Source organism: Globicephala melas, chromosome 1, assembly GCF_963455315.2.
Source record: "Globicephala melas chromosome 1, mGloMel1.2, whole genome shotgun sequence".
NCBI lineage: Eukaryota > Metazoa > Chordata > Mammalia > Artiodactyla > Delphinidae > Globicephala > Globicephala melas.
In genome coordinates this window covers 91658992-91731080 of record NC_083314.1, presented here as the reverse complement: position 1 = coordinate 91731080, position 72089 = coordinate 91658992, and the positions used below count along the sequence as shown (strand labels likewise).

At 41.5% G+C, this 72089-nt stretch overlaps 1 protein-coding gene across 2 annotated transcripts; it reads left to right on the top strand.

Annotated features, from left to right (window-relative positions):
* The first annotated feature begins 26784 nt into the window (after positions 1-26784).
* AHCYL1 (adenosylhomocysteinase like 1) lies at positions 26785-67674 on the top strand. Of its 2 annotated transcripts, XM_030868961.3 has the most exons (17): positions 26785-27187; positions 52947-53058; positions 55571-55714; positions 56890-56990; positions 57427-57529; positions 58698-58792; positions 59372-59478; positions 60409-60525; positions 60781-60844; positions 61650-61738; positions 62103-62173; positions 62550-62644; positions 62730-62828; positions 63223-63291; positions 63749-63827; positions 64967-65087; positions 65609-67674. In XM_030868961.3, the coding sequence occupies exons 1-17, from the start codon at positions 27068-27070 to the stop codon at positions 65613-65615; spliced, it is 1593 nt and encodes a 530-aa protein (XP_030724821.1). In that variant the 5' UTR covers positions 26785-27067; the 3' UTR covers positions 65616-67674. The 2 variants fall into 2 exon arrangements, with proteins under 2 accessions (XP_030724821.1, XP_030724822.1); XM_030868962.2 differs by lacking the exon at positions 65609-67674 and having other exon boundaries at positions 64967-65091.
* Positions 67675-72089: the final 4415 nt, after the last annotated feature.

Here is a 72089-nt window from a genome sequence, read left to right as displayed (position 1 = left end):
ACAGGGCTTCCCTGATGGCGCAGTGGTTGAGAGTCTGCCTGCCGATGCAGGGGACACGGGTTCGTGCCCTGGTCTGGGAAGATCCCACATGCCATGGAGCGGCTAGGCCCGTGAGCCATGGCCGCTGAGACTGCGCGTCCGGAGCCTGTGCTCCGCAACAGGAGAGGCCACAACAGTGAGAGGCCCGCGTACCGCAAAAAAAAAAAAAAAAAAAGTCCCCACATTGTCAGTTGTAATGGTCCAACGTGTTATTATAAGAAAGTTTGCTTAGAAATTCCTTTACTCTTTGGCACTTGGGCCATTTCCAATTTTCCGCTTTTCTACACAGTACAAAAACAGATTACTTTTTTTTTTGTTTGCTTAATTTGTGGTTTATTTACTTCCTTGTAGCTAAATTTCCTCAAGTGGAATAGTCTGGAAGATATGAATATTTTTATAGCTTTTGATACATATCATTTGATTGTTTGTTTAAGGAATTACACAAACTCATATTGTCACCAGCAACAAATCAGTACCTATTTCCCCACAGTTCTGTTAACAAGCAGTTTATCATTTTTATTTGCTTTAATAGTTTAATAGGGGCTTCCCTGGTGGCTCAGTGGTTAAGAATCTGCCTGCCAATGCAGGGGACACGTGTCCGAGCCCTGGTCTGGGAAGATTCCACATGCCGCAGAGCAACTAAGCCCGTGCGCCACAACTACTGAGACTGTGCTCTAGAGCCCACAAGCCACAACTACTGAGCCTGCGTGCCACAACTACTGAAGTCCGCGCACCTAGAGCCCCTGCTCTGCAAGAAGAGAAGCCACCGCAGTGAGAAGCCCATGCTCACCGCAACTAGAGAAAGTCCACGTGCAGTAACAAAGATCCAACGCAGCCAAAAATAAAATTAATTAATTAATTAATTTTTTAAAAAAGAAAAGAAAAAGAAAGAAAAAAAGTAGTTTAATAGTTCTAGAATGATACCTTTAAGCTGTTTAGATATATATATTTTTTTACCACTTTCAAGGCTGTATATTTTTCTATGTGATATTTGTTCTTCCTTTTTATTTGGGAATAAACTCTTCCTCTTCTTTGGCTACTTACAGAGTGGAATCTAGACATGAACTATATATTTGTATCAGTTCTTTCCTTTTTTGGAATAAGCTGCTAGTAACTATATTTTTCACATATCTTTTCTTTCTATAGCCTTGTTTTATATGTATCTACCATAAAATTTAGAATAATCTTTACATATTCATATTTCTCTACCTTGTGCTTAATAACATTTTTCATTTCTTCAACAGTCAGACATTTATCACTTCTTCAAACATGAGATAGCCATGTAATTTTTTCCCATTCTTAAAAATACTAGTGTATGTTTTACTCTAATGCATCTGAAATTTATTATTTATGATGTGATGTATTACTCTAAAGTAAATAACTTCCTCATTATTCCACTACCCAAACAATTAGTAAGCAATGAAGCAATGAAGTCTTTCTGCATTGTTGTATTGTTTCTCCTTTGTTGTAAATTAAGTTTCTAAAGTAGGACATCTGTGCTACAAGAATTTCTCTTTTGTTTCATTCACTTAGCAAATATTTATTGAGCACCTACTATGTTCCAGGCACTGTTCTAGGTGCTAAGGATACAGGTATGAACAAAACAAACATCCCAGCCCTCATGGAGCTAACATTCTGGTGGAGGAATGGGGGGAAAGAGACAAACTTTTAAAAGAGTTGATAGATGGCGAATTAACAAGTTAGGTAGGAAAGAATAATAGGGAGGCTGGCACGGGGGGGGTGAAAAGTTGAATTTTTCAACGGGGAACTTAAAGACATCACTGGGAAGATGACATCTGAGCAAAAACCTGAAGAAAGGGAGGGAATAGGCATGCAAATAGCTGGGAGAAAGAAGGTTCCAGTCAAGAGAACAGAGTTGTAAAGTAACGTCAAGTTCCTTGAGGAGAAATATGCCTGGTATGCTCTGGCGGCAGTGCTGAGACAGACCGTAGGAGAGCAGCGGAGATGGCAGATGTGTTAGGAGGTCCCTGACCGTGGTACAGGAAAGAGGCCATGAGGACTTCAGTCAGGTTGATGGAGGTGAGGCAGTGAATAGTGGTCAATTCTGGACCTGTTTTTGACCTCTTAGATGTGGTGGGTGGTAAAAAAGAAGGTCAAGGATGATTTCACATATTTCGGCCAGAACATTGGAAGGGCGGTTTTGCCATTTACTGAGATGAAGCAGACTCAGTTTGGGATTTGGAGGAATATTTTGGACTTTGGAGTTGGTCCTGTTTTAAGCTTAAGATGCTATACCAAGTAGAGATGTTCCACTGATTTATTTTTTCTCTTTGGGGACCTATAGTTTTGATAAATATTTTTTATAACGCATTTTAAATCTTGTGAGAGAGTCCTTATTTTTTTTCCCATTGTTCTCTAAGGTTCATATCAATTACTCAGCTACTATAAGTATTTTATAAGGCCTTTAACTACTATTGCATTAAATCTATTAACACTGTCACATTTACTAGATTTTGTTTTTTCATTAACAATCTGGTGTATCTCTCCATTTGTTCACATCCTCCTTTTCTTTTCCTGTTATGGTTCAAGTATTTTCTTGGAATAAATCTGGTGGCTCGAAGAAAATCCTCAAATTCATTTTTGGTTTGTGGTTATAAATGGAATCTTTCTCCCTTTTCTATTTTATGTTTTAATTAATATGCAGCTGTATTTCACTGACAGATGGAAATGCAATTGTTCTATGTGGATTTCTTTTGGCTATATCTTTGCTGCATTCATTTATTATTTCTAGTAATTTAGGGTTTGCTTTTCTTGGAACTTTCAGGTATATAATCATGTCAAATATAAAAAGCAGTATTTTTTTATCCCTAAATTTTTATATCCTTCCCAAATAGCTATTATCAGCATTTCCAATACCATGTTGAAAAGAATGGCGCTGGGTGAACCTTCTGTTCCTGCTTTCAAGGAGAGGAACTCTTATATCTCCAGTTAAGTGTGACACTGGCTTTTCAAATTAAGTACATGATTTTTCTCATCAAAGAATAAAAATCGGGCTTCCCTGGTGGCGCAGTGGTTGAGAGTCCGCCTGCCGATGCAGGGGACATGGGTTCGTGCCCCGGTCCGGGAAGATCCCACATGCCGCGAAGCGGCTGCGCCCGTGGGCCATGGCCGCTGAGCCTGCGCGTCCGGAGCCATTGCTCCGCAACGGGAGAGGCCACAACAGTGAGAGGCCCGCGTACCGCAAAAAAAAAAAAAAAAAGAATAAAAATCTCCACACCTTATTTCAAAGCTTTAAAAAGGAATAAATATTAAACTTTATTGACAGTCTTTTCAACAACTATTAAAAATATGATTATATGCTTAAAAATTGCTTTTCTTTTTCATACATGATTTAATTTTCTCTCTTTTAAAGTGAAAATTAACCAGTTAATAAAGTGCCACGGAATCCAAATGCAATTGTTTTTTATTTTTCTCTTTAATTTTTACATGTCTTTATTATTACATTATTTAAGACCAAAAACGTGAGAATTATTAGGCACTCCTTGCTCAGTTTGGGTTACCACCCTTAATATTTGTGATTAAAATCTAATTTATTTGACATCATGTTTTTTACACATTCATAAGAGAACTTAGAATACTCCCATCATTTTAGTCCTTTTTAAATAATTCTTGGACTTCCCTGGTGGCGCAGTGGTTAAGAATCCACCTGCCAATGCAGGGGACACGGGTTAGATCCCTGGTCCAGGAAGACCCCACATGCCATGGAGCAACTAAGCCCATGCTCCACAACTACCGAAGCCTGTGCGCCCTAGGGCATGCGAGCTGCAACCACTCAGCCCACGTGCTGCAACTACTGAAGCCTGCACACCTAGAGCTCATGCTCCGCAACAAGAGAAGCCACCACAATGAGAAGCCCGTGCACCGCAACGAAGAGCAGCCCCCACTCACCACAACTAGAGAAAGCCCATGCGCAGCAACAAAGACCTAACGCAGCCAAAAATAAAAATAAATAAATAAATAGTCTTTTGGCTTTAATTATTTTTCTTATAGGTAATGAATAGTTATATTTATTTTATAACCCAGTCTTCAAACTTATTTTCTCCTCATAGGGAAGTCTATCTCATTGACATGTAATATAAATGATATACTTGTATGATCTTTTATTGTCACTTATATTTATTTTTATTGCACCATTTTTTACTTTCCTGTTTTCTTTTTTTATATAAATTTATTTATTTATTTATGGGCTGCGTTGGGTCTTCGTTGCTGCGGGCAAACTTTCTCCAGTTGCAGCAAGCAGGGGCTACTCTTCGTTGTGATGCATGGGCTTCTCATTGGGGTGTCTTCTCTTGCTGCAGAGCACAGGCTCTAGATACGCGGGCTTCAATAGTTGTGGCACACGGGCTCAGTAGCTGTGGCTCGCGGGCTTAAGTAGTTGTGGCTCACGGGCTCTAGAGCACAGGCTCAGTAGTTGTGGTGCACGGGCTTAGTTGCTCCGCGGCCTGTGGGCTCTTCCCGGACCAGGGATCAAACTCGTGTCCCCTGCATTGGCAGGCGGATTCTTAACCACTGTGCCACCAGGGAAGTCCCTTTCCTGTTTTCTTTAACTTGTCTCTGTGGAGAAACAGAAGCACCAACCTCTGTGGTAATATTTTGACAGTCTTGAATCCTTTTTGAAATTCTAGTTTTTTAGATAGGACTTGGCAGATGTTTGAATGTGGGCATTTTGTTTTGTTTTGTTTTGGCCGACAGTGTCCCATTGACATGTGGTAACAAATCTGGGAAGTAGATATCATCCTCATTTTGCAGGCTTTGAGGCTCAGGGAGGTTAAGTGACAATGTTTTACATCTAGAAGTTGTAGAACCATAATTTAAATTGTATTAAACATTATATTACCAGTTGGTTTTACTTTGATTCATTGGCCTTGCCTTTCAGCAATGTCCTAGTGGATTACTTTGTCCTAAGAGTTTTTCTGCTTTGTAGAATTTTTTGGCCCTGGCTGTGGTCTTTGCCTCTGTGGGGCTCTGCTGGTAAGTATCCAGACTCTCCTTTGGTCTTCAAGAAGAGAAGTTGGAATCAATCAGTCTCACTTGCTTATTGGCAAAGGGGAGGCTCAGATCCAAGTGTGTCCCTCTCCAAAGTCATAAAGTAACCTCCATGACAGTGTTTCTGTAGATATGGCCTGGGGACCCTGCCTTAGACACATCTGAAAAATTAACTGCCAACCAGCAAAACAAATTCCTAGGCTCCATTCCAGTCTTACTGAGTCAGAAACTCTGAGGATGGGTCCCAGGAATCCTAACTTAATCTCAATAGCCCCCCCTCCCAGGTCATTCTTGTGCACACACAAATCTGAGAGCTGTGACAAGTTTGGCACAGTATGTTTCCTGTGATGAACAAATGTACCATGTCCCCCAGTGACTCATGTCCTTGTATAACCTTCTCCCTTAAGTACAGGCAGAGTACGTGACTTGCACCTAACCAATAGAAAATGGCATAGGTGATGGGATAGATACTCCTGTGATTCCATTACGTTATATAAAACTATCTCAGAAGAAAGAGATTCTCCTACTTGAAGAGGTAAGCTGCAATGCTGAGAGAGGAAATGTGGGTGACCTCTAGATGCTAAAGAACGGGCCTCAGATGACAGCCAGCAAGAAAACAGGGGCCTCAGTGCTACAATCACAGGAGCTGAATTCTGCCAACAGCTATGTGAGCTGAAAGAGAACTCCAAGCTCCACCAAAGAAGGAAGCCTGGGCTCAAATCTTGATTGCAGCCATGTGAGACCCTGAGCAAAAGACCCAACAAAGCCACACCCAGACTCCTGACCCACAGAAACTACGAGATAATAAATGCAGATTGTGTTTTGCTGCATAGCAATAGAAAACTAACACCCTTCCTAAAACTTTCAACAACTAACTTTCTTATTATCATATTATTTACAGACTTGGGGGGGAAATGCTATAAGTAAATACCAACTTATTTATTTTTACTCTTAAGTGTATCTTTTAAATTAGGTAATACACCATTATATACTCATTATAAAATTTAAAAGACCAACACCAAGTATTAGCAGGATGTAGAGCAACTGGAATTCTCACACACTGCAGGTGGGAATGAAAAATGGTCCAATCATTTTGCAAAACTGGCATTTCTTCAGAAGTTAACGTACATATACCATACAATCCAGGCTTTCCACTTCTAGGTATTTACTCAAAAGAAATGAAAACATAGTTCCATTCAAAGACTTGTACACAAAGTTTCACAGCAGCATTATTCACATAGCCCAAATCTGTAAACAGCCCAAATGTTCACCAACAGTTGGCTGGATAAACAAAATGTGGTATAACCATATGATAGAATACTATTCAGTAAAGAGCTATCGATACACATAACAATATCAATGAATCTTGAAATCATTATGCAGTGTGCAAAAGCCAGATACAAGAGTGCATACTATACGATTCCATTTATATGGAATGCAAACTAACTTCTAATGACAGAGGGCAGTTCAGTGGTTGTGAGGGACCAGGGAAGAGAGAGAGATGAACAGCAAAGGGGCATGGGGAGTCTTTGGGGATGATATAAATGTTCTGTATCTTGATGGTGGTGGTGGTTTCACAAGTGTATACAATTTTCAAAACTCATTGCATTGTGCTTTTTAAATGGATATAGTTTAACTGTACATAAATTATTCCTCAATAAACCTGATAAGGAAAAAATAGATACATGTGGTATAAAATTCAGAAGGTACAAAAGGTGCAAAGTAAGACTGCCCACCCCAGAGGCACTGTTACCAGTTTCCTGTGTATGTTTCTAGAGATATTTTTACTTAGTATAAACTGAAGATCTTTACATATCAGTACATTTTTTTTTAAAACCTCTTCTTTTTTTTTAATAGCTGCATAGGTGTCCCTTTACGGTTGTACCATAATTTACTGAACCAGTTTCTAATTATTTCCAATCCTTTTACAAAGAAAACAACAATGAGCTTAAATTGCTGGGCTAAAGAGTATGCAAATTTTTTATTTTAAAGATATTACTAAATTATCCTCCTTAGAGGTTACATAGATATATACTTCCACCAGCAATGAGAGTGCCTATTTTCTCTATACCTTGCTCACACAGTATGTTATCAGACTGTTCAATTTGACAGCTGAAAAATACATATCATTATAACTTTACTTTGTCTTTCTCTTATGAGTGAGATTAATCATCTTTTCATATTTTTTAAAGTTATTTATAGTTGCTTTTAGAGTAACTTTTTTGTGAACTATTTTTTCATATCTGCCTACTTTTCTGTAGGGCTGTTGGTCTTTTTCATACTGTCTTCTAGCAGTTCTTTATACATGGTCTTGACTCAGATTCCCTAGGAAACAGGCTGAGAGGAAGTTCACATGCTCATGCTTACTGGGGGAGTGCAATCCCAGGATAGCAAGAGTGAAGGGGGAAATGGAAGTGAGGCCAAAAAGGAGGGGCAGCAAATACAAGGTGGTACAGTATGGAGCTGGCCACAGCTTCATGAGGAAACACAATTGCTCAGTTACATAAATGTCGAGGTGGAGGGATGGCGGAAATGGGGAGAATTTTATCGTCAGTTCCCCACCCCCCCCATCTGTAGTCTCTCATAGGTCAACATTTGCCCCACAGGGCATCAACTGCCCTGCACTTCTGGGTTACATCACCCAGCGCAGCTGGTGGGGAAGCCAGGTCCCATGTCCTATGGCATGATGTTTAATCTGAGTTCAAATGAGGGGAGAATTATATCTTCCAGATCTGGGCATCAATGCAACTGTGGTTCTAGCCCAGGCTTCAGCCTGGTGGAGGACAAGCTAGGCAGTGTGTTGGGGACAAGGCAACAAGGGCAGTGGCCAAACACTTCACTGAGCAAACAACTGAGGTCCTGGAGGGGCAGGTAGATCTGAACAATTCTGGAGGGAACTTGAGGAAAAAAAAAAATATATATATATGTATAATAATTTTGTATATACATGTAATTCCCTCCAGAATTGCTTAGATCTATCTGCAGTATCCAGAAATAATAATTCATATATAATCATACCTGCATTATATATTAATAACATAATTATATGTTACTATATTAAAAGGATATTATATATTGTCTTTTTTTGTGGTTATTAAGTTTCAGATATTCCCCCCCACCCCACTTTGTTATTTCACTTTGACTATTTATGGTGATTTTTTTTCTTTTTTTTTGCCATGCAGAAATGTTTGATTTTCATGTGACTGAATTTATCAACACTTTCTATTATAGCTTTAGCCCTTTCGTACTCAAGGATTATGAAAAGGAAAACAAAAACTCACTCAGGTTTTCTTCTGGTGCTTCTAAAATTTCATTTTTCAAAGATTAAATATCTTTGATTCATCTTGATTTTATTCTGGTGTAAAGGCATAGAGTATGGAAAAATTAAAGTATATCAAATTAAATTTTTCCAAATGGCCAACAGTTGTCCTTGATACAAAGGATACCTTTATCATACATTAAATTTCCTTATTTTTGAATACTTATTATTAAATCTTTTACCTACAGGGTCTGAGGTTCAGTAGGTCTAAAAAATGATTCATGAAAGGAGAATCATGCAATTAGACAGCTAGACTTTGTCCTGCACTGTAATGCGCTCTAGAAATGACAACAGTAGACAAATAACAGGCAGTTAAAACATAATTAAAGCTGCATTTTGGAATACAGTGGTCAAAGTTTCATCTCCTTCATTTTACCAAGATGTTGCTGGTTATGGAGACATTGTCCCATCTTGACATACTGTGGTTTGAATTGTAGCTTCTTCCCCTAGAGAGTATCGTAAAATATAAATGTAGTTTGGGATGGCTATTTTTACTTGGCATGGTCTGTGGAATATCCTCAAAGGTGTTTAAAGTGCCAGAAGACTGGGATAAATAGGAAAGAGAAAAAAACACGTTTAAAAGAAACTGGACCTCTGAAACAACCCTTGGCCTACAGCATCAACCATTCCTTGTGCATCCCAACACAATTTTAATGATGTTGAGTTATTTACAATCCATCTTTCCTGGCTAGACTGTAAGTTTCTTTGGGGCATATACTGGATGGAGACTGCCTGTGTTTAATCCCAGGGCTTAGCCTAAAGCCTGAAACACAGTAGTTGCTTAAAATATGTTTCAGGAATGAATGAAATAAAGAGCAGGATAATGAATCAACTCAAATCACCTCCTTTGAGAGCTTTATCTGACACCATCACTGCTCCCTTCAACCTTACCTGGATTCTGGGGTACCACTGTGCCCTTTTATTTAATCATTGATTTCCCATCCATTTGTCTGTCTTCTCCATGAGAGGGTGAAGTCTTTATTTTTTTTTAATTGAAGTATAGTTGATTTATTTACAATATTGTATTAGTTTCAGGTGTACAGCAAAGTGATTCAGTTATACGTGTATATATATATATATATATATATACTTCTTTAGATTCATTTATAGGTTATTACAAGATATTGAATATAGTTCCCTATGCTATACAGTCAGTCCTTGTCATTTATCTAGTTTATATACAGTAGTGTGTACCTGTTAAACCCAAACTCCGAGTTTATCCCTCCTCCCTCTTCCCCTTTGGTAACCGTGTGTTTTCTGTCTTGAGTCTGTTTCTGTTTTGTAAGTAAGTTCATTAGTATCATTTTTTTATATTCCACATATAAGTGATATCATATAATATTTGTCTTTGTCTGACTTACTTAACTTAGCATGATAATCTCTAGGTCCATCCATGTTTCTGGAGAGTGTGAACTCTTTAAAGACATGGACAGTCTTATTCAATTTTATATCCCTAGCACCTAGTGAACACTCCCTAAACATTTGTGAAATGAATGAATGAATGAACTGCAGTTACAGAGGTAAATTATTAGAAAAGATCTGAAAGTTATTAAGGTGTAGCTAGTGTCTCTGATCCTCATGTCCAGAAAAGGGATGTCGTCCCAGTAGAGAAAATATGGTTGATTAGAAAGAGCATATGCTTCAGAGAAAGAAGACTTGAGTTCTGATTCCAACTCTGCCACTTTGGACAAGGCACTTCTTTGCCCTGAGCTTCAGTTTCCTGCACTGTAAACTGGAAATAATTAGGATTGAAGATAAAATTTAGAAAGTCCCACCACAGGGCATGGCATGCAGTAGGCCCACTATTATAGCTGGGCTGTTGCTATTGTTATTAATATCTACTATTACTGTTACTAAGAGGTGTAAAGGAAATACAGAGGAAGCTGTTAAATTTAGAGTTCAGGTAGCTTTGGAGGAGAGAGTTTGGGCATAGAATGGAGTATGGTAGAGGGGCCTCCAGTAACCATCAAAGATTGAGCACCTACTCTTTCAGGCACTCCACACATGTCATTCCATTAAATCCTTACAACAAACCTTAACATCAGTGGTATCATCCCAATGAGCAAAATGAGGAAACTGAATCATAGAGCATTTCTCTGAGTTTCAAAGTCACAGAGCTAGTAAGTGATTGAACTTAACTCTTATCCTATTCTGAATAATCCAGGAGCTGAGAATGTTCTGGGAATAAAACCTAGACTAGAGACCTCGAGAACCTAGATATTGAGTTAAGCTGGGCTAAGGTCTTGAGTAAAATTACAAGGCTACACATGCTCATTTTTTCATTAACCTGAAGCTTATCACTCCTAGTGTGATTAAAGATACCTTAGCATTTTAAATAAGTGAGCTTGTGCTGAACCAAATGGACTGCATTTGGTGTGGGAAGCTGGTCCTCGGAAAAAATCTCCACCTGTATCCATGCCTTTAGCAGCAGAAAGTTATCAGTGGTTTTAGGAAAGCTGCCTTTTAAGGAGCTGCCCTGAGCCTGGCTTATCACATGAAGAGAGAAGTTCATTGGTTTGCATTTCCCCAGCACACTTCAGATGTTTGCTTTAGCATACCATACATTCTCAAAGCATGCAGGATGTGGAAACTCACCCCAGGCATGGCTATCGCAAAGCATCATCTGGCTGCAGCCTCTTTGACCCCTTCTCTAGTGTAAAGGCTCATCCTGGTCAGATACTTCTCTTCGGCATCACAGAATTTAGATCCTGATTCTCAGCTCCCATGCACTGTCTGCCATTGTTGCATAAGCCTTCTCTCCACCAACCAGATGGTCTTAAATGTGCTCTGACCCCCACAGTTCCCAATGTGTTGCAGAGCACTTGGTAGGTATTCCAAAAATATGCTCTGAACTGAGAGGTTCACTGAACAAGAGGACATGAGCAATATCTCCTCTTGGCATCAGTTTTATGTGGCATTAATATTCAGGAGGGGTGGAGAGGGCTGTGGAGCAGGGGTGACTTCTTTAAAACCTCTCTATTTATATATATGTCTCCCCTACAGAGAGTCCTGCTGAAAATAAACATAAGCTCCCTTGTGTGTCTCCAGCACAGGAGGGTCATAAGGCATGGATAAGAATTGGCTTCTCGGGAGGGGCTTTTCCAAAGGAGAGCATCTATTTACTCAGCAAATATTTGCTGAGCAAAATGGGAGGAGGAAGGGCATTCCAGGGAGAGGGAACAGTTTGAACAAAACTAAAGAGGAGGGAAAACCAGGAGTATGTATGGGGTCCAGTGAGTAGAGAAATTCAGACCATAAAATCTGAAAGGCAGGAGGGAACCAATCAAGGAGGGCTTTGAATGCTTGGCAAAGGAGTTTGGGCTTATTTTAACAGGCAAGAAGGAGTCAAAGAAAGATTCTGAGCAAGAGATGGACAGAATCAAAGCTGCTCTTTAGGAAAATCAATTTGACAGTAGTGGCTAAGATGGATATATAAAGCAGCCAGCAATGATAGAGTACTTACTATACACCCAGTACCATGCCAAGCCCTTTGTAAACATTGTCTCATTCAATAAATGTAATAGACAGTGCATTTAAGATTCAGTGCCTGGCACATGGTGTTTTCCAATCCTCATAATCACCCTGGGAGTTGAATATTACTACCTCAATTTTACAGATGATGCTTGACCTCAAAGCAAGGATGTTAAGAATATTATATTCAAGATCAAAAACAGAGATAGTGGCAAAGCTAGAATTTAAACTCAGGTCAGTCTGAATTCAAAGCTGACTCTTTTTTTTTTTTTGACTGAGCTGCACGGCATGAGGGAATCTTAGTTTCCTGACCGAGGATCAAACCCGTGCCCCCTGCAGTGGAAGCGTGGAGTCTTAACCACTGGACCGCCAGGGAAGTCCCCCAAAGCTGATTCTTAAGGGAGGGAGATGTTAGGAAACAATTCCAAAAGTCCTAACAAGTGGTGATGAACTGGAGGAGGGGCAGGAGGTAAGGAAAAGAGAAAATGGATGTACAACTGAATTCTGAATACATAATAGACATGACATGGCAACTGATAGACTATTGGAGAGAAAGAGTGGTCAAAGATGGCCCAAGGTTTGGAGCGTGGGTAACCAACAGAAAGGTGGCACTATAATGAAAATCAAAAATATAGGAGGCAAAGTAAGTTACAAGGATTTAAAATATGTTGAATTGATATATTGATGGCATTATCAAGTACAGATATCCTTCAAGGATTTGGAAAAATCACCTTATTCCTTACACTGTTCCTCATTTATAATTTCTTATTCTTTTCTTTTTAAAAAATTTTATCATTTAAAATATACATAACATAAAAGTTACATTTTAACCATTTTAAGAGTCCTTTCTTTTTAAAATTAACAAAGTTGACTTATGGTCTCTGGTCCAGTGTGTAAGGAGCTTGGAAGTCATCACTCCATCCTGACACCAAGTAAAAAGATGGACAAACTGGAAAATCAACAACTCTTCTTAGATCCTTCAGAGAAGCAAGGTCACAGGGCAAATTGCTGCTTCCCAAATGGGAGAGACAGACAGGTAGATACAGAGCATCGCTACCTACCCGAGCAGGAACTTCCGTGAAAACCAGTATTGGGGTAGGACAACCTACACTATAACTAACGAATTGCTAGAGGCTCAGTATAGACAAGCCTGAGAGTTTAAGACTCCAGGGGGACCAATCAGGGGTGACCCCCACCCTTTTGTGAGTTTTAGCTATAGAAGCTCTACCAGGTTCTCACAGAGAATGTCAGAGAAAAATCCCCTCATGATTCCGTCAGGGGAAGAGGAAAAGTGACCATTTTGAAATATGCCAGCAAATTCTTTCTGTTCTTCTTAACAAGGCCTGCTCTCAAGAGAAACTATTTGACCAGAGCCTAACTTATTGGGGTTTTATCAGAGCTTAATCAACCTGGGGGAAGGGAAATACCCAACTCCAGCCCACTCTAGACATTCTATTCTACCTAAAGGGAGCGAAAACTGAGACTCACATATGAAATTCATAGTGAGTCTGTGTGGGGCACAGACTCACGAAAAGACCAAGGCCTAATCATAGGACTACAGAATGCTTACCCTCCCCCCGCACCTTACACCACAATACTAAAAGCCTATTTACAGTTTCTTTTATCCAGTACGTCAGGTCAGGCTTTCAACCAAAATTTTTAAAAGTTGCAAGGCATACTGAAAGGCAAAAAACACACAGTATGAAGAGACAGAGCAAGTATCAAAACCAGATTCAGATATGGCAGGAAAGCTGGAATTATCAGACTGGAAATTTAAAACAACTATGATTGATATGCTCAATGGGAAAAGTGCTCTAATGGGAAAAGTAGACAGCATGCAATAACAGATGGATAATGCAAGCAGAGAGATGGAAAGTCTAAGAAAGAATCAAAAAGAAATGTTAGAGTAAAAAAATACAGTACCAGAAATAAAGAATGGCTTTGATGAATTTGTTAGTAGACTGGATATGGCTGAGGAAAACAATCTCTGAGTCTGAGGATATGCCAGTAGCAACTCCCAAACTGAAAAACAAAGAGAAAAAATACTGAAAAAAAAAATGGAACAGAATATCTAAGGACTGTGAGACAAGTACAAAAGGAGTAACATTTGTACAATGGGAATACTAGAAGAAGAAAAAGAGAAAAGAACAGATGATATATTTGAAGCAATCATGGCTGAGAACTTCCCCCAAATTAATGACAGACACCAAACCACAGATCCAGGATGCTCAAAGGATACAGAACAGGATAAATACCAATAAAAACTACATCTAAATATATTCAAACTGCATAAAATCAAAAATTAAGGAAAAAATCTGGAAAGAAGCCAGAGGAAAAAACCACCGTACATATAGAGGAACAAAGATAAAAATTAATTTGACTTTTCAGAAACCATGCAAGCAAGAAGACAGCAGAGTGAAATATTTAAAGTGTTGAGTGGAAAAAACCATCAACCTAAAATTCTGTACCTTGTGAAATTATCCTTCAAAAATGAAGGAAAAATAAAGGCTTTCTCAGACAAACAAAAATTGAGGAAATTTGCTGCTGGTAGATCTGACTTGCAAGAAATGTTAAGTTCTTCAGAGAGAAGTAAAATTACATAGGTCAGAAACTCAGATATACATAAAGAAAGAAGAAATAAATGGAGGTAAAATTAAAACTTTTATTTTTACTATTCTTAATTGATCTAATAGATAACAGTGTTCAGAGGGAGAAATTAGGAATACTTTGTTATTTGAAGATACAGCACTATTCCTGTAGTGGTATAGTGTTATTTGAAAATGGACTTTGATTAGCTGTAAATGTACATTGCAAACCCTAGGGCACACTAAAAAAAAAGTTTAAAAAGAAGTATAATTGGTATGCTAAGAGAGAAAAATGGAATTATAAAAAATACTCACAACTATGAAAGCCAGAAAAAGAGTAAAAGACAAAAATAGGAACAAAAATCAAAGATAATGAATAGAAAATAGTAACAAATATGGTAGATATTAGTCCAACTATATCAATAATCACTTTAAATGTCAATGATCTACATGTTACATGTTGTCTACAAGAAACCCACTTTAAACATAATATAGATTCTATATAAATATGATTAAAACTAAAGGGATGGGGAAAGATATATCATGCTAACAATAATCAAAAGAGAGCAGGAGGGACTTCTTTCACTTAGCATAATGCCTCAGAGATTCATCAAGATTGTTTCATATATCAATAGTTTCTTCCTTTTTAGTCCATTGTATGGACGAACCACAGTTTTTAAAATCCATTTACTCATTGAAGGACATTTGGATTGTTTCAATTTTTGGCAATTACGAATAGAGATGCTATAAATATTCCTGTACAGGTTTTCATAGGAAAATAAGTTTTCAGTTCTCTAGGGTAACCACATATTAGTGAAATTGCTGGGTCATATGGTCATTTGCCTTTCATTTTATAAGAATTTGTCCAATTGTCTTCCAGTATGGCTACACCATTTTGCATTCCTACCAACAATGTATTGGAACAATGTTCCATTATATGAGAGCACCCTCATCAGCACTTGGTATTGTCAGTATTTTTATTTTAGCCATTCTAACATGTGACGTGTTAACTCACTGAGGTTTTAATATGTACTTTCCTAATGATTAATGATGCTGAACATCATCTCATGTGCTTAGTTGCTTTGCTCATCTTCTTTAATAAAATGTTTAAGTCTTTTACTCATTTTTATTGGATTATTTGCCTTCTTACTGTCAAGTAAGAAACTTTTGAGAGTTCTTTAGATACTCTATACATCTTTTGTTGGACATATGATTTGCAAATATTTCTCCCAGTCTGTAACATGTCTCTTCATTTTTCTTAATTGTTTCTTTTACAGCAAAAGTTTTTAACTTTGATGAAGTCCAGTGTATCCATATTTTTCTTTTTGGATCATGCTTTTCTTGTTAAGTCTTAGAGCTCTTTGCCTAACCTCAGGTCATGAAGATTTTCTCCTATTTTTTTTCCTAAAAGTTTTGTAGTTTTATGTTTACATTTAAATTCATGATCCATTCTGAGCTAATTTTTATATAAGATATGAGGTTTGCTTTTCCTCATATGGATGTCCAACTGCTACAACACAATTTGTTGAAAAAAAACTATCCTTTCTGCAATGAATTGCCTCCACACCTTTGTAAAATATCAATTGACCATATTTCTGTGTTTACTTCCTAGAGTCTCTATGCTGTTTCACTGATCTATGTGTCTCTCCTGTTGCCAATATCACACTCTTCTGATTACTGTAGCTGTGAAGTAAGTCTTAAAATCAGGCAGTGTGATTCCTCCAAATTTGTTGTTTTTTCAAAATTGTTTTAGCTATTCTGGTTCCTTTATCTTTCTGTATAAATTTTAGAATCAGCTTGTGTGTCTATCTACCAAAAATCCACTGAAGTTTTGATTAGAATTGAGTTAAATCTACATATCAGTTTGGAGAGAATTAAATCTATACTTTATATTGAGTTTTCTAATCCCTGAATATGGTATGTCTCTCCACTATTTAGGTCTTCTTTGATTTCTTTCATCAGCGTTTTATTGTTTTCAGCACATAGATCCTGTATATGTTTTAGGAGATTTATATATAAATATTTCATTTTTTAACTATTATAAATGGTGTTACTTTTAACATTTTTTATTTCCAATTTTTATTGCTAGTGTATAGAAATATGACTGATTTTTATGTATCAATCTTACATTCTACAATCTTGCTAAACTCACTTATTAGTTCTAGGTGATTTTTTTGTATGTGTATGAGAATTCTTTGGTCTTCTCTGTGAATAGGGACAGTAATATTTCTTCCTTTGTAATCCACATTCCTTTTATATCTTTTCTAAAATCATAAACGGATGTTGAATTCTGTCAAATGCTTTGTATGCATCAATTGCTATAATCATATTGATTTTTTCTTTAAATGGTAAATATGGAAATTACACTGATTGATTTTCAGATATTAAACAAGCCCTTCATTCTCTGGATAAACCTCACATGGGCTGGTATATTATTCTTTTTTATTATATTGTTGGATTTTAGTTTCTAATATTCTGTGCAGGATTTTTGTGTCTATGTTCATAAGAGATATTTGTAATTTTTTTCCTTGTGATGTCTTTTTCTGGCTTGAGTATAATGACATCCTATTAATGAGCCATTTCTTTATTTTAAAAAGGATAGAACCTAAGAAATCACAAAGATTTGGTAAACATCCCATAAAAGATACTTCCTGGGTTCTGAGACAGTCGTATTTGCTGGCCTGTGAACTGGATATAATTTCTCCTATGTTTTGCTCCTGAATCCAAAATACAGATGGTAGTCATGCTGGCTGCAGTGATAACTGACTTTTGTAGTCTCACTATCTTATTGCCAATTATTAAAACTGGTCTTCCCTGCTGACGTGTTTTCAGTGATTGATGAAAACAAATGTTTACAAATGTTTAATGTGCAACAAATGTTTACATTTTCCTACAGCTGCACTGTCAACCTGATCTCTGTTTTTCTTCCTCTGTTTTGCAGCCACACCTGGACAAAATCTACAACCAGGTGAGCCAAGGTCGCTGTGCAGTTCACAACTATGTAGATTTCCAGGGGGCTTAGGGAATTTCAGCTTCCTTCTCCTCCAGAAGGGTGTAAATAGTTCAGATAAGCCTAGGCCTCTAGGTAAACATGGCATTTGGCTGAATAGATTGCCCATCTGAGGCCCATGGTCATTCAGGTAAATGCCAGCCCACGTCATCAATGTGAAAGCAACAAAGGGGGAACTTTCCACCAGGCAGCCCATCTCCAAGTGATGGGAGGAACAGATGAGAAGTCAGCTATTTATTTGTTTCAACTTTCAAAAAAATAATTTTTAATTTTTCCTAAGTATTAAATTGATATAGTCCTAATATAAAGTGACGTCTATGAAGTAGAATGGGAAATTAAATAATAAATACACTAAAATTCTTAAAATTCATGTAGTGCTTTTTATATGCCAGGTTCTGCTCTAAGTGCTTTACATATATTAACTCAATTGTGATAAAACCCCCAGTAAGATAGGTAACATTGTTATCTCAGTTTTACTAGGAAACTGTTGTAGAGTAATATGGATAGTCCTATTTGTGCAATTTTCTTAATGTATGTATGAAAATACAAAAAACAGCACATGGAGTGAGGTTCCTCACTCTAAGCCTGGAGTGTGGAAGTGAACAGGGAAGAGGACTTGCACTTGTGTTGCATACATTCAGTTCTTTTTCCTTTGTATAAACACATAATTTTATGTTTATCAAAAAATTAGTTCAAACTGTAATGCTATCTTAAAAGCTGCTTTTTTCAGCTGTCAGTTCTATTGTGAATACCTTTCCATGTTATTAAACAGTCTCCATGTTGTACAGAATGACCTTTACCGTATTTTTGGTCACCTACTGCTGAACTCTTCTTTGCTATTAGTGGTGGGACAGGGTGATTAATTGAACGTTTAATGTGGCGGCGTAACCTGATTGAGAAATCAGTCGTATCTGATTTTCTTGGCTCCGGACTCTTCCAAAAAGAATGTGAAGTATTTTTCCCACATCCTCCGAGGAGGGCAGCTGGGACTTCCAGTCCTGGAGGTCACAGAAGATTGGGGCTGGTTTTCCAACTGAGGAATGGGAGGAGGCTTACCTGTGGGGCAGTGATTTCCAGTACCTGAGCAGAGGGTGGGGGAGCATGAACGTCCACAAGTGGGAGAAGTTGAGAGCCACCTGGAACACACACAGTCTCCCACCTCTCAGGATGGCAAAAACTGGTATGAAGATGGCCGTAAAGAGGAGGCAGGAAGAAAGACCACTAAGTGGCCAGCTGTTGGGAGAGGCCGCTGTGAGTGGGTGGCTTAGCAGCTTGCCTGGAGAAGCAGTGTCCACAGACAGAAAGGACCGGCATTCAACACAGGGCACAAGGAGCAACGACACTGTGGCCATCTCCACTGAACAAGGACCAGCTGCCCCAACTCTACAAGACCAGGCTCTTTGTTTGCTTGTCTGGGGAATTTTGTTTTTTGTTTTTTGTAAAACCCGATGAGCCGAGGGATGAAGCCCTAATAGTGATCCTAAAATTCTCACCAACTGTGATGGGGCTTGGGACCAGATTAAATAAACTAGGAAAAATAAAGAATATTGGCCTTTCTTTCCCATCAAGTGTCATGGGGCTATTCATTCCACGCTTATATGCAACACCATGAGGAACACACATGTGGCTAAATCTTTGTGTTCATCGTTGATGCGTGGCTGTTCATTTCAAACGTCTTCCTGACCTCCTAAGGGGTCAGTCAGCTCATGGATTAAGCTCCTTGGACTAGGGGACCTGAACTGAGCCAAGACAGAGAAGGGTAGGGGAACCTGGTCCTCGCTCTATCACTGATGTGCTGTATCGCTCCAAGCAAGTTTCATCAACCTCTCTGTGCCCCCGTTTTCTGGCCTGCACAGTTCTAGGAACCAATAGGTCTTTGCCCCTTGGGAGCCTTCGGCCTGCAAGAAGGCTAGACAAACTCACTGGTAAATTAAATGACACATGCATGGAAACTGTAAACCGCTCAATAGTCCCCCTTGCGCTCCAGTCAAACCAGACTTCGGGCCATGTTCCAGAACATACTGTAAGTTTCACACCTCCATAGGTTTGCTCTTGCTGTTCCTTCCATCCAGAATCAGTGCCCCTCATTTCTGCCTGTTGAAATCGTACTCATTCTTTGAGATTCCACAAGAACAACTCTCCTCCACAAGTCTGCTCCCACTCCTTCCACAGAAAGCCATCTTTCTTTCTTCTCCCACAGACGTCTTATGCCTTTGACTACAGTCACAGGGTATGTTTTACAAGCTCCCTGAAGGCAGAGGCTGGGCCTCATTCATCTCTACATCCCCTACAGGACCCAGCCCAGGATTCTGCAAGTTATGGCGCAGCCAAATGTTTGTGGAACTAAAATTGGGACCTAGGCCTAGGCTTGGATGAAGTTTCAGGCTATTTCAGGCCCTGGAACGGGTGGGGTAGTGAGGGGAGTGCTGAGGCTGGGAGATGAAAGTCCTGAGCAGGAATGTAGTCTGGGCCTTCCTGACTGGAAGGGCCTCTCTGCACTCCTCCCGTCCCCACTCTGCCCCCCATGCCTCCTCTCCCAGCCCCTACAGGAGCAGGGAAACACTGTGTACTTGGGACTCTCCTCCATCAGACCCTTGGGCCTCTTAGGACCGTCGCTCCACCCACACATTCCCTGGTCCCTGTAAAGAGGGCAAAGGCCCGAGCAGGTCTGTAGGAAATGGCTAGAGTTGCTGTGGAGCAAGGCCAATGTCCAAGCTCCTAGATGCTGTCTTGGGCGCCACTCTTCCTCTTGGTCTAAAACATTGTGTTGACCCTTTGTCCGACGCTGTTTGGAGTGTGGAAGTGGCATGAGCTCATGACAGAGGCTGACGAATCATTCCTCACTGCTGCAGAATGGGACAACTGCTTAGGGTGGGGCTGAGGGAGGTTAACTCCTTTCCTGGGGAAGAGGCCAGGCGTGCACTGGGTAAGGTGGAAACTTCAACCCTCAAAAGGCTGCCCAGGCAGAACATCTGTGCATCGTGAAGCAGAACAGGGGTTTTTAAGGCCCGGACAGAGGCATGAGGGGCAGCCTGGGGAATCCAGATCTGCTATAGGAAGGCCTAGGAGGATGAAATGGTTAATGGTTTTTTGAAAAACAGGGAGAGTCCCTCCTCCAGGGGCCCAGCTGGCTGCAAAGCCGGAGCAGAGGCTCCAAGGGTGACGCAATAGGGCCCGCCCTGCACACCAGAAAGGGTGAGGAAGGCGGGTTCCCACCCAGCAGCAGGCCTCCACACAACCAACAGCTGACCACTCTCTCTCCTCCAGCTCCAACAAACCAGCCACAGGGCAGGGCCTTTGGGGTGAAGGGGGCAAGACCCTGGCCACCTGGGATTTGGGAAGTTGCCGCTTCCGCCTGTCCCACTCCATCCAGTCCCAGTGCCTTTCCAATCAAGGCAAACGCCTCTACTAGCCCCCAACAGGGTATCTAATCGCCTGGCAAGGAGCAAGTGGCAGGCGGGGGTGGAGAGGCGGTACCTGTGAGAGGCACAGACAGGCACTGCAGCGCCTGATCTCGGCAAACCGGCAGCTCCACCTTGCCAGCCCACTCTCCATTGTCTTGGGAAAGGATATCTGCCAGGGAGACAGTATTTCAGAAGCTTCTTAAAGACTCAGGGCGACTCCAAGGGTTGGTAAGTCTATCTGAACTCTGGGGATGGACTGCTGTCTTTCTCCCCACCCTGGGGCCTGGCACCGTCTCAGAGGCAGGGAGAGGATGACTTTTACTTCTAGGAAGGACTCTGCCGGGTAGGGCACATGGAGAGAGTAAGGAGGAGGGCTCCTCTCTGAGAAGGTATTGGGGGACCCAGATTTTGTGACAAAGGCCTGCTATTGACTCTAAGCCCAATGAAGACAGGAACTGTGCCTGTCTTGTTGACTTTGGGCTCCCTGGCACCTAGCAGAGCCGGTGTTCAGTAAATAACTGACTGGCAGAGACATGGGCAGAGGCTGAAAGCCAAGGCCAGTTTCACAATTTCTGGAGTCCTTTTTTGGTAAGCTCCTCACCACAAACACATACACATGCACACACACACACACACACACACACACACTGTCAAAAGTACACAAAGTAGCACAAAGAATCATCAGAACAGATTCCTTGAACATTGTTTACAATTACTGGATGCCTTCTCAGCCTTGACTTTTATGGGCTGCAGCTTTGGAAACTAAAGAAAGATACATCAGACTCTCTGGTCCAACCCCCCAAAGAAAGCATCTGAGGAAGTCTTGAGGGGCTGCTAGACACACAGTAGCCATACCCAGGGGCCAGGTTGGGCCAGTGCAGTAACATCTGCTCATGGTTGGGGCAGGTCCAACCTTCCTTTTCAAGGAAGTACAATCCCAATGTAAACAAGTACTCAGGACCGGCAATGACAATCCTTTTCTGCAGCAGTCAGGTTTCTGCTTATTCTTGTCATTCTGGGAAGCAAGGCACAGGGAGAGTTTCAAATTCTCGACAATAACTCCTTTCCCCTCCAGATTTTTAGCTTGGATCCACATGTTAATAACTTACATGTGCACAATACTTGCGAGCTGTTCAAAGCTCTTTTATATTTATTATTTTGTTGGACTGGGTCATCACAAGCCTCAGACGGAGAGCTATCACCCTGTTTTGCAGGAGGAAACAGAGGCCCAGAAAACCTCAGGATTCCAGCGGCCAAGTTAGTAGTAGAGTCAAGACTTGAGGCCACACTTCCATCTGCCCAGCTTCCCTCCATACCATGCAGCCTCCCCATGAGTCAGCCATCATGAGGTCCAGGCAATGGACCTCACACGCCCTTATGGCAAAAATGTGCCTTCCCCCAGGCCCTGTTTACAGCTGGGACAATTGACCCCAGTGCTGAACATTTTTGTTCCTTCTCTCTGGAAGGATCTGATGCTGCAACCCTAGCTTGTCCATTTTGCTTGAAAGCCATTCCCACTCTGACTCCTACCCCGACGCACACTCTGCTTATATTTCACTGAGTTGGAAACGACTCAAACAACAATAGGAAAACAATTAGGCAAAGCTCCTCTGGCAATCTGATAGCACCCTTGGGAAGCACTGACAATGATAAGTATGTAAACAATCCCTGTATGTGGTAACATGTTTTTGAAATACTGTAATTTGACCAAAGCAGAACGCAAAATGACATGTACCTACAGATCACAGGTACGCAAAAGTGAGCTTCTGCAAACTGAGAAGAACCAGAAGTGAACTTAAGGAGACCTAAAGAGATTTTTATCTTCACAGGTTTTTCTTTCCTCTAAAGATTATGTTCAAAGTAATAATAAATAGTAAAATAAATAATACATATGATCATAACAAGCAGAGGAGGAGACAGAGAAGGAGGAGTCTTTCTCAGCCCTTGGCCCTCGGGAGCCTCTTCCCAACAGGGCTGGGATTGCAGAGAGGGGAGGGAAGGAGGCTGGAAGTAGGGAACCGGGAGCTGTGGGAAGTAGGAGCCTGGCACGCCTGGGGAGCTAGCGCCCAGAGCCACAGAGGTGCAGCTGGGAATCTTGCCCCTGGGCATCCCCTCAGGGCCAGCAGGGCAGATTAGCAATCTGGAGTCACATCTCAGGGCACCCTTCACATCAATTACTGTGTCTACGGTGCCTCCCAGGGTTGTGCAACAAGGGGGCTCCCGGACAGAAAGAAAATGACTAGAGTGGGGCTCAGACCCCAGGAGGTGAATGGGCTCTAGGGACAGCACGGCCTTGCTCTAGAAGGGTGCCAGGCCAGCAGGGAGCAGCCACCATAGGCTCCCCTGGGCCTCTGGGACAGTGCACTGCACACACATATCAAACTCATCCTGTCTCAAGCTCACTCCTGATCTTAGCAGCCCCTCCATCTGACCTGCTTCTCTTCCTCCTTGTGTTCACCAACCCCGGGGGACGTCACCACCAGCCACCCACAGCTCACCAGGCTCCGTGGGATCTGGCTCCGGCTGCAGCTCTCACTCCACCCTGCTTTGCACCCTATGCCCCACCCACACTGAAATCTTTATAGTTCCTGTAACATGCCAGGCTGTGTCACTGCCCTGCCTTTTCTCAGGCTATTCCCTCAGCCTGGAATCCCTTTCCTGCCTTGTCCAGCTGCTTATATGTCAAGAATCAGCTGGGGCAGCATCTTCTCTGCAAAGCTTTTCCTGCTCACCCTCCCATCCCCCACCCCACCAGCACTCCCAGGTAGGGCCCGGCACTTCACTTGTCTCTGTCGTCCCAACATCTAGCGCTGCTCGCAGCACATCTTCAGCATTCAGGGTATATCTTATGAATTAAGTAGAAATGAATGCACGTGGAGGGTTATGTTGGGGGTAGACAGAAGAGTGAATTTGATTAACCAGCCCCCGCCCACATACTGTACCTCCTGCTACCATATTTCTGGTAACAGCATCTCCCAGTTCACCTCTCTCCTCAGGCTACTCCCTTCTAGAGCAGGGTCCCTCTGGGCTCTAGACCCTTTGGAGACTTCCCCCCACCACACACAACAGGTGTACCTGTCCTTGGGTCCCTGCTCTTCTCAAACCTTGGCTCCTGGTAGCCACATCTGTCGTCGGGATGGTGCCGTTCAGGGGAGTGAGCCCTGACTCACCCACCTGACCTAGCGCGGAGGCTCAGCTCAGACAGGTGGGTGAGTAGACTGGTAGCTAGACTTGGGGCCAGGTTGGGTGGGAAGGTCACTTCTTCCATCCATGAGCAGTCATGCCCGTAGCTGGGCCATGTGGGGTCATCTGGTGGGGGGCGGGGAGCATGCGGTGGTTCTCACCGATGTTATGTCGTCACACCCTCCGGCTGGGTGAGCTCTTTGATCTCCAGCCCACACATAGCAGTGGGGATGGCAACCATCCGTGTCCTCCACAGCGTGCTTGTTTCCAGGAATGCCCTTGGCTCTAGCCTGACATGAACCACCTAGGCCTTTTGCCTTTCCACCAGGACAGGGAGTGCTGGCCCTCCCGCTTTCAATGTAAGCACCTTGACTCCTCTAGGTCAGCCTCCCCATCCTCTACTTGGGCCAGGCACTCATGTAAGTGGAGTCACACCTGCTGATCTCCTTTTGCCTCAGACTGCAAAGGTACTGCTTCCTGTAGACCTGGCCCTGTTGTCACCATCAGCAGCAGCAGCAGGCAATTCTGTGAGCCTAGTGTAAGGGAAAACCTGTTACTTTGGTTCAGGGGGCATAAAAGAGAGGCTGAACTCCAGTCCCCAGCCGTCTTGCAGTCTGAATGCTAACAGGCACGGCAGAGCTGGGGGACTGACACACAAAGCTCTCAGACAACGGGAGTTTTAAAAATCAAACCCAAAAGACAAAAACACCTATTTTTTTTTTTTTCAAATAAGCTAACCTAAGTCACATGTTTTCCTATTCAAGGGATGTGGAGTTTTCACCTCTGTTCCAGCTGGCCCTGCCTCTGTTCTCTAAGCAGGCAGCTCTGATCCCTGGACTCTGACAACAGTTTGGGCAAACCCACAGGATGAAAGCTATTTCTGACCATATATCCAAAGAGTCCTGGGCGAGCAGGCATAGCTCCTGGCCCCAGCTGGGGAATAAGAAGAAAAGTGCCAGTCTGGCACCCTTATGGATCAATCTCGTATTCTGCTCCCCCATCTCTTTGTCCCTTCTGCTACAGGAATACTTCTGAGAGGGAAGTCAAGGGGCTTGAAAGAATGGGCAGAAGAGACAATCCTAACAGTGAAAGATGAAGATCTGCAGAAGTGCATCCTTCCAGGCACTTCCACAGCCTACTTCAAACAGACAGCCTCATGGGGCTGGGTGGTTGGAACATGGGATTCTCTAAGAGTTCTGGGACCCCAGAAGCAAGTATTTCACACTCTTCCTAACCTTGAATGTAAACCAGTGGGGAAAACGTTTCTTCAAATCACAACTTCTTTCTTGAAAGAGCTGACCCTGCCAGAGACCTGCTGGGTTTCTGGATATAAGAAGGTGGGATGGGAGGAATTTAAGAAAAGGGCCCTGGGAAGACTGGAACACTCAGCAGAGTAGAGAGGAATCTGGCTTCCCAAAGTCAATCAAGGAGGGGAAGGTGAGGTGGAGGGATGGGAAGGGAGGAACAGGAGGAAGGGAGATGAAACGACCATGGGCCAGGGAGCTTTGTGGGGCGGTGTGGCTAATGAGAAGTCCCGGGTGACGAGATAGCCAAAATAACTTTTCAGAACATTTCAGAAATGTGACTTCAAGTTGTTTGTGGTGTGATGTAACCTCTCCCCTGTGGCCCAAAAACCTTCATTAGAAGTTCTGCTACATGTTATGGCATTATTTTTGTGGTTGTTTTGGAATAGGTGTGCGGGTTGAAAGGAGAAGGGACTGTTTTCCATATTTGAATTGACAGCAGGAACTAAAGAAACAGCCACAAGACCAGGAGAGTGACTAAAACTTCAGATGAGGCAGAAAACTAGAGCCAGAGGTAACCTTGAAAGATCTAAGTCTCCCCAGTAATTCACAGAAATTTCCACAGGACGTGGGAATTTCAGCCAGTGTCATTTGAATGTCAAAGGACAAGCAACCTTAGCTGACATTGCCTTGCCAGCTGGACTAAGGTTTAACGAAACATAAAATGTATTACACACATCTGTACTATCCAGGGCCTTAGCACAGGGGTAGCACATAGTAGAGCCCAGTAATAGCACGTGAATAGTCCATGAATGCCCTGGTGCGGCCCTGGAAGCTGTCAGAGTATAATGCTTGATCCGGAGCGGGTGGGGGTGAACACAACGACTTCTCTTCCCCTCCCCCACCCCTCCTTCTCCATCCTCTGACCCATCATTAGCCCCATCCCACCAGCTCTGCGGCACGAAGGTCCTGTAAACAAGCAAGGCCCAGCGGAGACGGTGGTGGAGGAGGTCACAAAGAGTTGTGCAGAAACCACACTGCTCTGGGTCTGTTCTACCCACCCTTATGGTGTCAAAGAGGCAAACGCTGCCTCTTAGGAAGGGACTTCTGTTTCAAAGGGTCTGGGGAGGGGGCAGTGAGTGAGTGGGCTATCTTGGGCCCCGGAAGCTTCCTAGGACTGGGTGAAGGCTGTGTCGTGTGGGGCTCTGGTCTGCTCACAAGCATCCCTACGCCCTTCTGAGACCATTCCTGGAACCCCATAGTCCAAAGGCCCTCCAGTTCCGCAGCAACCTTGCAGGAACCACGCGCCGCTCACAAGGCTAATGGCGCCACCTGGCGGTACAAAGGGCCCGGCTCACCCCTGGAGCTTCTTCCCGAGCGAGCTAGGAAAAGGGGTGGCTTCGGCGGCCCAGTCCAGGGTGGTGACGTCATGACAGAGCGCCGTTTCTCCCCGCCTCTCCCCTGCCCGCCGGGAGCTGCCAGTACTCGACGTGGCGTCACCGCCCTCTACCCTTACTTTGCGTGCGTGTTTGCGTGCGGCGGAGGTGGTGGCGCGGGCCGGTCGGAGCTCCGTGTTGCTTGCTTCTGGTGCTCCTGTCGCTGCCGTTGCTGTCCGGCTGTCTTGGACGGCCGAGCGGACGAGGCGCCGGCCCCAGCACCTCAGCACCGGACGCGGCTCGGCGCGGGGCCCCGCCTGGAGGGTGGGCGAGCGCGTGTCGGAGGGTGCCGCGCGGGTAGGCGGGCGGGCGCCCGTAAGGGAAAGAGGCGGGGGCGGCGGGTCAGCCGCGGCCCGGGCCGGCCGGGGGATGTCGATGCCTGACGCGATGCCGCTGCCCGGTGTCGGGGAGGAGCTGAAGCAGGCCAAGGAGATTGAGGACGCCGAGAAGTACTCCTTCATGGCCACCGTCACCAAGGCGCCCAAGAAGGTGCGGGGGGCTCTGGGTGGCGGCAGGGGTCCGGGCTGGGGCCTCGCGGAAGGGGCGCGAGCGAGCTCCGGGCCCGGGTCCAGCTAGTTCGGGACTTAAGGGGCAAGGTTTGAGGGACCCGGGACGACGGAGGTGGTGTGAGGGGTGGAGGGTGAGCGGCCCCAGGCCTATCCCGAGCTGGAAAGGCAGACCCTGACCTCACTTTCCTTTGTCCCTCGGCCCAAGTCCTCCGGGATCTTTTCGAAACCCGACAGGGCAGGGCCTTAAATTTGCGACTGACTTTTCCTGGATGAAGGGCCTGGAAGACGGGAGTGGGAGGGGGTGACGAAGTGACCCCAGTGACCAGTCTCGGGATGAGGGTGTACGGGAAGTCTCCTCTCAGGTGAGTGAAAATCTGATAGTGCTTCTTTGGGAGCAGTGGCCGGCTTATCCAACAACTGCGTGCGATCTTGGAGGCAAGATGAAAAAAATGCGTGGAGCTAGCTCTTTTATGCAGGTGAAAACGATGAGGGCAGCATGAAATTGAAAAGAAAACTGATTTTCACCTTCTGTGGTCGTCTAGTTTAGACATATTTAAGGAATTAACCTTTGGAGGTTGGTGACAGCAGATACTGTCATGGATACAGGTTGATCGTAGAGTCATGTGAATAGATCACTTAGGCATCCCTTGAGAAAGGAGCTTGGGTGGGTTGGAGGGGTGGGTGGGAAGGAACGATTGCTCATTCTTTACTGCACTCAGTGAGGCAGAACAAGTTTAGTCTGTTGTGCTGTGGGTTGAACTCAAAGGACATCCTTCTAATTCTCTTATTGTGGAAGATTAAATGACAGCCTTTGGAGGTTTTAATCTAACCAGCTCTCTGAGTGGTGGAATTGGGATCCCTAGTGCTTTCTGAGCATTTTCTGCCAAACACATCTTGATTTTCCACATAACTGGTACCCAGTTAACAGTAGACCAGAGAACCTTTGCAGAGAGGTGACCTTTCTGAAACCAGTTAAGAACCTGGATAAATATTTCCCTCCTATATAAAGACAGAGAGTTTCAAGGCTATCTCTTCCTGCAGTGTTTGATGGGATGCACTGCTTGTATAAGCTGCACAAAGCAAGGTTTGCAGGAATAGTTACAGTCGTTCAGGCTGAACTAGGTAAGCTGTCATAAGTGGGAGAGATGATTTTTTTTTTTCTTTTAAGGAAATTAACCTACCAGTCCAGAAATCAAATGCAGGGTTGAAAAGACAGGTCACCATAGTGTGCTTTAGCTCTGTCTTCCCGCAAAATTTAGATCTTACCAATAGAATGCCTAAAAACACTTTGTAGAAGATCCCTTGATTCTAAGAAGTCTGACTGACCTTATTTTTAGTGCTCTCAGTTCAGCTGACTGCTTTGTTGGAGCAGTAAACCTTTGTAATCTGCACTGTGTGGAGACAAAGTCACAGTCTTTATAAGCTAATGGAATATGGATAGTACCTGTGATGAGTTAGGGGAAAGAATGGGAAATCCCTGGTAACCTAATTCCCGGAACTCTTCCTCTCCCCATTAGCCTATTGTTTGTCTAGTTCTTCAGGGATTAGGCATCTTTTTTTTACTTGCCTTTATTTTAGTAAGGCTTTGTTTCTGCAGGTGCCACTATTAATAAGACAAAGTTTGTATTGTAGATTGTAGACTCCATAAAGGCAGAGACTTGTGTTCACCATTGTATCTGTCGTGCCTAGCTCTGTACCTAGCATATAGTAGGTACTCAAATAGTAATTGTCCATCTGGCTAACTAGTAATTGAGATGTCTTTATGGCTGCCTACCAGGAATAAATTTTCTTCTTTTCTTTCAAGGAGAAATGTTGCTAATGTGAACTATTGTCAGGCCAAGTGCTAATGATTTTAGAGACTCATATTCCATTAGCTGAAAGGAGGGGTCTCTGCCAGGAATGTGGGAAGACCCTGTTGTAAGTTCCATTTGCTGGTAAATGTACCCCTGTGTTTCTTATTAATCTTGCTGTTTCTGAGCTTTGTTGTTTAGTGTTTACACAGCACTTTGTATTAAAGTGCTTTATGATGACTAATTACCCTTCCCCTAGTGATGATGAAAGGCATTTATCTAGTTAATGAGTTGATCGAGGACTAGTCAAGGTCACATTGCAAGTCCTAAGTAATCTGTTTTTTCATAACTTCAGCTGAATCAGACATAATGACTTAAGTCACTTTTGTACCTCTGCCATGTGTTGATAATGTGAGAAAGCATGAGCAAAGTAAGAGGAAAAAATTTTATCTTGGCATGTATTGAATGGTGTGAGAAAAGGCCTCTTCAAATAGTGCTGTCCTTTGCCTGTGAGGATTCCAGCGTGGCTCTAGACCAAGTAATCCTTGGATCATTCCAAGCCCTGAGGCCCCTCAGGAAATGAGGACATTTCTGGTGCCAGTCGGAGGCTATAGGTTACTGCAGGGTGACCTTGATGGTCTTCAGTCAGAACAGATTCCATTGTAACTAGTGAAGTTTTATTCACTTTAGGATAGACTAGATGTCGTTTAACTAAAAGCATAGATTAGCAAGATTCTTCAGCTATAATCACAACTTACTCATTTTTGTATGCCCCGGGATCTACCACAGTAGTGTGTAGATAATGGGACTTGTTTTGGTTTGATTCAGAGCTTGATCTGAGTGTCAAAAAGCCAACTAAATGGGTACCACCTTGAGCAAGTGAGCTTCTGTGCCTCAGTTTCCTCATCTGCCAAATAAGTGCTTTTTGTTTGGAACAAGTGCAGATAGGTGTGTGTTGGGAGCTAAGATAGCAAAAGTGGTTTTTAAAAAGAAGTCCATTAGCATACTTACACTCCCTGTCTTTAATGAGCATTTGAGGTGGCTTATAACACAGGACACACACAATACAGATGGGAAGTCCAAACTATAGAAAAAACGAAAAAAACATTGTTAACCCTGAGGGCTAAGACAGTGGACGAGGCTGATCATCACATGCAACTCTAAGCTTCCTAGGAGCGAGAGGATAAAAGGAATCAGAATTATAGTCTCATTAGCAGACATGGGAAATGATACACACCACTTCCTCAGGGAGACAACTTCTGCTGGTAGTAAGTTCTAAAGGAAATTTTCACAGGACAGTATTAATAGCTATAGTATTGATTCCCGTGTTAAGACTTGTTCATGACTGTCACTGGTGCTTTCAGATGGAATTGCCAGGAAAATTTGGGAGAGAAAAGGAGTCCTTGAGTTGTAAGGGCGGTGTACATTGTACCATAGCTGGAGAGAATCCTTGTTTAATGTTGGCAGTTATCAGTCAAACCAAACAAGTCAGCTAGTTCCCCATCATAACTGGGTATTTATCCCTCTTTTTCTGCTACTCGTGTTACAGCTGTGATATTTGTCCTTGGGCCTTTGGAAATTGACATTGTGTCAAGGGTTTTTTTTTTTTTTTCCATAGAATAAACCCAAGCTTGTTGATGAAAACCTTGTAAGATAGACATGTTTCTCTGGAAGGTCTATCAGAGCATCTGTACGAACATTTGGGGTGACTTTCTAGAGTGATACCTTAGGCATTTGACCTAGGATCTATCCAGTCAGACCTTTACCACCAGCACAATAGGGGAAAGGAGACAAAGAACACAACAGAACAATTTTGCTTGTAGGATATTCTTTGTAGGATATATTTGAATAAAGCATATATAGCACTAATTCATCAGAAGGGTCAGCTGAGACTTAGGAAGCATACCAGGTAGAGACCCAGTGGAATGCTTAGATGTTTAGGATGATCCACTTCTTATCAGGATTATGTTATGGCTAATTCTTGGTGCGGTTTTGTTGTTTTTTGTTGTTTTTTTTTTTGCGGTACGTGGGCCTCTCACTGTTGTGGCCTCTCCCTCTCACTGCTGTGGCCTCTCCCGTTGCAGAGCACAGGCTCCAGACGTGCAAGTTCAGTGGCCATGGCTCACGGGCCCAGCCGCTCCGTGACATGTGGGATCTTCCCAGACCGGGACACGAACCCGTGTCCCCCGCATCAGCAGGCGGACTCTCAACCACTGCGCCACCAGGGAAGCCCTTGGTGCAGTTTTATAGAATTTACACCTGTACTTCTTAGATTCACTGAGAAGTGATTTGATAGGTTGACATTTCCTATCTTCTCCACATCATTAGTATCTCTTACTTCTCTTTAGAATGACTACTGTTTTAGTGCCAGTCTTTGAACAGGAGTCAGAGGTGTAAGAAGATCCTATCAGAGGTGTAAGAAGATCCTATCTCTTTTAGATTTCTCCCCCAGATATTGATTACCTCTCTTTTTCTTATTTGATTCTGTTTAGTTTGTTAGGCACAGTTTCCATATTACTTTGTTGTAAATTCCTTTAGATTTTTAACTTGTAACGGAAATCTGTTCATTGTCTAGATACTTTGCTGGCAAGATTATAAATGTGTACCTTTTGTTTCATCAGGAAGGTATATTTGGATCCAGTGTGTGTTACCCAATATAATATTCTTGTAAAGTTGTTTATAAAAGATATTTTGATACGTAGAATCATGTAGATCTTTAGTTGCCTGTGACTCCTAAAAGTTTACTCTGTCACCTCAAGTAGTTGCAATCTGTAAATAAGCACCTTAATGCTCTCTTGGGGCTGTCATTTAAAGGAACTGGCCAATAAAGGAGAATCATTTATAGCTATCTGTTTCCCAAGTTTGGAAATTTGAATATTAAATTTTATAAAGAAGGGCCAACCTTATACTGGGTATAATAATTCAGAATACATCACATTGAGGTGGCGCAGAGGCACCCCCCTCATGTATGAAGAACAGTACATTTGCATAGACCAGAGTTTTTTCCTGAAGTCCGAGAATCCAAGGTTAAAGACAGATTCTTACCACAAATTTTCCTTCCAACTCTTGTCAGCACTATCAGTGCCTTGCATATGGTAAGTAGTTAAAAATTCACATTGAATTGTGAATTCTATTCTGATTCCGCATTTCCCTTTGACTCATTCAGGTAGTTCTCTTGCTATCCCACTGTTGTTTGGCTGTTACCTGAGACCTCTTTAACTTCCGCCTTTTTATTCTTAAAACTGTGAGGAGGAGGAGGAGTATGATGTAAGTTAAGCACTTGATTTTTGGAGTGAGGTTTACCTTCAGCCTCTACCATCTCAAAGTTGTGTGACCTTTGGACAAGCTGGGTGACTGAACCTGTTTGAGCCTCCATTTTTTTACCTGTGGAATGAGGAATAATGATAGTCCTACAAGATTGTTGAAGAGACTAGCATTTAGTAAATACTAATTAGTGTACTTATTCCTTTATAACTAGAGTGACCATATGTCCTGGTTTACCTGGTACAATTCAGGTTTATGCCTGTTATCCCAGCATGCTAGTCAGTGAGTGCCTTCTTACACTCTGAAAAGTACCCTGCTTTAGATGGAATTTCAAAATATTCTCAAAGAGCCAAAACAAAGATGTTTCTATTGGAATATCTTTTCAACAGGAAATTTCCCTGACAAAAATGTTATTTTATGTAGAGCTTACTCCGGTTGAACACTAGACTATTTGTTGATTTCCAGGAAGTATATAGACAGTGGGAGAGTTTAGAGCTTGTGATGGAAATGAGATATGTTCTACCTGACCACTCCCCCACCTCATTCCCCATAATCACAGTGTACCCATAGAATGAGGGCGTTTGTCAGACATTGGCCTGAGTCCAGGAGTTTATTTCCTCAACCTGTAATAGTTTGGGAGTCTTTCCAAACTAGAATCTTTGAATCACATGAAACAATTCCAAAGGCTCATCTGAGCTGTGACCTTATGTTTGTATATGGTCACCTTCAGATCCCAGGCCTGTGTACTCCAACTCCCTCACACCCACTCAGGTACTGTTTCTCTCTGCTCTAAACAGCCTGCTCTTAATTACGTGTAACTGATTTTCTCTTGCAGAAATGTGTGGCCTTTGCTCCATAGCAGTTACAGATCTAGGGTGGAGCACCCTTTGCCTTTGTTAACACTCATACTGGTTTCATTTTTGTTCCTATCTCTGTTCAGTTTTTCTAAAGGATTCAGTCAGGTGCCTTAATCTCAGAATGTATATAATGATTGGTACTGCTTAGCAATATACAGTGGGGCTTAATCATTTACTACCCAAACAGGACACAGAATAAAACAGTGTAATGAACTACTGATGAAAGGTATTATTTGGAATGCTGGGGAGAGATTGGGAAAGTACTTTGACAGAACCGCCAGTCTAGGACGGCAAAGCATGTTCCTGCTTTCTTGTCTTGAAAGCTCCAATGCCTCAGCTAATGTGCCTCTGTACTTAACTTCTAGGGCTTAATGGGCTTAAAGTGTTTTCCTTTACCAGCCCAAACCAGTTCAGTTCTTTTAAAATGGACAACCTGTACTTAGTTGTGTGCTAGCAGTGAGGATTTAACGGGAGGGGTTTGGGACTGCTCACTGTTCCATGCTGTTCATCTTGGACCTGCCTCAGGTTTAGTTGTTTACAATCTGAAGAACTGCTCAGCTAGAGCAAGCCCTGTTGTTTATGTATTTTTCTCTCCTTTCCTGAGCCTGTGTGTGTACAATGGCATCAGTGGAATCCCACTGCGCCTATGTGCTCAAGGTGCCAAGGAAAATGCTAATGTGCTGATCTGCAGTGTGCGCAGCTCTCTGAGCTGGCTGGTGAACTGGTGAGTAGCAGAATGAAGGGGCTGAAGGCCTGGAGCAGATGAGTATAACCATGTTCCATTCATTTTGGCCTCCTGAATGAAGTTGTTCATACCACTGTGTTTTGAGCAGTGTCAGGAGTTTGGAAGTTCTGTTTTTAATAAATGGCTCCTACTCTTCTAGTACTTATTAACTGTATTAAGGTGAACCTTTGAAGGACAGATTTCCATGGGTATTATAAAGGGAATTACTTTTTCCCTTTACCCCAGGACTGGCTTGACTGCAAGTCAAAGTTTCTGGGCTATGACCTATTCCAGTTATGGTTTTAGGATCCTGAAATCAAAAAGGAGACCTGTCACGAAAGTCAATAGGATAGATTCTGCTCTGCCCTCTTTGACCACCCCCACATTGTATCCTTACTCAAAGGCTTTAAGGAAAACCTTTTGGGGTTCTCATGACAGTTAGCTTTATTTTGGAGATGTAGAAAAGAGCTACTCGCTTTAAATTCTCAAACTGCACCCCCCACCCCCTGTTGTTAACTTCAGAAGGGAGGTCAATAAGTAGACAAATATGTGTGAAAGGTAGATAAATAGGTTTCTCTTTTGCCAGTTTGAGGGAATGCTCCTGAGATATTCACTGGATTAGAGACTCCAGAACAGTGGTTCCTAATCTTTTGAGTCACAGATCCCTTTTTAAAAGTCTTATAAAAATCACTGTTCTTTCCTCGGCAAAATTCAGGAGCACAGAAACTTATACTTTCAGAGGATTTATGGGACTCCCTGAAACTCATCTCTGGATCCTGGCTTTAAAGCCCTGATTTAGAAGGCCAGGCCTCTAAGCCATAGTATGTCTCTCCCTTACAGATCAAGAAACAGCTGAGATTAACTTTCCAGCTTGCAGCTTGTCCTTGGAACAAAGCTGAGGTTGTTGGTGTTCTTTTCACCCCCCTCTTTGGGATGCTCCTCAGCTTCCCAAGAGACTCATTATCAATGCCTTGAGGGTTCAACTGAGGAACTTACGCACACTGAAACCAGCGTTTCAGCAACTTTGGGGAGTTTTTGTACTATCTCAGCCCCATTGCTCTCATAGGAACTGTTGGTACCCCTAAATCTCCAGAGTGGATTCCATAGCAGTGTTTAGAATAGGGGACTCACTAGACTGCGTATCAAAACTAAACAAAATAATTTGCTCCTCTGTGTCTCTCAAAAATAGGTTTGATTTCAATGTAGTACTTCTCAGACTGTTTTCAAGACTGACGGTGATATCTGAATCTTACTTTTCATTTGATTTCTCTAGACCAACAGTATTAAGGACAAGGACCATATCCCGTACATATGTATAGTATGTAGGGCCTGGTACATAATACTGACAATAATTGTTTACTGAGTAAAGTATTTTGAGATGCTTGTCCCTAGGAGGAAGTGAGTTGGACTCACATGGTGGCTTTGCCTCACTTTCCACTTCAGCTGGCCAGTGTTGTTTTTCTAACTTAGACCCCCTCCCACGTGAGTGATAACGGAGTACCAAGAACTGCAGGTGAGAAATTGATGAGAATTTCTAACAGCTTAGTAGATCCCTTTATAATGCCAGAAATAGGTAAGAGACTCTTCGGGCTAAGATTTGAGAATCTTAGTCCAGTAGCATGAGAACCACAAGGCAGTAGGCCAGAAGCTTAGAGGTGTCCTTATGACATAATGGGAAAGGTAATTTGAATTTCCCACCAAGTTTGAAACCCTTAGCATTAGGGACACTGCCCACAGTTGAAAGTGGTATTCTGGTTTACTCTTGATTTAAGCTTACTCTTAGGGTGTTTGAGATTTGGGGGCCACTGATGAGTTGAACAGTTTCATTTTGGAATCTGTGTTGGAATCATAAAAGTAATAAACAGCAGCTCTGCCTGGCAGTGCTGAGCAAACTTCTGATTCTTCTCGTTCTGCAACCCTGGCTGCCTCTTCTGCACCAAAGGCTGAGCTCAGCGCTCAAAAGCTGTATGTGCCCTTGTCTTTGAAACACACCTTCAGAGTCACAGTCTTCAGGGAACTGGCCCAGTGCTTGCCCTAATCAGGAGCTTGGGCTCTGGTTGGCACTGAGAATTCTGTGTAGGTTGTTTCCCCACAGTATGTAACCTAGGCAGGATTCAGGGGAATGGGGGACCTCCAGAATTTTGCTGTTTTGGAAGTAGAAGTCTGTACTTTGTAGAAATGGCAAGTGTGTTCAGTTGTTCTAGTAACTAATTCAGTTTCCTGTGGGTGGCCAGGTGGCATCCAGCCTCTAATTCAGTACTTGAGTTTTTAGTGTCCAGAGCACCAGACTTCTTTGCAAGCAAGACATGAAGATTCCCAGTGTTCAGCTCTTATAGAGAATAGCCCAGCTGGCTTGTCATGCTGGACTAGATGAATTGTGAATGTTAATTATACTGATCAATACAGTGGCCTTGGTAACAGGCTTGTAGCTGCTGTAGAATCTGTTTACTTCAGGTTTGTAACAGAGAAGAGACCAAGCTGGTTGGGAACATTGTGTTCTAAGTGTAAGTCCAAGGAAAATGCATACTGGATAGACTGACCCTGTGGCACCCCTTCCCCGGGACTTCCCAGAGGGAAACATTACTCTGGTGGTGGTTTCTGTTCTTATTTGCCAGTTGAGAATTAATTGAGGTTGGAAAAGGCTTGGTTTTTAATTTGGTGGAGTAAAGAATCTTTACAAATCAGAACGGTTAAGAAGGAGAGCATGGGGCGGGGGGGGGGGGTAGGGGGGAGGAATTGGGAGATTAGGATTGACATATATACACTAATATGTATAAAATAGATAATAAGAACCCTGCTGTATAAAAAATAAAATTCAAAAATAAAAATAAATTTAAAAAGAGCACCTATGTTGAGAAGGCACCTCATTTCTCTAGTTTGTAATTAGGAGTGGAGAGTTGATGGGATTAGTTTCAACCCTTGCATTCAGGAGAAGGAACCTCTCCTATTTGGGGAGTAGAGGGTTCAGAATTCTGCGCATTCTTTTCTGACTTCACAGGGAGGGGATTAGCTGAGCACTGGGCATGTTTGGAATGAGAGCACCTTGCCAGTTTTTACTGAATTTGGACCAACGCATTGTAAAAATACAGTCTCTCTTCCTCAGACAGGCTTTGTCATGTTCTCCTAAACCCTTGTGGATCCATCTGAATGATTGTCTGTAGCTGACAGATGGAGTTGGTATTAAAAGCAGATTTTCTACTTCTTGGCCTTATTTGTTTTATTTCTGTACAAGACTAACTCATTTGTTCCCTGTGTTCCTTGAGTCACTTTATCAAGAGCCTGGTAAACTCCATGTGCTTGTGTTTGCTTTTTCAGATCCTGCTTAGATTGTCTCAGATCAGTCCTCCTCATGGAGTGGGAAGGAGTAAAAGCTAGGGAGCTAGCTAGGGAGTCACCTAGGGAGCTTTTTCAAAATATTGGTAACCGGGGCCCTAACCTAGACCTACTTAATCCGAATGGGGAGGGGTTGAGAGTAAGGGGCAGGTGGAAAATGGGATGGGATGTGCATTTTGGAACAGCTTTCTCAGCTAAACTTGAGAGATCCCAGATTTAGAACCACTCTTTCAGATTATCTAGCAAGGCTAGCCAAAATTGTTGTGAAATCTGCTATTTGGATGGTAATGCAGCCACCACCTATCTCGGATGACTTTGGCCATGAGGGAAATCTTGTGCCCCATAAAAGAGGTCCTGGAAAATAGCCTATACTTACTCTTCTTTCCCAAGGTATGCAGAGTAAGCCATAACCAGAAATCATGCATCCCTGTCAACTCAAGGTTGAGCATCTACTGTGTCCCTGGACCTGTGCTGGCTGCTTAGGATACATCGGTGAACAAGGCAAAGCTCCATATCTATCCTGTGGCATTTACATTCTTATGAGGTTACTATTTGGGTCATGTGAGTCTGGTGTAGTGGTCCCAACTGTTTGGAGTTGAGAGCCCTATCAGAGCTGTGCTTATCTTCCAGAAAAATTACATACATGTAACAATTTGCATATAAGGGGGAGTTGGCAGCCTGAAACCCATCCATGGATCCCAGGCTAAAAACCTAGACAGCTTGCTTGCCTAGAATTGATTAATGTTGTGATTGGGATAAAGCAAGGTCATGAGTTTGGGTGTATGGGCATTTTACCTCCTAGCAGGACAGGACTGTGGTTTCTTCATCTGTATAGCCAAGGTAGTTTGCCAAGAACTCAAGGGTGTCTCTAGAAAAAGTATAAGGAATGGCTAGACCTCCACTAAACCAATAGCATTTATTTAGTCTGTGTTCTCTTTGAAATGTCAGGAATGACTTTGACTCTCTGTCCTCATCTCTAGTTTCTGGTTGGCTGAGCTTCTTGGATTCAATAGATTAAAAATCAGGTCAGAATATGAGAATTTCCTTAACATGATAATTTATATTGTGAATTCCTGGATTAAGATAGTAAAATTATAAAGATCGTGAGAGGACTTTTTAGTGAAATTCTGGCTTCAAAACATAGAAAATCACAGAAGGAGTTGATTGAGGGACTGAGGAAATAGCCAAAGAGTAAAAGATCAGAGAAAGATGATAGGAAAAAACGGGCAGAGCTCAGAAAGACAATTAACTAAGCTGGTAAGCCAGGTAGCCAGGAGAGCAGTTTCCTCCTTAAGCCGAAGTGAATAGATTTGAGACCCAGACAAAAGATTCCTTTTTAGTCCTGAAGGGGTCTGTTTACGTTAGGGTAAAAAGGGGAGGGTAGATAAGGCTTTGCTTTATTTATACCAATATTAGTATGTCTCTATCCCTAGAAAAGTTGGTGTTTGACTTGAATGAATGGCAGAACCATTCCTCAGAGTTAGTCCAGTGTGTAACATGTACTACAGAAATATGAATGAAATTTCATTTGGGGCAACGGGAGAAAGAATTATGTAGAAAAGACACAGCCAGATTTAGAGATTGGAGCACAACAAGCTTTGCAGAGTTCTATGCCAGTTCTACCTTTACCTCCCTGAAATCTGGCCTTTAGTATAACCACAGGCCAAGACCTCTTAAGGTGGTCTTTACAGGGATATTCTTGTTTCTCTGCCTAAGTCTAAGGAGAACTTTCCAGACCCACATTGAGGGGTTGCTGAATAAGTGCTGTATTCAAGGCCTTCCAGGCCAAACTTCTATAAATTCAGAGCCCGTTAGAGAACAGTACTCACAGTCCTCCTCCCCAGAGGAGCCGGGAGGCTCTAGATGGTTCCAGTTGTAACTGCTCTCCAGCATATGGAAAAAATATTTTGCTGTGAAACCTTACAACCTGCTATTTAATATAAAAGACATCTCATTGTTTGCTCAATGATGCATTGAAGTCAAAGCTACCTAATCTAGTAGAATATAATCATACCACCAACTATCTTTATTTTCTATTTTTAAAGAAGCCCTTTAAAATGATCAAAGGAATTTCAGACCTCACTTCCTGGGTCTGTTTAGATTTATTTTGAGGTTCTGTTCAGCTTATGAAGCTATATAGTTAAAACCTACTATTGAGTTTTTGGGAAAATTGTACTGTTCTTAAAAACCATATAGCCAGGATTTTTTTCTTGTTCATTAAATGAGTATATAATGTCTACCGTGGATATGAAACCAAGATTCAGTAATCATATATTATGTCAGTTAAGTCCAGAATACTTCAATAAAATTAATAACCTTACAAGAACTTTTTTTTTTTAGTTGTAGCAGAGTCAGTTAGAGAAGTGGTACCAGAAAGTGGGAAAGCATCAGTGACAAAATGTGTCTTTATCTAAAAATTTTACTGGGAGGTTCCCAAATTTACTTATAGCTCATTTTGAATTGGGAAAATCCAACCTCACTAGATCTTTCAGACATGTTATAAAGTGCAAGTGACCTGAAGTAGGTAGTGTTTGAGTGGTACACCACAGTTGAGAAAGGAACCTAGTAGAATGTTCTCAATTTAAGGGCATGTTCTCTAATTATACTAAGTGTTAGTGTGTGAAAGAAAAGTTCCCCCATCACTATTCTGCACAGGATAAATAAACGCTGATAAAAAGCACGTTTAAAATATATTCTTTGCTGCATGTTTTAAAGCATTGTCATATCTTATGAAGATAGCCAGCGGGTTTCCAAGGTAACCAGAAAAAAAAATCATTGGTCAGTTTTAACCATACCAAATTGAAAACCTCTGTGTATAAGTAAATACAGGTGGAGTTTTTCTTTTTAAGAAAACATTCTTAATCTTACAGTACAGTACCTTGAAAAGTACAGTAGTACAGTACAGCAGCTGGCATACAGGGGCTGGCATCGAGTGAACAGGCAAGAAGAGTTACTGACTGGAGGAGGTGGGAGATGGGAAAGCTGAAGGATTTTCAGCAACAGGAGACAGAGGGCAAACTGCAATTTCACTCAAATGCCTGACGTTGATGGCACAGGTTCTGGTTCCTTGCTGGATTCAATTCTATCTACCCTCTTAAAAAACAATCCAGTGATGTCTGGGTAGTAGCTCTTTTTTTTCTCATCATAGTTAACACGGTAGCACTGGATTGCATTCTGAACATTCTGAAGGCTGCTGCAACCTTTGTGTACCATTCTATGTTCGGGTCCTGTGCCTCAAAAACTAACAGTGCCTCGTCAAATAAAGAAAGTTCCCTTGCCATTTCCTGGGTTGTGAATCTCTTTGGTTCTTCAGTTACTTCTTCCTCTTGTCGCTCCACTCTCTCAATTATTTTCACTTTTGTTTCCATCGTCATTGCTTGGCTCTTCTTAGCAGTACGAGCTACATCACTGCTGCTTTTACACTTGCTTCTGGACATCCAGGGCTTGAAATAAAGGTACTGTACTACTGTACTTTATACAGTACTATACAGTAAAGTACACAAAAACACAACCACTGGTAGGGGATGCACAACGTATGCCAGACGCGTGAACTAACTTGCGTGATTGGACAAGCAAACACGTTCACATCTTTGAAAGTTGGCGACTTGAAGGTTTGTATGTAGGGGACTTACTATATTTTTTTAAGAGGCTCTGAAAGACTAGAGACACTAAGGATTGGAAGGTTTAAGAGTATCTAAAATTTAAATATTAAATCTTTCACACGAACTTCTCCTCCTTACATGAAAGGTACTAAATAAATTACATTTAAATATTCTACTTATATATTTTTTAAAAGATCAGATATTTCTCATTTAAAAGAAAGCAGAAATTATTTAAAATACGAGCAGTAGGGATTTCTCTGGTGGTCCAGCATTTAAGACTCCGAGGTTCCACTGCAGGGGGTGTGGGTTCGATCCCTGGTTGGGGAACTAAGATCCCGTATGCCGTGAGGTGCGGCCAAAAAAAAAAAAAGGGTAGAGGGGTAAAGGATAAACTCTGTATCCAATCCAAATTACATTAAAACCCAAATATAAAATATCAACAGAAGGGGCATTTTCCTAAAAGGAAGTAAATACTCACTATTGGGAGAAATCTACGTTTTAAGATATTTTCTTGCTTTGATACAGCTAAAAAAATAATAATAAATTTCATGTCTAAAATTTTAGGCTTATATAGTTATAAATATGTAATTCTACTTTATAGGTAGTTCAACTAGAAGAAATAAATTAGCACAATCATTTGAATTGGTTTATATATCAGGTGGAGTTTTTAAATTGCTTTTGATTCCAATGGGAAGCTCATGGGTCATTTCTTTCATCAGAAAGTGTCAGGATTAGACTGCTTGTACTTTCTCCTCCTCCCCAATCCATCCCCAAAAGACAGTTGAAGCATATGCCAGAGTGGAGCTTTTTGCTTCCACAATGTTTGGGCTCTCCTGTTCTCTCTTCACCCTTTCCACGTCTAAGGAGCAGTATCTCTCAATGGCAATTCATTGGCAACTTAATATGACTTTTCTTTGCATCATTTCACTTCTCCCAAAACCAGTGTGGATTTTGGAACTGAGAGTTCTTTTCCCTCCCCCAAAGCTCACCATGTTCAACTGATATTGTAAGTTCAGAAAGCTTTAGTGCAATAGTAGACTGTTCTGTAAACTAACTCCTTGAAAATAAAGGGGAACGCTGCTGTTTCCCCCACCCTGTTACAAAGGAAGGATAATAGTACTGTTTTTGTGTGGGGGGGGTTGTTTTTGTTTTGTTTTTTACTTAACTGGGTTTGTTGTTGTTGTTGTTAATGTTGGTAGCAAATTGCCTTGAGCAAGTCACTTAACTCTCACCCCTGTTCTGTTTTGTCATCTGTGAAGGGTAGATCCAGCAGTCAAAGGATTCCAGAATGTTTTGAAAATACAAATCCTCTATAAGAAAATCTTAGCCACAGCCACTAATGTTGAAGCAGCTGCTTAAACTAGAAAGTCATAGAAATCTAGGCATTCAGGACCTTGGTTTTCACCATGCTAGCAAGTGTGGATTTCAAACTGCTAATCAGCTTTAAGTAAAAAATCCTAATTGAGTGCCCTCGAGTGGATTTGCTTGTTCTTTGTATGCCAAGATTTAAACAAAAATGGTTTGAAAAACATTTAGATCAGTGATATTCTAGCAGTGTTACTGGTAAAATTAGCTGAATAACTTTTCCTATACAAGAGTTGGTTTTGGCTTTTGGTTTACCATACAGCCAAAAGCAAGAGACCTTTATCCTTGCTTATCTGTCCACTTTACTCATTAGAATATGGCTAATCAGAAAGTCATAGGTCAGGAAAACGCAAACTTTGTCTTCAGGTCTGGGAGGCAGCGAGAATAGGGGGATTGTACTGTATTCATTCTGGAACAACAGGTAGCTCTTATTTTTCAATAGCTCCAAAGATGTTTCGGCCTACAATTTCTTTCAACCAGCTTGTTTCTTGTAGGCTATCTAAGGTCATTATTTTATACTGAGACTTATCTAAAATTGAACATAAACACCTCAAGTTAGAACATCAAGAAGGATGGCAAATACTGCCTCTCTACAATGAAAAATACAATTATGTTTTATTTATTTATTTATTTATTTTTGGCTGTGTTGGGTCTTCGTTGCTGCACGCGGGCTTTCTCTAGTTGTGGCAAATGGGAGCTACTCTTTGTTGTGGTGCGCGTGCTTCTCATTGTGGTGGCTTCTCTTGTTGCTGAGCACGGGCTCTAGGTACACGGGCTTTAGTAGTTGTGGCGCACAGGCTTAGTTGCTCCATGGCATGTGGGATCTTCCCAGAGCAGGGCTCGAACCCATGTCCCCTGCACTGGCAAGCGGATTCTTAACCACTGCACCACCAGGGAAGTCCCTACAATCATGTTGTTGTTGTTGTTGTTTTTTACGGTACGCGGGCCTCTCACTGTTGTGGCCTCTCCCGTTGCAGAGCACAGGCTCCGGACGCGCAGGCTCAGCAGCCATGGCTCATGGGTCCATCTGCTCCATGGCATGTGGGATCTTCCCATACCAGGGCACGAACCCGTGTCCCCTGCATTGGCAGGCGGACTCTCAACCACTGCACCACCAGGGAAGCCCTACAATCATGTTTTTGATGTGACTGATGATCTTTGATAGATTCTTGTCCATGTATTAGAAGCTTAATATTTTGTGTTTTGTTTTTAAGAGCTGTGGAAACTAAAGCTTGCTGCAGCTGATCTTTAAAGTGGTTTCACCTTGTCCTTTGAACCTGAAAATATCCAGTCTAACTACAGAATGGATTCTGAAGAGTCCCATTGACCCACTCATCTCTGGAAGCAATACCTGTTACTACATAGTATTTAACATTAGGTCTTTAAAGTCAGATAATGTTATTTAATATTGAGTTTTGGTGATTTTTTTCCTCCCTTGAGCCTGTACTTGATGGGAAGCGGTGGATGGTGACTAAAAAAAATGTCTCATTAACCTTTGTTCAGTATTAGTCTAGGGTTCTGAATGCTGACCCTCGTGGACTCAGCTGCTACTTATTGGGAGCTACTTGTATTTCTTCTGCCATATCACAGGTGGGATTCACTCACTCAAGTGAATATGTAAAGAGGGTTTAAATTTCTAAGATGTAATTGGCTTTCAAGTTTATTTAAGCTAGACTTCCAGATCAAGGAAGGAAGAATTGTTCTTATAACATCTCCAATCTTGTTCCAATTTGATAGGCTAAGAAATTACACAGATGGCATTTACTCAGTCTATGTGGCCACCTTCCAAAATGCCAGACTCCATCTTCCTTCTAGAGATATCCACTGATTACTTGCTTTCAGTGATAACTTTTCTTCTCATAGCAATTTGTTTGAAGAATACAGATTTGCCTAATTTGTAAGCAGTTGTGTTTTCATCTTAAAGAATATCCCAGCGTACTTTGCAGTAAGGTTTGCAAGTTTCACATCTTGTGAGCTTCACTGAAAATCAGTATTAGCTTTAAAGAGGACTGCGAATTAAGGCTAATGACTTTTTATTACAAACATGTAAGGTTTGTATATATGTGTAACCAGGCTTGGTCTTTCCTGACATTCAAGAATTGTTGATTCTTATACTCTCTGAACCAATACAAAGTGATTTACAAGTGAAAAAAAAAACAAGGTGCAGAATATTTTAGCTGCTACCTTTTGAATAAGAAAGAGAGGGAAAATAAGAATATAAATACATATTTGCTTTTCCTACCTCAAAAAATGAACATAAGAAGGCTAAACCAGAAATTAATGAAAATTGGGGAGAGTGGAACAGAGTTGGGGGGATAGGAATGGAAATGAGACTTCTCTGAGTATACCTTTAAAATTTTTGAGATGTGTTTTATATGTCAAAAAATAAAATTAAGAGAAGAAAAAGGAAATCTTAAAATTGCATATAAACAGAAACAAATGAACCTAACTACATATCAGGAAGATTACACAATCACCCAGAAAAAAGTACTTTGACTATGCATACTCTTTGTGAAATATATTCTAAGGAAAAAAAAGAACTTCAATGAAATATTGACACTTCACTGCATAGATTATTGTTAATAATATTAGCCTTGTAATTTTGAAATTATTTTATGTGTAGTATAGACTAAAGCAAATAAGTAAATATTGTATTGCTGTTAGAGACCAAGATTGTCACCATAAAAAAAAAGATACAAATAGGAAAATTAAAAATTTTAAAAATGGTAATGTTAAATTTGAAAAAAAGTATCAATATGTACTCATGAGTAAAACAAAAAAGATTAATTTCTCTCTCTACTGAAAGAACTTAGAAGCACTGACACCTCTCATAGCAATAGGCAGACATTATATCCAGATTTTAGTTTCTAAATACCTTTCCCCGCTGAAAGAAATCAGGGCTCCCTGGAGAAATGACTGATTCTAGGTCTGAAGCAGAGAAAGAACAAGATGAGCCTGGTATATCTTCTTATGTCGGAAAGAAAGGAATCATTTAAATGGGATCATGTCAAAAGAACAGAAGAGTCAGCTTAAAGGAGGCTCCCACTGGCCCAGTTTGGGACAATTGGAGCATTCAGTGCACTCATATAATTGAGTGTAACATATTGGATAAATAAAATATGAATGACACGTAAAAAAAAAAAGTGAAAGAGAAAGAAGAAAAGCTTTTCTTTACATGCCAGCCTAATATATGTGGAAAGAATGATAGGAATCATGATTCTATAAACCCCCCTCCCCCCTAGTATAATTGGCTCAGGCAAGGATTATGAACAGATGGTAAAGTCACTAGGGAACAGGACATTCACAGGCTGACAAGGATCACCCCACAAATTAACCTTTACTTGCAAAGGAGAAAATATTCCTTTCAAAGACTGATGTTCGTCACTTTAACCAAGGGTTTCAGGTTAGTGTCCCCAGTAGTGGAACAACCTGACTTTATGTGCCTCCTGATACGCTGCGAAGTAAAGTATACAACACCAACTATGAAATATTCTTGCCAAATTTTAACCTCTTTCTAATCAAACCCCAAAACTGAACATCCAGTTCACAGGAAGGAAACAGTCTGAAAAATTCAAAATATGGGAGAGGGCTTCCCTGGTGGCGCAGTGGTTGAGAGTCCACCTGCCGATGCAGGGGACACGGGTTCATGCCCTGCTCCAGGAGGATCCCACATGCCGTGGAGCGGCTGGGCCCGTGAGCCGTGGCCGCTGAGCCTGCGTGTCAGGAGCCTGTGCTCCGCAGCGGGAGAGGCCGGCAGTGAGAGGCCCGCGTACCGCAAAAAAAAAAAAAAAAAAAAGGAGATTCTATAAGGCAACTGGCTTGGACTCTGGGAGGAAAAGTCAGTATCACAGAGCACGGTGGGGTGGGGGGTGGGGGCAGGTGGGAAGCAGGAGAACTCTTCTAAATTAGCAGAAACTAAAAGAACCTAACAACCAAATGCATTTAGTGAACCTTGATTCCATCCTGGGTTGGAAGAGCCGGGTTTACAACTATGAAGGATATACTTGAGAAAAATTAAGTAAATTTGAATACAGACTGGATATTTGATGATATAGAATTGTTGTTAATGTTCTTAAGTATTATAATGTTATAGGGGCTCTGTAGAAGAATATCTTTGTTAGAAGATGCATTCTGAAGAATTTATTATGAATTTTTATATTTGGAAAAATTTTTTTGCAGGACTGTTTGAAAGTATGCATGTGTGTATATGTATAGAGATAGAGAAAGAAACCTAATATGGAAAATGGAAAGCTTCAATCTAGATGGAGGGTATACAAATGTGCATTATATTGTGTTAATTTTTTTATGTTGAAAATGATCGTAATAAAGTTGGAAAAATAAATAGAACGTGCCAACTGGTGCTGGGGGATGCGGTGGGGGGAACTTTGGCGTATCAGTAAAGCCATGGGTATGTTCCAAGAACCTAGATTTCTTCAGTCACCTGTACAAAAAACAGCAACGAAAAAAAAACAACCCTAGAGTTAATGATAATTCAGTGTCAGGAGAAAAAGAAGAATGACTGGAATGTTTTCATATAATATTGGTAGACGGATTGAGGATGAGGAAAGTTGGAACTGGCCAGGCAATTGGACAGGTAGATAGCTAAATAGGCAATTGAAACATAGTCCGGTTGCATGTTATGTTCTGTTGTAATTTGTGATTTTCAAAAGATTAGGAAGCCTTTCCTCTTACTTGTTGCTTTTTTTTTTTTTTTTTGCGGTACGTGGGCCTCTCACTGCTGTGGCCTCTCCTGTTGCGGAGCACAGGCTCCGGACGCGCAGGCTCAGCAGCCATGGCTCACGGGCCCAGCCGCTCCGCGGCATGTGGGATCTTCCCGGACCGGGGCACGAACCCGTGTCTCCTGTGTCGGCAGGCGGACTCTCAACCACTGCGTCACCAGGGAAGCCCACTTGTTGCCATTTTTTAAACCTCTTAATTTTACCTCTAGTTGGCAGTTGGAGGCCTAGATCACTCACTTTCACTAGAGCACTTTAGGAGATAATAGAAAGCCAATGAAGTGTGCTCTCTAATACAAAGAGAGGGGGAGTAGCTGATAAGGGTAAAACCACTCTTTGGCAGAGTTTTTCAAGCTTTATGTTCCTTCCTCACCATTTAAGTGACTCAGCAGTGTGGGCCCTGGTTTTGCCACACCCCTTGCTCCCACCAACATTGAAGAAAGATCAAGTTGAGTCCCATTTTGAAAGGAGTGTTTCTTGTGACAGTGGAATTGGTTTCTAGCAGTGTGTGTGTGTGTTATATCCTGTTACTATTGAGACACAGCCCAGTGGAGTGGGGGAGGGAGATGTGTGCTGTGATTAGCTTGCCTACCCCCTCCCTCTAGAAACTCAGGCCCCATCTGGGGAAACTGAGAACTTAAGAAACTTGAGACAGGGAAGGAGGACAGTGAGCAGCCAAAACCTGCCGAGTCTCAGAAGACTGGTTTCTGCACCAGGGAATGGAAGAAGTGACTGGAGGTGGCTCTGGGTTCGACTCTGTGGCCTGAGATTGATTCCCTTGAGATAAACTGTTTTCTGTTGGTGTACCTGCGGGCCACAAGTTGAGGAAGGGATGCCTTTCATTTGGGAAGTTTCTTTTGCCTGATTGGAAGTTTGAAATAGTTCTTGTACCAAGAAGTTGGTGTTTATTGATAACTGTTTCTTTGGATTCATCTGAAATGGGAATCAGACTGATCAGTGGTAAGTATCAAGAAAAGGTCTTGGACTTTTTTTATGCTGACAGCCATACTCTCTTCATTTCCTCTGAAAAAAAAGCAGGTGAGAGTAGAATCTGTGGAAGAAAGAATAAATTAGCCAGAAGATGTGTGAAAAGGGGATTAGAAAAGATGTTGTAGGAGTCCTGGAAGGAGTCCATAGATCTTCCATAGATCTTTCCTGAAATAGCACTGAGTACTTAGTTGGTGCCTACTAGATGTATTGGCTAAAGGAATGTAATACCCTGAATATTATCCTGATCACCCTCCACTGGCCATAGTGTCATAGCAGAATTCTGGTGGCTATTAATTCTCTGATTTAGTACCTAGAAGGCAAAATTGGGTGGGACCTGGGAAGGAAGTGTAATTAAGCTACTTAATCTGAGTAGATAGACCATGTGTTTGTGGAAGTAAACTTCTCAGCTTCTGATGGTAAAAAATATCAATTAAGATCAACTAAACAAGTAGTATACGACTGTTTTTCTTCTCTGGAGTCTTATAGCTGTTATCGATTGCCTATGATTCCTTCTTCTTGCTAAGTTCTGTAGAGCAATTCTTTTAGCTCAGTCTGTCACTAGACTTACCACTAGGTGGTAGATGTACCATACGCCAAATTGTTTCTTCAGTAGAGCTTTTCTTACCATTCTCAGTATCACATAGAAGAGTCAACCATTGTACCCACCAAGCTATTTTAAAAGGTGCTCTAAAATAGCACATAAAATTGGCCTGACATTTAATTGAGTCGCTAAGGCACAGCAAGTACACTTCTGTATTTGGATGTGCTATTTGCAGAATGGGTCAATCTGATATTCTAACCTTTCTCATATATGATTGATATTAGTTCAAGAATAGAACACTGGTGGGAATTCCCTGGCGGTCCAGTGGTTAGGACTCCATGCTTTCACTGCCGTGGGCCTGGGTTCAATTCCTGGTCGAGGAAGTAAGATCCTGCAAACCACGTGGCCCGGCCAAAAAAATAGAACACTGGTGTGTTTGTTGTGGGTAAGGCTGTTTATATGGGGTAGTGAGTATTGAAACAGAATAGTTCTTTAACATAGGACTTTTTGATTTTCAGACCTTTTTGGACTTCAACTATCTTCTTTTCCCTCCTCCTCATCCCCATCCTACATCATATTAGACCTGGCATTCCTTACAGGTCTAGATTTGAAGAAACATGAAAGCATACCAATTAAGACTTAATAATGATTGGAAGAAATCATGATAAATAGGAAGTAATGTAAACAGACGACTTTGTAGTCATTTTTTGTATTTTGTTTTCAACTAAATAACCATGTTTTGCTTAAATGCAGTGAGTCCAACCCAATTAGAAGGCTATTATTGAGATCTGGCTTCACTAGAGAGAAAACTTGTGATATCTGTAAATTGCTTTTGGCAGCACTGTCTATTTACAATGTGAAGGTGAACAACACTCCAGGAGGTATTTCACCAAGAAGACAGAGCTACTAGCTATGAAGATAGCCAGTGGAGCTAGCAGGCCTGATGGAAACTAGCAGAGAAGCTGCATTTCACAGCAGCAGTTATTGATATAGGTTCTCTTCTGCACGTAGTTTGGGGTGGGAGAGAAGACAAGGTTATCATGTATCTTTGTGTAGCTGAATCATTTTATTTATAAGCATTGAGATTATCAATATGCTGCAAGAATAGACAGTGACCCATTTATGTCATGGCCTGAGTTAACTCTCTGCCCACTTCAAATATGGACCATATTCATTATCTGAGAGATGAGGCGCTGCAGTGATTAGTAAGCTGCTTGCAACAGTCTCATATTTTTAGATGGGAAAGATTTTGCTAAGCTTTAGGCTACTAAAACCTAATCCCATTCTACAAGGTGGGATTATGACTATTAGTTCTTAGGTTGCTAAAGAAATACATATCTGTCTTGACACAGCAGGCTGTCTATATTTTTTATTTAAAAAAACTGCAAGTGTTATTGCATTTCCCTCCTTCACCCTTCCTACCCCCAGGTAGGTGGTGTCTGGGAATATACCCAGAACCTTTGGGGGAAAAAAAAGATGAACAGGGAGGGAGTCGTAACAGTCATTAGAGGAGAGCAACTTCCAAATAGGCTGCCTAGGCCAGGAGCAAGGAAGCTGATGGAGGAAGAGCTGCCTCTGGAGAGTGTTAAACGGTGTTGATGGTCTCTTGACTGTTTTTTCTGCCACCAAAATAACTGCATATTGGGTTGAAAGTCATTACCTTGGCCCTGGATTAATCCCTTCAGTAAATCTAGCTTTGCTGACTGCAGAAGTCATGTGAACATACAGTGGGAAATCCTATCTAGAAGGGCAGATGCTGACTTGTGGTCACTTCAATAAATGGTTTTGGTTTGGTTTGGTTTGGGTTTGAAAGGCAGTTGTGTTTTTGACATTTAAGCTAATTAAAGTTTTAGCACCTAAACTAAAAAAGCTGCTTCTTCAGGTGTACGAAGATACTTGTTAATCAAGTTCAGGTGTAGTGTTTGTGGTTTAGCTTGAATCTTTATTATTTACTTATTTATTTTTGAAATTCAATTGACTTGATCTTATAGAAGAAAGAAATTTGAAAGGTTCACTCATTCTACAAATAATTATTGAACGCTTCCTATGTGCAAGATCCTGGTCTAGATGCCAGAATATGTAGCTCTCTTTCCCTTCCATGCCTTTAGGATCTGTCCTTAAACTTAAAAATACAGTCTGTGGACTCTGCCTCCTCTCTATTTCACAAAGTAACCCAAAGAAAAACTGCCCAGTTGGATGGTAAACCAAGGTAGGTTTAAAATGAAAGTACACTGAAGTTTTTCTTTCAGGCCTGCTGCCCAGTAGTATTATCTGTGACATCAGTATTCTCCGCTTTGATTCTTGGTGTAAAAACACAAGTCTGTGTTCCCTTGATTACTGCTTCATTACCTGTAGAATCCTACTAATTCAGTAATCGCCTTGCTCATATTAGCTGCCTGTGCCTAGGCTGCACAGTTATTCCTGATTCTTACACTGCCACCAGATGCTACCCTAGCTGGAGGGTACATATGACAGAGGAGGGGAATGTTTAGCAGCTGTAACTAATGGGCGTTTTACTATTCCTGGCTTCAAAATGCCTATAACCAGGTTGCTAGCATTATGGAGAGAAGATTTTAATCTGTAATAGGTTACATTTCCAGATATTATTTGCTGAAAACTTAGCTTAATGAATTCTCCATGGGAACCTTTTCAGATTTAATCAGCTTGTGAGGAGAAGCTTGATTCAGATTCTCAAACCATTCTGTTTTTCAGAGGAGGTCGAGGTTTATTTTATATTTCAAAGAAAGGGTTTGTCAGAGTTTAAACAGGCATTTAGGAGGAAGGTTTAAACCAGTTAATAGAAGTGTTTTCCTACACTTTAGAAACACTAATTAATTTAACTATAAATAATGTTAATTGTAAGCTATTTGCTATTTATTAAAGCCGGTCTTCCAAGTATCCTTCAAAAGTTATCTGTTTCTGCCTTATTTCATTTAAGAAAGTTTTTTTTAACATTTTTATTGGAGTATAATTGCTTTACAGTGTTGTGTTAGTTTCTGCTGTATAACAAAGTGAATCAGCTATATGCATACATATACCTCCATATCCCCTCCCTCTTGCATCTCCCTCCCACCCTCCTTATCCCACCCCTCTAGGTGGTCGCAAAGCACCGAGCTGATCTCCCTGTGCCATGCAGCTGCTTCCCACTAGCTATTTTACATTTGGTAGTGTATATATGTCAGTGCTACTCTTACTTCATCCCAGCTTACCCTTCCCCTTCCCCGTGTCCTCAAGTCCATTCTCTACGTCTGTGTCTTTATTCCTGTACTGCCCCTAGGTTCATCAGAACCATTTTTTTTTAGATTCCGTATATATGTGTTAGCATATGGTATTTGTTTTTCTCTTTCTGACTTTCTTCACTCTGTATGACAGACTCTAGGTCCATTCACCTCACTACAAATAACTCAATTTCGTTTCTTTTTAGGGCTGAGTAATATTCCACTGTATATATGTGCCATATTTCTTTATCCATTCATCTGTCAGTGGACGCTTAGGTTGCTTCCATGTCCTGGCTATTGTAAATAGTGCCGCAATGAACATCGTGGTACATGACTCTTTTTGAATTATGGTTAAGTAAGTTTTTAATACAGAGTTTACCAAGTCATTATTCTCTCCTTCCTTCAAATTAGTCCTAATTTGGGCTTCCCTGGTGACGCAGTGGTTGAGGGTCCACCTGCCGATGCAGGGGACACGGGTTTGTGCCCCAGTCCGGGAAGATCCCACATGCCGCGGAGCGGCTGGGCCCGTGAGCCATGGCCACTGGGCCTGTGCGTCCGGCACCTGTGCTCCGCAACGGGAGAGGCCACAGCAGTGAGAGGCCCGCGTACCGCAAAAAAAAAAAAAAAAAAAAAATATATATATATATTAGTCCTAATTAGTTGGAATTTACTATGGTATGTGTGTTTTTAAATTTTTATTAGAATATTCTGGTATTTTACTGTGTATAGAAGGTTCTGGCAATATTCCATTGGCTTTGTGAAGGGTAGGTACATGATTGGACTCTGACTATTAGCACCCCAATGCCCATCACCATTTAAGGCATCTCTTCATAATTCTTTCAAAAAAACAAGACCATTGCTAACTTCAGGATAAGAATATGCTACAAGAGAATATTCTGAAATAAAAATCAAGCAGAAGCCCTAAGAGATTATGCCTGCTTTTTGATAGAGTTGAGAGCAAGGGTAAAGAGTTTAATGTCTCAGGGTTAGAAGAGAAGAGAAAAGAAAACTTTATGGAACGTGGGAAGGAAAACCTGTGAAATTAGACAAATGCTAAACGAAGTTGGGTCTTAAGCTCTCTCTCCTCCCCCTGTACCCACAAAATTCTGCTGAAGCCATCGGGAAGAGATAGTAATTGGCATTTTGGGAGGAGTCAAAGAATAGCCTCCTCCACCCTCATTTCTGGTGGAAGAATTACTGACTTAGTAGGAGCCACCTGATAATACTAGCTTTTAGGGGAGGCAATGTATAGCCTTTAAAAATGAAACATTTCATAGAATCCTTGTTGTAAGTTTCAACTTTTTGTCTTCCTCTTATAGCAAATCCAGTTTGCTGATGACATGCAGGAGTTCACCAAATTCCCCACCAAGACTGGTCGACGATCTTTGTCTCGCTCTATTTCTCAGTCCTCCACTGACAGCTACAGTTCAGGTAGGTGTGAACTTCCTGTTCTTTCTGATCTCTCCTCCCTATTCCAGAGTCTTGAGCTAGTACTCTACCCAGTTCTTTTCACTTATCTAGGATCTGAAAATACCTCATGTCAGGACTGCCTGTCTTTGTGCTGAAAGCTGATAACTAGTGGTTGAGCAATGGGAATGTTCCCAGCCAGGGTTGTAGCTGGAGAAGCTTTTGTCATCGTGAGACTTTCCTCCCCGATGGTCTCTGTGTGTGGTCTGTGGCCAGTTCCTGGTTGGTAGTACTGGGCCGGTTCCCATTCCCACGTTTATTCACCCACATTGAGAAGGGAGAAAATCAATGGTATTTTGGCTGCCAGAACTGGCCTTGAAGAAGAGGTGTACTTTGGAAGCATAATTTCTGATTTCTTTGTTAAAGATATACCCTGCCACCTATTTTTCTTTCTTGCCTTTAAGACTGCTTGAATTGTCAACAATAAAAATTAGTGGGCTTCCCTGGTGGCGCAGTGGTTGAGAGTCCGCCTGCTGATGCAGGGGACACGGGTTCATGCCCCGGTCCGGGAGGATTCCACATGCCACGGAGCCGCTGGGCCCGTGAGACACGGCTGCTGAGCCTGCGCGTCCGGAGCCTGTGCTCCGCAATGGGAGAGGCCACGGCGGTGAGAGGCCCGCGTACCGCAAAAAAAAATTAGTATTTAGCTCTTTTTATTTACTAGGTTACCCTTTATGTTGAAATATCTTCCCCTGTTAACCTCTGGAGTGGGAAAGAGTCCAACTAATGTGGCTCCAGCTGTTTCTTTTTAGTTCGCCTCTCCTATCTTATCCCCATATAAGCAGTCTTTTCTTCTGCTTTGAACTGTGCCCTTCTCAACTTTAGAGGCGGGTATTAGAAAATTAACATGGAAAAGGATATAGAATCTCAGTTTGAGTACTGGAGGAAACGGGGCATCTAATCCAACCCCCTCATTGTTCAACTGAGGAAACATTGTTAAAAGATTAAAAGGCTTGCTCAAGGTCATAGATTGCTATGAATGTCAGCAAAGGAATTTGTACCAAAAGCCATTTATTTTCTTTTGCCATAATCTTGTTTGCATTGTATTATTAACATTAGGACTGGGCTTGAGGTATAAGGACTGTTTAAAAAAAAAGAAACGGATAGACAATTTTTAAAAACTTATTCTCTGCCCTGTGACACTGTTAACCCATTATGGACAAGATAGGCAGGCAAGTACAAATGGTGGTATACAGGGTTAAGTACGGAAATAAATGAATATGCAGTCTCACTGTGAGCATGTGTGCAAGAAAAGGTTCCAAAATATAATGGCTGTCATAAGTGAAAAGGTGTCTTGGAGTGAGACAGATATAAAAAGTGATAGGTGGCAAGCAGGCTAATTATAGCTAAGAGACAAAAATTTGAAAGATTGAGTTATGAGAGAAAAAGTTGGGATGAGTGATGGAAGCTTTAAGAAGTCTTTAAAGATCTTGATGGCCATGTTTTATGGGGACCTAGTAGAGCATTTTTAAAAGCTTAGTGATAGAGTTAAATTGTCCTAGTGGATAGATAACCTTTAGTAGTATTTGTGTTAGCTGGACAGAGGAGGATGTGTATGTAGAAGTCAGAGACCTGGTACACTGGCAGAGACGGTGATCAGGAAAATATTCAATGAGAGAAAAAAAGTGATTTGAGAGGTAAGGAGTGATTGTTTTATATTCTCCTTGCTTTATATTCTCCTGCGTATCTATCTGCAAGGACATTTTTGGCTTTTTGTGAAGCTGCTTTTTAAAGTTGAACATCTTGAGTGATCTCAGGGCTGGCAACAGAATCAGTGCTGCTCATCTTTTGTGGCATTTCTGTGTTCCTTAGTGCAACCTAGTGTAAAGTCTCTTTATAAGATTTTATAAGATAAGGTTATCTTACTGTTTTTATTCTTTTACATTAATGGTTCTCAAAGTATGATCCTCTAAACAGCAATATCAGCAGCACTTGGGGATTTGTTAGAAATGCTAATTCTTGGGTCCCATCTGAGACCTACTGAATGGGAGTTTCTGGCAGTGGGGCCCTAGCCATCTGTGTTTCAACAAGCCTTCCATGTGATTCTGACAGATGCTTTAGATACTTAAGTTTGAGAACTAGTGATCTATAGAAATAACATTCCTTATATGGCCTAAATTATTCTTCCATTTTTGCCATGTCTGGTTCTAGTCCCGGTTGGGACCAAGTGCCCCTGTTTTGAGGGATTCTCTTGAGCTGGTGCAGGTTTGGGATCAATAGCTCCTTATCACAAGGCACTAATGGCAAAGTCATGGTGGGGCGGGGCGGGGAAAGGGCCACAATACCGAAAGATCTACAACAGTTTCATTCATACCATTTCTTAGACTCTGGAGGAGTAGAACGGAGAGAGACGTAAAAGGTGGCTCCAGTTAAGAGTGTTCGCTTAACTTAAATGAGAGTCCCTTGGTGACTGCACTCTGTGGAGTTGGGGCCATTGAGTTTTTTCTTTCCTCATTTCTTTCTTTCCTGGTTCTAGCTGCATCCTATACAGATAGCTCTGATGATGAGGTTTCCCCCCGAGAAAAGCAGCAAACCAACTCCAAGGGCAGCAGCAATTTCTGTGTGAAGAACATCAAGCAGGCAGAATTTGGACGCCGGGAGATTGAGATTGCAGAGCAAGGTAAAGAAAGGGAGTGGGTAGGGGACCAGAAGCAGCCCACTTGCTAGTCATCAGAATGCACAAACAGCTTAAGGCTGGAAAGCTAACTTGAAAGTCTCCTGGGAAACTCCAGTATCCTGGGCTTTTATATAAACAAATCTATCTGTATGGAGCTTGAGCCTCAGGATTCTTGTTCTTGTTCTCCCTGCTGCTTCCTGTTCTCAGCGTGTGGTAATTACACAGAGTACTTTCCCTTTTCCTCCCGCATGACACCATATTCAAAGATCTGCTTGCAGAGTCAGCAAGTCCTGGATCAGTACATGGTGGTTAGTTCTGCGGGATCCTACCATAGCTGCCAATCTCAGAGACCCAGATTTCCCAGAAGCAGCAAATGTGGGAGGGTTTTCAGCTAAGGATGTGGTGACCTAGGGTCTCTTTTGGTCTTTGATCCTGAGCACCCTCTGCTGGAGCAAGAGTAAAAATGACTGACAATCAGTTAAATCTTGGTTTTTCTACCCAGCCCCACTCGCAATAATGTCTCTTTACTCTTGTTGTTTTCACATTGGAGACATGTTCTATACTGGGCAGGAGTACAGAACTCAAACAAACTGATAGAATAGGATTAGACAGCGTAGAAAAACAAAAGCAAGTGGCTTCTGCTGATGTAAAGTCTTTCTTCCTGGTCTGATGATTGTAGTATATAGGAATCCATTAGCCAATGCCATAACTACTTCCCTCTTCTCCCAGATGAATGGTGACACTCACCTTCCATTTCTATCACTTTTGAGAATTTGACTACATATAAGCCCTTTGTATATAAGGCTGAAACTGTAGAGGAAGAGAGAAATTCCAAGTGATTAGATGACAACTCACTGCTGTTGTTCTGCAGTTGAAGCTGCCAGACATCAAATAAATATGCTTAGAGGGAATTCCCTGGCTGTCCAGTGGTTAGGACTCCATGCTCTCCCTGCCAAGGGCCCGGGTTCAATCCCTGGTCGGGGAACTAAAATCCCACAAGCCGCGTGGCACGGCCAAAAATAAAATAAAATTAAATAAAAATTAAAAATGTGCTTAGAGTTTTTTCTTCCTTACCTCACCATATCTCAACAGATCCAGACCAGCCCTAGATGTCGCTGGGGCAGGAATTAATGATATTGCTAGTGCAGACCTAGCTCAAATACTCTGTTCTTTCACAGACATGTCTGCTCTGATTTCACTCAGGAAACGTGCTCAGGGAGAGAAGCCCTTGGCTGGTGCTAAAATAGTGGGCTGTACACATATCACAGCCCAGACAGCGGTGAGTTTGTTGGGAGAAAAGTGATGATCTTCTGATGGGAGTGGGGGTGGGGAGGGACACTTTTTCTTTTTTTTTTAACTTGCTTTTCCTTCCCTATCTAACTTCCAAGTGCTAACTATTAAGTGGAACCTCCCAGTTACACAATAATGGGGTTTTCTACTTTGATTGTGTAGATATAACCTACTTTTAACCAACCTGACTTACGGAGATCTCGATTTGCAAAAATGTGATTGTTATAAATATGTTATTAAGACGTTTGGGACCATTTTTGGGGGGTAAAGTTAGATTCCAGTGTACTGACTAGTGGATCACACACCCTTTTGTAACTTCCCAGTGTAGCACCTGTTGCTGCTGAGTTGCTGGGCATTGTTCTCTTAGTTACCACTCAAGTCTGGCCCTCCTCCTTCTCACTCTGTCGTCCTATACATCTGTATAGGTGTTGATTGAAACACTCTGTGCCCTGGGGGCTCAGTGCCGCTGGTCTGCCTGCAACATCTACTCCACTCAAAATGAAGTGGCTGCAGCACTGGCTGAGGCTGGTAAGTTCGGCTTTTTTCACCGACTTTGCTGCAAAATAATTATCTAAACATAATTTTTACATATCAGAATCATCTTTACAATGTCATGTATGTCTAGGTGCTGTAAAATGTGGAGGGTAATAAAAGTGTCAGCAGGAAGGAAATGGATAATAAAGGTCCATATGCATAATGGAATATTGTATAGTCATTTAAAATGAGCTTTGTAAAGAATATAATATATGGGGAAATGCCCAATTCTAATGTTAAATGAATGAGAAAGAACTTTAAACTATGTGAGCTGTGTGAGTATGAGCTCAGCTGGTCTCCTTTCACAAAAGTCTCCTCACTTTTGAGAGAACACAAGTAAGAGGTACCATCTATTTGATAGTTCATTAGATAATTTGGTATTCAATATTTCATTGAAAATATATGAACTACTTACGAGTTCAGTTAAACATAAGTAATTTTTATTGTTAAAATGTTCAAAGGAAAATCACTCTGAAGTTTCTTTAAGGTTCTCCCATCTTCCTATGACCCTCAGAAAACAACTGTATAGTACTTTTGTTTTTCTTGTTTACTCTTTTCTGATGTTTATTGCAGAAAATTTAAGAGGTTCCCCCAAAAAACTAAAATCCTGCTACACAGAGATAATATTTGACATATTTTTCCATTTTTCTGTTCACTTTTTACAGAAATGAAATAAGTCTCGGTATATATACAATTTTATAACGTAAATATAACATTTTCAGAAGTAGTTTCCATGTCACTGAAAACTTCGACAGCATCCTTTATAATAGTCATATGGCCATGGGATTTTACTTCACTGTTTTCCTAATGTTGAACATTTAGTTTGTTTCAAGATATTTGCTAATATAAATAATGCTGTAGTGAACAGCTTTGTTTTGATTCCCACTTCATTTTATCTCCTTAGAATAAAGTTCCACGTATAAAATTGACCGAAGAGAATAACATTTTAAGGTTCTAAAATACTTTCAAAAACAAAAATCCCTTAAATTCTTAACTAATTTCTGAACTAAAGATGCTCTTTTGACTTCTTGCCCTCCGTAAGTTGTTTCCTTTCCAGCGTAATTTCTTTAGCCTTTTTCTCTTCACCTGGATCTCAGAGAGTGATGTTGGTATAGGACACTCCCTCAAAGAGGAATGAGCTGATTTGTTTCCATATCTACAGGAGTTGCAGTGTTTGCTTGGAAGGGCGAGTCAGAAGATGACTTCTGGTGGTGTATTGACCGCTGTGTGAACATGGATGGGTGGCAAGCCAACATGGTAATAATGCATATTCATCCTACACTTTTGACAATGGATTTCTTTCCTTTTTTCCCTCAAAGCATGGTTCCCTAAATATGTTTCGGATGTTTGGTCTTATGCACTTACTTTGTTGCCAAAATGGTTAGCTTGATACCTATTCAGGATGGGTCTGAGTACTGAATGGAAAGGCGGGGGAAGGGTAAGACCAACTGAACACATGTGGCTCATACACAGCAGAATGAAATAGAAGAAAATGATATGGTACCTCTTTGGAGTAAAATTCTGGTTTCTTTCCTTCCTGCCCCAGCTCTCCTTTTACGTTCCAAGGGGCTTTATATCAGGGCTCTAGACTAAAAAATGAGTCTGTGATTAGCCTACTACTCTTCACCATAGCCTAGAACAAACTTAGGAATCCTTTTAACCATTTTACACCAACAAATTTGACTGTGTTTCCACTGTCTAAACCTGCTCTAAGGAGCTCTGAGGAGTGCTCTCCAAAACATACAGGGCTCTCTTACTAGTGCAGAAAGTGGGTTCAAAGTTCCCCCCAGCTCTAGCAGCCTGAATGCCCATAGAAGTCTTCTGGCTGTTCTATAGATCCTGGATGATGGGGGAGACTTAACCCACTGGGTTTATAAGAAGTATCCAAACGTGTTTAAGAAGATCCGAGGCATTGTGGAAGAGAGCGTGACTGGTGTTCACAGGTAACAGATTCTGGAGTAGCTGCCCCTTGTGTCCTTGCCTCAGCAGATTCTTCTGGTCTCTTTTAGGCTTTAGGGCTATGTTTCAGCCTTGTAACTAAATGGGAGTATCTTCATTAGATAAAACTTTTGAGTATATATACCTTTGGAAAAAATCAAGGAGACCCTAAAAGGAAGTTATTTCAGATTCTAGTTCAGAGATTTTCTCTCCCATTTATTCCACTGTGATTCTCAGTCATTGCTGGGAGGTAGGGAATGAATATATCTTGAAAAACTGTATTCAATTTTGGATTATAATTTTATATCTGAAATACGAAAAAAATCTATTGTAAAACTATATGTTATACACATTACAAAAAATAAAACTGGGCAAAATATTATTTGCTTGTTGGAGTACCTATAAAATATCTAAGAGAGTGTTTCTCCTTTGGGGGCACCTTGCACATGCTTAACACACACACACACACACACACACACACACACACACACACACACACACACACACACACACACACACACACACACACACACACACACACACACACACACACACACACACACACACACACACTCACACACGGAACCATATCAGAATCATTGATAATCTTTATCAGAAGTAGGCATGGATTTTTTTTAAAGATTAAGAAAATGCTGGTCTAAGGAAATGTATCCCCTTTTATGAAAGAGAAGTAAATTTCTTCAATTGAAAGGTTTTTTTCCTTCCAAAAAAAGGCGGGGGGGAGTTGGGAAAGAGAAAATGAAAAGAAGTTAGGAGGGATAACAAGGAATTACCTTGTTTACTAATATTCTTGGGCAATAAATAAGACTGGGGAGGGCAGCACAGAGCTTGAAGAGAATTAGGCAGACTTTGCCAGCTACTGTGTTTTACCAGCTAACTTTGTTTTTGTTTTTGTGGCTTTCTTCTCCCTTTAGGCTGTATCAGCTCTCCAAAGCTGGGAAACTCTGTGTTCCAGCCATGAACGTCAACGATTCTGTTACCAAACAGAAATTTGATAACTTATACTGCTGCCGAGAATCCATTTTAGATGGGTAGGTTGAAACGTATAATTATTCAAATTTATAGGGGGTAAATTTGGGTTGGGTTATAATGTTAGTCTGATATCCCTCCAGTTTTGCCCCCTGGTCTTCCTATGGCTTTAAAAGTTTGTTAGAGGCATTCTATCTCATACTGAGCCCAGCCAACTTCCAGTTGAAGTTCTTATGGGGCATTGCCCACACTTAAATTTTCAGAGGGACTGTATTTGATCTAATAATGTTTGAGTTGAGGCTTGTCTGTTTCCACAGCCTGAAGAGGACCACAGATGTAATGTTTGGTGGGAAACAAGTGGTGGTGTGTGGCTATGGTGAGGTAAGTAGCTGGGCCTCAGTGTCTGCCTTTTCACAGACTTGTTAGAAATTTTGAGTGAAGGAGACTTGTGCTGTCAGTGTAGAGTTACTGATGCAGGGTTTAAAATACGCTTTTAGATAAAGTGTCTCAAAATAGTAGCAAAAGTCCTTTATTCAGATTTATGAATAGAGACATATAGAATGAATTGAGTTTTCAGATTTCACCACTTTGTCTTATGGTATGGAATGTTGCCATCATTTCCCCCCAGTTATAACAGTAACCTTTTCATTATGAGACTTAATTCAAGTAAATATGTAGCATTTTGGTCCCACAGGTGACTTAGTGGAGTGAAGGGTAAAACCTGAAGTGGCATATAGTTGATTATCTCTAAACTAGAATAGATGACAGGGGACTTTATTTATTGTCATAAACAATGACCCACAGAAGTTTCTGAGCTGCTAGGCTGTCCTTGAGTGAGATGCTTCTCAAGTGATAGTTATCAGGCTTTCCTGGAACAAGAAACTAGAGGTTACAGTTGATCTTCCTTGGTCTTGTTTCCTTGATGGTGATACTTTTATTTCCTTTATCTCTTCTACTATCCCAAGCTCCAGCCCTTGCTAAAGCCCTTGAAATGTCTGCTAAATCACTCCTCTAAGGGTCACAACATAATCAGGATCTGTTTCTCCTCTGCTTGGATTGGAGCATCTTTGCAAGGACTTGCTAGATGATTGGTGGTTTCAGGGAGGCTAATTCCCATCTCCCAGAGAGCCTACCTGCCTAAATATCTGTGCCTGAATGGACCTGACTTCTTCCTTATGCTCTGCAGGTGGGAAAGGGCTGCTGTGCTGCTCTCAAGGCCCTCGGAGCAATTGTCTATATCACAGAAATTGACCCCATCTGTGCTCTGCAGGCCTGGTAAGAACAGCGGTAATACCATTAGGTTCACTCCAGGGACTTTATGTTTCTAAGAGTTTGATTATTGTATTAACCATTCCTTGGAGAAATTTCTCAAAGAAGGAGAAGGCTAAGATTGCTTTTATTCCCTGCATTGTAATCATAGGGCACTCATAGAGCTTCTTGGTGTTTTCCCTTCCTGGATGGAATCTTGGGGAGTCTGAAGAGCCCAGTGTGTATAGTTTAGCACAGCTTATTACTACCATTCCAGCGAGGTAGCCCTGGATTTAACTTTAGAAAGACATTTAATTGTCTCATTTTGTGACCAGCTTCTGTCCCACTGCCTCCTTGCTTTTGCTCATAGTGTTCCTTCCTTTTCTTCCAGCATGGATGGGTTCAGGGTGGTAAAGCTGAATGAAGTCATCCGGCAAGTTGATGTCGTAATAACTTGCACAGGTAAGTGTCAGTGCTTTGGTGTACGTGGAGGAGTATTAACTCTGAGGTTAAATCTTGAAAATGATCTAATTAACTTTTATATAAAGTAGGTAAGACCTGTGTTGTGTTTAGAAGTCTGAGAACTAGAGTAAGCTATCAGAACCTTAACATATTTTCCTGAACAAAGAGCCTTTTTCCTTGGTGGCTTTTTATCCTGCTTGATCTTAAAACCAAATAACTGAGCCTAAAGAGCTGTTAGGCAACACACATTTCTTTCCTCACAATGTATACATGCTCTTTAGTGCCAGCAAACCTCTGTCCCACGTTCTAACTGAAAGCTAGTCAGTACCTTTCCCCGCCAGGATCTGTTTCCTCAGCCACTCTCCTTTACTTTTAGGAAATAAGAACGTAGTGACACGGGAGCATTTGGATCGCATGAAAAACAGTTGTATCGTATGCAATATGGGCCACTCAAACACGGAAATTGATGTGGTAAGCCTTCTCTCATTGATTTGTTGCTAGGCCTTTTTTTGCTTCCTTCCATTATAGCCAGTCAACTGCGCTCTCTTCCTTTCAGACCAGCCTCCGCACTCCGGAGCTGACATGGGAGCGAGTACGTTCTCAGGTGGATCATGTCATCTGGCCAGATGGCAAACGCGTCGTCCTTCTGGCAGAGGTGCACACACAGAAGGGTTCGGGCAGTACAGCACAAACAATATGGTTAGAGCCATCCGGGGAGGGGTGGCAGGGTAAACATATTCGGCCTATGTTTCCCTGAATTCTGTCTTTGGGTAGAGGTATATTTCTCAAATAGTCTGGTCTCCAAACAGAATCACTCAAAAAATACCTACTTTTTACTAAGTAACATACTACTTCCTGACCACAGCTGATTCTTCAGTTTGTCAGACTCAGATGGACTTGCAGAAAATAAGATAAAACCTAGAGTCCTGATTTGGAACTGTAATTCTTCCTCTACTAACTGAGTCTAGAAGGAGTATAAAGTCCTTTCCAGCATTTGTGTGACTTGCATGACATGACAGAGGGATAACACAACTGTTTCAACTTTTTAGGGTCGTCTGCTCAATCTGAGCTGCTCCACAGTTCCCACCTTTGTTCTGTCCATCACAGCTACAACACAGGTATGTGACAAAAGGCCGGCTTAGCCTGCGCTAAGATGAGTGGAACTGGGCGTAGATCAGAGTTCCAATGAGAGTGTGCCCTCCTGTGTTCTTATCAACCTGTTTTCTTCAGGTTACAAGTTGTCAAGATTTCGGCTTTCTCAAGTGTAGAAAATAATCATTAGTCAGGCAGAGTCAGTGTTTGTGTCCCTTTGGTTGGCTGTTTTAATTTAGAATATAGTGTTTCAGCTCAATTGTATTTAGTGTCTTCTTTTATTAGGAACTAAACAAAAGCACCAGTAAATCCTCCCATGTTGTGTGCTGGTGTTTATTACAGTCCAAGTCCTGTGTGCTGTCACTGTGGTAGATCACTTAAATATTTACCCCAAGACCCTGTTAAATCTAGTTCTTTTGTTTTTGTTTTTTAATGTCCCTAAGAAGCGTTTTTGTGTTTTTTGACCCTCTTTTCCCTTCTTAGGCTTTGGCACTGATAGAACTCTATAATGCACCTGAGGGACGATACAAACAAGATGTATACTTGCTTCCTAAGAAAATGGGTGAGTGAAAACAGTAGAAACCTATATTGATCCCCAGACTGTTGCATGGTGTGGTAAAATCAATATCATGAAAAGCATTAGATTTAGAGTCAGGATTCTAATCCCTATTCTAGCACTTAGTGGTTTTTGGACCTCGGGACAAGTTCTAATCTCCATGAGCCTCAGTTTCTTTATCAGTAAAGTGAGAATAATACTAAATATATTGCAAAATTTTAGTAAGAATTACAGCTGATGAGTAAAGGTGCTTTAGCACAATGGTTTAGGGTAGATGCTCTTATCCTGAGTAGCTTTATGAAGTTTAGTAAACTTACTACCACTGATTACAGCCTGGGACCAAAATGAGAGAAACAAACAAATACAGTCTTTATTGTCCATCTTCTATGAGATATACAAAAAATCTGTCATTCCAGGGGTCAACTGTGTTGTGTTCACGTGACATAATGCATCATCTTTAGTTCTTCACCTTTCTGAATATGGTGCCAACCTCCCCTCTCATTGGTCAGCCCAAACCCCTGTCCTCTTAAAGCTAAAAAACTTCTTGCTGTTGTCCCCTTCAACAGCTTACCTCAGCTTACCTTTGGGTGTTGGCTTTTGGTTTTTAATTCATATTCATAAAGGCAAAAGCCCAGGAAGCTTATCTATGGAAAACTAATACATTTGTGCCGGCTGCCTTAGAAATCCATGATCCTAAGATTTGAGGCCTTTTTGGATCTTATCGTAAGTAAATGTTGATGACTTAACTCTTTTGACCTTACTGGTGTCCACTTTGATTCATAATTTGACTATGATCCAGCTAAGGAAGTTGCTGCAGGAAAGTGAGAATAGTACATGGTATGTTGGCCATTGAGGTGAACCCAAAAGCTTTGCCAGAGAAGAATGGGGAGGAACAAGTCGGCCCATTTTGTCCCGCTGGCAAATGGCTTTCTAAGTGCACTCTGGATGTACTGAGAGAAATACCTTAAAGGCAACTTTGAGGGGTTTTTTAAAATTAAGCAAATATTCCGAGTTAGATTCTTTCGAAGTTATTCCAAGCCTTGTCCTCTCTCTCAAAGAAGCTTCAGATGAAAATAGGGGGAAGCTATGCCCTGAGAGGCATATTTGAAATGGAGTCTGCCCCCCTGCCGCTTTGTTCTTCCTAGATGAGTACGTTGCCAGCTTGCACCTGCCATCATTTGATGCCCACCTGACAGAGCTGACAGATGACCAAGCAAAATATCTGGGACTCAACAAAAACGGGCCATTCAAACCCAATTATTACAGGTAACTTGGGAGAAAGTAAATGAAAAGCTCTTCTCCCCAATATTAAGCCATGGAGGCTAGCCAGCTTTTTTAAATAGTGTTATAGCTAATTTTGAAGAGTACAAGAACTCTGCCCCGCACTAACAAGGTAAACAGAGAAATTGTGTATCTAGTAGTAGATGTAAAGAAGTCAGCATTTCCTAAGATTTTGGAGCTTGAGCCTCACCCCCAGAGATTCTAATAGAGTTAGTCTAGAATGGGGCCCCGGCTTATTTTGTAAAACTTCTTCAGACTATTCTAATGTATTGTCAGGGTTGAAGACCACTGATGTATAGTGTTAGAGAGCAGGAGATACAGCTAGAGGTGGCATTGCTGGAAATCCTTTGGAAGCGCAGGGAGGAACAATCCCTGGGGAATTACTGCAGGCATCCCTGGCCTGGGCAGGGGAAGGACCCTGGAGAGTGTTCTCTGTTTTGGATTCTTTTCTTGGAACGCTCATGTGGAAGACACAAATACTAAACAGTCAATCTCTTTCTTTACAGATACTAATGGACCGTATTACCAAGGACCAGTCCACGTGAACCACACAACTCTAAAAGAAATATTTTTTAAGAAAACTTTTATTTTCTTCTTAATCCTTTCCTCTTGATTTTTTTTCCTATAATTTCTTTCTTGTTTTTTCATCTCATTATCCAAGTTCTGCAGACCACACAGGAACTTGCTTCATGGCTCTTTAGATGAAACTGAGATTCAAGGTTTCTCACCCTAGTCACTAAAGAAGGATTTTACTCTCCCAGCCCAGAAAGGTGATTCTTTCTTTACCATTTCTGGGGACTTCATAGTCTTAATTGGGTACCTTATTAACAGGAAATGCTAAGGTACCTTCTATGTGGAACAATCTGCAATGTCTAAATTGCCTTAAAAGAGCCCATTTCTTAGCTGCTGAAATCAGTGCTCTTTCACTTCTTCAGAGGAGCAGGGATGGTACCTACCAGGCAGGTAGGTTATATATAGGTGGTGCATGTTAATTTCCCCTAGATGTTCCAAGCCCTGTTTCCTGTGTAAAGGTGGTATGTTTGGTTCAGAGATGTGTACTAGTGAGTGTCGCTTGTTAAGATCTGGTAGGCCCACTTGGATTTAGTACAGCCCTTCCTCCACTCCCACCAGACCCTCTCATTTTCCAGGTTTTTATCCAGACTGTACTCTATTAAGTTGAATTTTGTCCCCTAGCATTTATTTCTGGGTTTTTCTGTTTGTTTTTGTTTTGTTTGTTTTTTTGGTTTTTGTTTTTTTATTTTGTTTTTTTAAGTAAGAAAAATGTTTAGTCTTAATACTGAGGAGCTGCTTGAGTGGTTGTTATCAGTTTATCTTTTGAACCTTTGGAGCTAAAAGTGCAGAGTTGAGTCTAGAGAAATGCAGATCTCAAACTCTGATAATCCCTCTGTTTCTAGCCCATAGTTTATAGCATCAGTGAACTGGGGCCATAACAGTAAATTTTATCAGCTCTGCCCCATCAGCTTGTGCTGAAAGCAAATTTCTTGAGCCATTACTCAGTATACAGCACTGAGCTCTGTCTTTAGGATTTATCCTTTAAGAGCAAGTTTCTAATCAGCTGTGCTTCTGCAATTTAAAATACTTAAAGGGAGGTAGATGTGGATGGGAGGAGGAATGATAAATTGGGTCAGGCTGAGGGAAATTAGCTCTGTATAACTTGTCTGGGGCTTTAGTTTTACAGAAGCAGTACCACTTTTGATTGACGCATGTCACAGAAAGTTTATGAACTGAGACCTTAAAGGGCAGTTTGCGCATAGAGGAAATAACCGGTGTGTCCTGGCTCACACTCTGAAAGAATCCTCAGAGATAAGGGAGATGTACCCCCATGCCATGCACCCTGCTTACCAGCATTTCTGCATGGTCAGGTGAGCTTTGTGCTCATGAGCTTTAAGTGTATAATTATCCAGGATTCTAAATTCTCAACTTGTTCTAGCTGGTGATCCTTCAAAGTTGGGTCAGGCAGTAGTGCTAGGTACTAGAAATTTTCATTTCCCTATTGCCATTGATCAGAGAAGACAGACATTAAAAATAGAAACTTAAGAAGGAAAGCTTTCACTCTGTGACTTCCTAGCAGGGGTCAGTGATCTTGCCAAAACATTTTTCCCTCTCCTGTTTCTCCGTAACCAGCCCATTCCCACTCCTTGCCAGTGTGACCATGCTTTCTTCTCTGTAGATGCTAATGGTTCAAGCCCTTTTTCCCAAGGCGTTTAACCAGCCAATCAGAACAGCACATCCTTTAGGGGAGGTAACCTGGCCAACAGTGGTATCCATCGTGTGAGTTCTGCTGGAGGGAAGGGGCCCAGGTCCTGCTGCCCTGTGGCCTGCCCCCTGCTCCCATATCTATTACTGTGTCCATAGGAATACTAGATAAGGGCTCCGTCTCTGTCAAGCCATGTAACAAAGGACACTGTGGGAAAATGTCTGGCATCAGAGGGAGCGTGTAGAGAGCAACTTGGGAGGAACAAGTTTATTTTGTATGATTTTTAATGAATGCAATATTAATCCTTGCAGATGAGCAATAATCATTAAAGTCAATTAAAATGATAAGACCTTATTGGAATCCTGTGTCATTCCTGCTTAAACAGCAAAACTTTCGTTAAAACCTGTTTTCTAAGAAGGGACAAGTCAGGGGTCAGTTAGCAGTATCTAAGAGAGATTTGTTTAGGACCTAATATGTAGAAGAACAGGCTGGATGCAGAGTTCTTCAGTAATATCTTAAAATTTTGTATGCCTGCTCTGTGCTGAGCATTGGGCCTGGACACTTTCACTCTGACTTCCTTCCAGGAGCAGACTTGCTACCTAAAATTCAGGGCTCCTCACTTAAACAGTCCCCTTATAAGACCCTGTACCTAATTCTTTTCCTTAAAAAATGCTTCCAAAGTTATGTAAGCTTCAGCCCCCCCATACCTGTATCCATCTCTGAAGTTGTCTCCGTGTGTTCTGATTTAACAATGTATCTGTTAATATTGTTCAGAAGTAATACCTTTTCTATTTTGTTAAATTGGTCCCAAACAATGTTGTTGTTTTCAGTGCAATTCTGTGAGGTTTTATCCATGCACATAAATCCAAATTTAAGACAAACTTCACATTGCCTAATCAGAGATTTAACCTTTTTTTTTAACTGTTTCCTGAATCTGATAACTTTATAGTTATAAAAAGTTAATCTATTATGATGGGGAAATATCTTGAAGTTAAATATTTGAATATAAAGAATTTAAATGAACTGTTTACCCTATAGTTTTATAAATTTTTCAAGGTGTTTTTTATTGCCTACCGCGTGCTAGGATCTGTTTTAGGTATTTGGGATACATCAGCAAAAACCAAGATCTCTTCCTTTGTGGAATTTACATAAAACCTCAACAAGACTCAGCCTTCCCCTTCCCCTTTTTCCTTTACCCACAATTCCACCATTAGATGGGGGCAGGCATCCACATGGGTTCCCAGCCTGGTGTGTGTGGGTAGGAGCTGGGGGTGTGGCCTAGTGCTGGAAGTCATCCTACACTTGGGATGGGGAGGGCATCCACGCAGGGGAGGGATGGCAATGGTGGATTGGGTAGGAACAGGGAACTTGATTAAATAAGCAGAAATATTAAGGATAACGGAAGCCAGCTTTCTCATTTTTAGAGGAGATGTTACACATCAGAAAGGGAAAAGACTAGAATAAACTCTGGTATTGGGTTTGAATATAGGGGGTATTGGGTTTTGGTGTGAACTCATGAATTTCAACATAAAGAAATATAGGGGAGCACTGTCCACTAAGTGAGCCGTGGAGCAGCAGTTCCCCTCTTCCTCCAGTGCAGTGCATATACACCTAGCATCCAGATTCAGGCACTACATTCTCCACTTAAAGGAGCCAGGAGTCTTTGGAGAAATGGCGGATTCCATGGCTGGGCAGGAAAAGTACAAGATGAGCAAGAAAGCAAGGAAGTACTCAAAAAAGTAATCGCATGTCAAAAGGACACAGACCCAGCCTTAAGGGACTTACCGGGCAAATCTGGAACAATCTGAGCATCCAAATAATGGCTTATAAATCACTGAATAAAAGAGAAAACTATGAGTCTATACTGATATGAATGAATGGTTTAATGAAGCATGGGATATGTAAGTAATTTCAAAGTACCTCTCCATAAAATATTTTTTAAGTACAATGGGAAAAAGAGGAGTTTTAAAATGGAGAAGCCTGGCAGAGTTCACCTTAAGTGAACAAAATGGGAGAAATGTAAGTCTTCCACCACTTGATAGGATGCAGTGAGAAGAACACAGCATCCCTTCTGTGATATTTCTGCCAAAGATGCAAAACCTGAATGTAATCATGAGGAAGTATAAGGTAAATCCAAATTGAAAATTGTTATTTTACAAAATAACAGGCCTATGATCTTCAAAAGTGCCAAGGCTACCAAGGTCAAAGAATAACCAAAGAACTGAAGACACATACATTAACTGAACGAACTGAAGTGGATCATTTCGCTATCAAGAACGTTATTAGGACAGTTGCTGAAACGAGTCTGAGGACTATGTGGTAGTAACATCAGTGTTAATTTCCTGATGAAGTATTAGGGGGCGATGGGTCATCAGGTCAACGACTCTCAGATGGGTCAGGAGAAGATTATCTGTAATGTACTAACGTTTTTGTAAGTTTGATTATTGCAAAGATTTAAAAAAAAATTTTTTAATGATAGTTCCAAAACAAACAAAAAAATCAGACTTTGGCTTTATCGATTTAGAAAATTTTAAAAATCTGCTCCATTTAGGAACGACTTAGACCAGATAGTAATAGTAAAGGTCTTAAGCCTTCTGGGTTAGCAAAGGAAAAGAAAGCAACAGAAAAACAATATTTTACACGCCTGCACAAAACAAAGTCTTTCATTTGACAAGCTCAGTGAAAGTAATACGTAGACCTGGATGGTTCAACAGGAAGGTGGGGATAAGGGGTGCGGCCTGACTCCAAAGTGCTCCCTGAACAGAATCTTACCTGCCAAATAACTTCTGAATGTGGGAAATTCCAGAGAAGTCTGAATTTTAAAAGAATGTACAATAAGAATTGACATCACTGCTTAACTGGTTGTGAAACGCTGAGTTAGGGCAGGCATCAGCAAACTATAGCCCTCCCATTGTTACCAAGTCCAAGCTCTACTCGCCACATGACAGGCCAGTAAATCGAGAGACAAGGTGTTAAGGCAAGGAATAGAGACTTTATTTGGAAAGCCAGCAGACCGAGAAGATGGCGGACTAGGGTCCCCAAAAAACCATCTTATCGGGGTCTCAATGCCAGTTTCTTTTGTAGAACAAAGGGGGAGGAGGTGAGGAAGTAAAGTAAAAAGACCATTTATCTTGCAAAATAGGAGGGGATGGGGACCTCCTGGTGATCCAGTGGTAAAGAATCCGCCTTACAATGCAAGGGACTCAGGTTCGATCCCTGCTCAGGGAACTAAGATCCCACATGCTGCAGGGCAACTAAGCCTGTGTGCCACAACTACTGAGCTCACGTGCCTCAACTAGAGAGCCTGTGTGCCACAAACTATAGAGCCCACACACTCTGGAGCCTGTGTGCCACAACTAGAGAGAAGCCCACGTGCCGCAACAAAGAGTCTGCATGCCGCAACTAAGACCTGACACAGCCAAAAATAAATAAAGAAAATCTTTTAAAAAAAAAACAAAAAATAGGAGGGGATGTGTTCATTTCTTTTCTGCAGCCATTCACAGGTGGACAGGGTCAATGTCTCTCTGTGAGCTGAACAAAAGCCTTTTAGTTTAACAGCCAGAGGGGCAGGGTTCCCTGTGGCAGGCCATTTTGTATGCTTACAGCTATAGACTGTAATTTGATTACAATATCAAAAGCAACAAAAAGCAAAGCTTAAAGTAAAAGAAACAGATCCAACATGGAGTCAGAATTGGCTCTTCCCTGTTACACCATGAGCCAAATCTGGCCCACTGCCTGTGTTTGCACATCTCACAAGCTAAGAATAGTTTTTACATTTTAAAATGGTTTTTAAAAATCATGACTAATATTTGTGGCTTGTGAAAATTACATGAAATTTAAATTTCAGTGTCCATAAATGAAGTTTTGTACACAAGCCACCCTGATTCATTTATGTAATGTCTATGACTGCTTGCATTCCACAATGGCAGAGTTGAGTAGGTGCAACCAAATGGCCCACAAAGTCCAAACTGGCCCTTAACAGAAAAAGTTTGCTGACCCCAGGCATAAAGGTTGTGTTAGGTATAAAGGGAAAGGTGTCCAAAGGCATTTGATTTGCATCCTATTAGGTAAGAAAAGAAAGTCTCAGAGAAGAAAGTGAGAATGAAAGCATTGGAAAGTAAAAAATATCAAAGAGTATTCTAGTCTAAGTAGCACATGCTAAATCCACCTGCATCCTGGCTAGGAGTAGGAGTCACTCTGGGATTAGGAAACCTCAGCAAACTGATAAAGCAATTTTAAAATATTTTTAAATTTATGATTCCAATTTAGAGTCTAATCAATTTAGACTTAGTAATCAATTTAAGTTACAATCAATTTTTTGTATATATACTGTATTGGAAGCTCTACACTATTGGAACTTTTAATAATGGCATTTTGTTTATTTTATTTGTTTTATTCTGTTTTTGTTTGTTCTCCACTGCAACCACCAGATGGCGAGTTTTCTCACAATGGTTGTCACACAGGGTCTCTGGCCAACAAAGGATAATAAAATATAGGTTCACACTCCCTTCTCTGAAACTCCTGTGTTTTGAAATTGAGAATATTTCAGATTTTTAGGAAATACACAAATATACAATTTATGATGTTACACCTATTCTGGGGCTGTGGAGCAGCATTCCATAATCAAACATGTTGATATTTCTTAAGTTTATTAATACAGAATAAGGGATAAATACAGACTAACAATAGCCTCCTGTCAGTTAGATCAGGTTTTGCTGCCAAGTTAATTTGTGCCAAACGTCAGGGGAAGACTTTTTGATTTTTAGTAT

Excerpts from the sequence above, each read along its gene's own strand:
- AHCYL1 (XM_030868961.3), top strand. The coding sequence starts at position 27,068 with ATGTCGATGCCTGACGCGATGCCGCTGCCCGGTGTCGGGGAGGAGCTG. Across the intron at positions 57,530-58,697 it reads TGCAGCACTGGCTGAGGCTG|GAGTTGCAGTGTTTGCTTGG; the intron begins GTAAGTTCGGCT and ends CCATATCTACAG. Across the intron at positions 60,526-60,780 it reads CGAGAATCCATTTTAGATGG|CCTGAAGAGGACCACAGATG; the intron begins GTAGGTTGAAAC and ends CTGTTTCCACAG.